The sequence below is a fragment of the Oryx dammah genome, unplaced genomic scaffold (genome assembly GCF_014754425.2).
Source record: "Oryx dammah isolate SB20612 unplaced genomic scaffold, SCBI_Odam_1.1 HiC_scaffold_26, whole genome shotgun sequence".
Classification (NCBI taxonomy): domain Eukaryota; kingdom Metazoa; phylum Chordata; class Mammalia; order Artiodactyla; family Bovidae; genus Oryx; species Oryx dammah.
In genome coordinates this window covers 39,733,968-39,806,056 of record NW_024070210.1, presented here as the reverse complement: position 1 = coordinate 39,806,056, position 72,089 = coordinate 39,733,968, and positions in this window count along the sequence as shown.

Here is a 72,089-nt window from a genome sequence, read left to right as displayed (position 1 = left end):
CTTTACAATATTGTATTGGTTTTACCATACGTCAACATGAATCCACCACAGGTATACACGTGTTCTCCATCCTGAACCCCCCTCCCTTCTCCCTCCCCGTACCATCCCTCTGGGTCATCTCAGCGCACCAGCCCCAAGCATCCAGTATCATGCATTGAACCTGGACTGGCGATTCGTTTCATATATGATATTCTTAATCTTTATGACTGCTACGGTCTGAATGTTTGTGACCTCCCTACCCCAAATTCAAATGGTGAAATCCTATTGTATGCTACTAGCAGGTGGGGTCTTTGAGAGGTACTTAAATTATGAAGCTTAAGCCTTAATGAATGAGATTGGTGTTCTAATAAAAGAGGGTCCAGATTAAAAATAAATAAGAGGATCCAGAGAGGCCCCTCACACCCCCACCATGGGAGGACAAACTGGTGCTGGCTATGAACCAGGAGGAGGGCCTCCACTAGAACCTGACCATGCTGGCACCTTGATCTGGGACTTCCCAATCTCCAGAACTGAGAGCAAATTTCTGTTCTTTTATAAATGACTGAGACTGTGATTTTTATTATAGCAGCCTACATCGAAAAAGCAAGAGAGTTCCAGAAAAACATCTACTTCTGCTTTATTGACTATGCCAAGCCTTTGACTGTGGGGATCACAAGAAACTGTGGAAAATTCTGAAAGAGATGGGAATACCAGAGCACCTGACCTGCCTCTTGAGAAACCTGTATGCAGGTCAGGAAGCAACAGTTAGAACTGGACATGGACAACAGACTGGTTCCAAATAGGAAAAGGAGACCATCAAGGCTGTATATTGTCACCCTGCTTATTTAACTTCTATGCAGAGTACATCATGAGAAACACTGGGCTGGAAGAAGCACAAGCTAGAATCAAGATTGCCGGGAGAAATATCAATAACTTCAGATATGCAGATGATATCAACCTTAAGGCAGAAAGTTAAGAACTAAAGAGCCTCTTGAAAGCGAAAGAAGAGAGTGAAAAAGTTGGCTTAAAGCTCAACATTAAGAAAACTAAGATCACGGAATCTGGTCCCATCACTTCATGGGAAATAGATGAGGAAACAGTGGAGACAGTGGCTGACTATTTTGGGGGGGCTCCAAAATCACTGCAGATGGTGATTGCAGCCATGAAATTAAAAGACGCTTACTCCTTGGAAGGAAAGTTATGACCAATCTAGACAGCTCATTAAAAAGCAGAGACATTACTTTGCCAACAAAGGTCCATCTAGTCAAGGCTATGTTTTTTTCCAGTGGTCATGTATGGATGTGACAGTTGGACTGTGAAGAAAACTGAGCAACGAAGAATTGATGCTTTTGAACTGTGGTGTTGGAGAAGACTCTTGAGAGTCCCTTGGACTGCAAGGAGATCCAACCAGTTCATCCTAAAGGAGATCAGTCCTGGGTGTTCATTGGAGGGACTGGTGTTGAAGCTGAAACTCCAATACTTTGGCTACCTGACACAGAGAGCTGACTCATTTGAAAAGACCCTGATGCTGGGAAAGATTCAGGGCAAGAGGAGAAGGGGACGACAGAGGATGAGATGGCTGGATGGCATCACTGACATGATGAATACGGGTTTGGGTGGACTCCAGGAGTTGGTGATGGACAGGGAGGCCTGGTGTGCTGTGGTTCATGGGGTCACAAAAAGTCGGACACGAGTGAACAACTGAACTGAACAGAATTGAACATGGACTAAGACAATGACTTTCAGTCTTCTCATCTGAAAGTCGTCAATGATAATAATCACATGAAATAGCTTTAGGACCTAAATTAAAATGATGCATAGAAAGTGATAAGTGCACAGCAGTACACAAAAAGTGGTAACAGTAATTTATATAATTATGTGTATTGTTGCTGCAAACTGCAGTGTATAGTATAAACAGGTAACAGTGTAATGAGCAGTACAACTACAAATCTAGCTGGAATATTGACCCTACAACTTTTAAATGCCAGCTCATATTTGAGGTCACTGTGCTCTCTCTGTCCATATCAAGACTCTCTGCGTCTGCAGTCATGAGGGTCTCTTGTATATCAGGTTACTTGTTAGAAAGATAACATCGATTTCTTTGAGGTGTTTTTCAGGGGCCCCCAAAGTAAATCTTTCCCAATATTTAAAACATATACTTGATTTAGCCTTTGATAAGAGTAACTTCCAAATTTGGTGAAAATATGTCTCTCTGTTTTCATAATTTATGGTGATATGGAGATTAAAATGTACTTTGATTGACCTTAATTGACAGTATTATTATATCTGAAATAACTCTGGACACCTGTAACCTAGAGGAACTCAGGGTCTTGAGATCCCTCATTTTAAAATAAGATCCCAGAAAGGGCCTCCTGTTCCCATTCAAAGACTTCTTATCTAGTAGCCTTTTAAAAGGCTATGGATTTGATAGCCTGATGTAGTTATCAAGCTTGGTGAAAGATACAGAAAGGGCGGTAAGAGGTACCACATCGAATTTACCTATTTTTCAATTTTTCTTCTGGCTGGTGTGTAATTCTTAGTCCTCATGATAGTGGGAGGTATTTCTTTGGGAAGCCTAGGTTATAAGTCTATGTCACTCCATTGCTAAGTCTTGGGAATCTGAAATGATAACCTAAATATTAAAATCCATGTAATGATCAGACACATGGGAAGTAAGGTTGTTAAAACAGGATGGGCCAAAGTGTGAAGACAATGATTTACACACTGGAATATGGTCTTAGTTTGAAAGGCAGTGGGGAATCAATGAAGGCTGTAGTGGTACTTGAGTCATGCTTTAGTGAAATAATCCAAAAGCACTGTACAAAGAGAGAAAATCAGAGAGGACATTTATTGTACAATAGTTCCTATGGGAAGCTTTGAAGTTTTGATGTAGCGTTTGTATCAGAAGGAAAGAGTTAACTTCTGCAGAAGTAGAACCAACTAGAAACTGACTAGAGGCTAAAGAAAGAAGCATGAGAAAGAGTGCAGGAAGATTAGGATGGCTGCAAGGCTTCAATAGAAGTTAACTGTGAGTAAGCTGCTACAGTAAGTAGAATTAAAAGACAGTAGTTTACAGTGGAAAGCAGGCTTGATTTTACACATTTTACACCGTTGGCTGAGGTGAAGGCTGTTACAGAATTGATCTAGAAGCACTGGGAATGGAGATCTGGAACTGTGTTAAGGAGGTTGTGTGTGTGTGCTTAGTTGCTCAGTTGTATCTAACTTTTTGCAACCCCATGGACTGTAGTCCACCAGGCTCCTCTGTCCATGGGATGCTCCAGAATACTGGAGTGGGTTGTCATTTCCTCCTCCAGGGGATCTTCCCACACCAGGGATCCAACCCATGTCTTCCCCATTGTGGGCAGACTCTAACATCTAAGCCACCAAGAAAGCCCACAGATATACTTGAGTCATCTATTAGGGAGATACTTGCCACCAGGAAAATAAATTAATTTGCTGAAGGTAAGTGTATATTTAAAGGAGAAAAGTAGTCAAAGAAGAGAACCAGAAAACAATGACAGGAAAGTAGAATTTTCAGAAAGGAGCCAAATAGCAGTGTCAAGGTTGTGAGGTCAAAAAAAAAAGATCACTGGAATAAAAAAGGACAAAGAAGAGGAGCCAAGATTTTGGCTTGACATTGAAGAGAAGGAGGAGAAAAAACAAGACATCATTTTCAGAAAGCAACAAGTTTGAAAAAAGCTTTTTTTTTCCCCCTTAATTTTTTTTTTAATGTGGAGGAAAACAGTATTAAAATTATGTTGAAAATACCAGAATAAGGGAAGGGTTTATGGAGCAAGAGATTAACAGAGACAGTAAGAAATGGAATTAGATACAGAGAAGAAAAGATGGATTCTGGCAACGAATAGGAAGCCTCTGTTTCACAGACAGAGACAGAAAAGATCGCAAATGAGTGATTACTCATGAAGCATAGGACAGAAAACTAAAGAAATTGTGCCCCGGTCTGAGTTTATCTATTGAAAGTGTGGAGAAAGAACTGAGACTGGGATTGTGAGTCGATGGAGAGTGTTTAAAATCACTGCCACGAGTTTGGCTGATGCCAACTAGTGGCAAATAAAGAGACTGCAATATAGCCATAATGGCCCAAGAGAGGAGAGAAAAAGGCTTTCTCAGTTGTTTTCAGTTGCCCAGCAGTCAAAACATCCAAAGATCTTCTGGGTTGGAGATCAGGAAGGTGGAAGGGTAGAAGGTCAAGTTCTGATTAGGATGTTGAATTTTCTGAAAGAGAATTCAGGCTAAGAAGAAAGCAAGAAACAACCAACCAATTGAAGAAACAAAAAATATAAGAAAGTGAGGATTCAAGTACCAGAAAGGATGTTGAGGATAAATATCAGGTTTAGGTAAAGGGTAGGGACTTCTTATCAGAGGTGAAGTAGGACCATTTCAAATATAGGATCTAAGATGTTGACTAAATCACTAGTTTCTGAAGTAGAATGAAAAACGTGACTTTCTTGAGCTGAAAAATAGAGGAGTAAATACTGATATTTAATTTAGGGAGGAGAATGAGCTCCATGTAGACAGGGTAACTAAGAGCTGGGTTCTGAAGTCACTGAGGATATTGGGAAAGTGTTGATGAACCAATGAAATAATGAAGATGCTATGAATATACAAAGAGCAAACACTTCACTTCATTGACTGAATCAGTGGTTGGATAGCCTCTCACAAGGTAGTATCAACAGCCTCAAACACTACAAAATATGGCTCGGGTCTAATCATGGAAATCATACGCTTAGTCTTGGACCAACTAGAAAAAATATTGAATCTGAAAGCATAATAAATTAGCTCCCATGTTCCATTAGGATACATTAGCATCTGTAACCAGAAATCTAAAAAAGAAGTTTAATGGAAAAATGGAGGTGAGTCCCTAGTGTTTCCATAATACTCTATTTCATAGAGAACATTGTTTCTATCTCCCTTGGGAATCCAAATGAAAAAAGTCTCAATAAAAGAATTATTGATTAGTTTAACAATCTCATTAAATTTGGTTAACCTTTTAAGAGCATTAGGAAGATCTTTATACCAAACTTAAGGGCTTCCCTGGTGGCTCAGAGGTTAAAGCATCTGCCTCCAATGCGGGAGACCCGGGTTCAATCCCTGGGTTGGGAAGATTCCCTGGAGGAGGAAATGGCAATGCACTCCAGTATTCTTGCCTGGAAAATCCCATGGACGGAGAAGCCTACTAGGTTACAGTTCATGGGGTCGCAAAGAGTTGGACATGACTGAGCAACTTCACCTTATATCAAACTTAATAATACTTTCATGTTCAATGAAGGGCACCTTTTAAATACTTCTTATGAGAACTGGGTATTTATAAGATTAAAGTTAACACTTAGAACTTTAAAATCTGCCCTTCTTTCTGTACCTTATTTATTTTTTAAAGATTCAGTTCAGTTCAGTTCAGTTCAGTCGCTCAGTCGTGTCCGACTCTTTGTGACCTCATGAATCACAGCACTCCAGGCCTCCCTGTCCATCACCAACTCCCGGAGTTCACTCAAACTCATGTCCATCTAGTTGGTGTTGCCATCCAGCCATCTCATCCTCTGTCATCCCCTTCTCCTCCTGCCCCCAAGCCCTCCCAGCATCAGGGTCTTTTCCAATGAGTCAATTCTTCGTACGAGGTGGCCAAAGTATTGGAGTTTCAGCTTCAGCAAGATTACTCAGAAGTAAAAATAACTTGATAATTGTTTAATTTTTAAAAGCAAAAATAAACAAATGGGATCTAATTAAAATTAAAAGCTTCTGCACAACAAAGGAAACTATAAGCAAGGTGAAAAGACCACCTTCTGAATGGGAGAAAACAGTAGCAAATGAAGCAACTGACAAACAACTAATCTCAAAAATATACAAGCAACTTATGCAGCTCAACTCCAGAAAAATAAACGACCCAATCAAAAAATGGGGCCAAAGAACTAAATAGGCATTTCTCCAAAGAAGACATACCGATGGCTAAAAACACATGAAAAGATGCTCAATATCACTCATTATCAGAGAAATGCAAATCAAGACCACAATGAGGTACCATTTCACACCAGTCAGAATGGCTGCGATCCAAAAGTCTACAAGCAATAAATGCTGGAGAGGATGTGGAGAAAAGGGAACCCTCCTACACTGTTGGTGGGAATGCAAACTAGTACAGCCACTATGGAGAACAGTGTGGAGGTTCCTTAAAAAACTGGAAATAGAACTGCCTTATGACCCAGCAATCCCACTGCTGGGCATACACACCGAGGAAACCAGAATTGAAAGAGACATGTGTACCCCAATGTTCATCGCAGCACTGTTTATAATAGCCAGGACATGGAAGCAACCTAGATGTCCATCAGCAGATGAATGGATAAGAAAGCTGTGGTACATATACACAATAGAGTATTCAGTTCAGTTCAGTTCAGTTGCTCAGTCGTGTCCGACTCTTTGCGACCCCATGAATCGCAGCACGCCAGGCCTCCCTGTCCATCACCAACTCCCGGAGTTCACTCAGACTCACGTCCATCGAGTCCATGATGCCATCCAGCCATCTCATCTTCGGTTGTCCCCTTCTCCTCCTGCCCCCAATTTCTCCCAGCATCAGAGTCTTTTCCAATGAGTCAACTCTTCTCATGAGGTAGCCAAAGTACTGGAGTTTCAGCTTTAGCATCATTCCTTCCAAAGAAATCCCAGGGTTGATCTCCTTCAGAATGGACTGGTTGGATCTCCTTGCAGTCCAAGGGACTCTCAAGAGTCTTCTCCAACACCACAGTTCAAAAGCATCAATTCTTCGGCGCTCAGCCTTCTTCACAGTCCAAATCTCACATCCATACATGACCACAGGAAAAACCATAGCCTTGACTAGATGGACCTTAGTCGGCAAAGTAATGTCTCTGCTTTTGAATATACTGTCTAGGTTGGTCATAACTTTTTTTCCAAGGAGTAAGCGTCTTTTAATTTCATGGCTGCAATCACCATCTGCAGTGATTTTGGAGTCCAAAAAAATAAAGTCTGACACCGTTTCCACTGTTTCCCCATCTATTTCCCATGAAGTGATGGGACTGGATGCCATACTCAGCCATTAAAAAGAATAAATTTGAATCAGTTCTAATGAGATGGATGAAACTGGAGCCGATTATACAGAGTGAAGTAAGCCAGAAAGAAAAACACCAATACAGTATACTAACACATATATATGGAATTTAGAAAGATGGTAATGACGACCCTGTATGTGAGACAGCAAAAGAGACACAGATGTATAGAACAGACTTTTGGACTGTGAGGGAGAGGGAGAGGGTGGGATGATTTGGGAGAATGGCATTGAAACGTATACTATCATGTAAGAAACGAAGCGCCAGTCTATGTTTGATACAAGATACAGGATGCTTGGGGCGGGTGCACGGGGAAGATCCAGAGAGATGATATGGGGTGGGAGGTGGGAGGGGGATTCAGGATTGGAAGCTCGTATACACCCGTGGTGGATTCATGTCAATGTATGACAAAACCAATACAGTATTGTAAAGTAAAATAAAGTAAAAATAAAATTAAAAAAATAAATAAACAATGAAAAAAAAAATAAAATTATTCATGAAGAGAATGATATAGCATACTAGGCTAAAGGAAAGGCCAATAGAAACAGAATGTTTAAAAAGAGTCCTAGAACCTTCCTTCTCTTTGTTTTTGTGTGTGTTCAGTTGCTCAGTTGTGTCTGACTCCTTGCAACTCTAACAGTCCTCCAGGCTACTCTGTCCATGGGATTTTTCTGGCAAGAACACCAAAATGGGTTTTCATTTCCTCCTCTAGGGGATGTTCCTGACCCAGGGATCAAACCTCCCCCGTATCTCCTGTGTCTCCTGCACTGAAGGCAGAGTTTTTACTACTGAGCTACTGGGGATTCTAAATACACTCATTCATGATTCACAGATTCATTAACAAGACCTAGTAAAAAGAGTTCTAACGTACATAGTACTGGATTTAGTAGGGAAAGTATTGAAGTCAGTACTTGAGTTGCAGTAGCTAACCTTTCTTCATCTCTACACCCTCAGTTAGGAAAGTAAGGCATCAGAACAAAGTCTACTCTCCGTAAGTCTCAATTTACAACATAGGCTTGAAGGGAGAATAGAATTCCTCAGTAAACCAAAAATCAGGGAGCTTTTCTTCCTTTTACTTTTCTTTTTCTACATAGAAATAATTTATAGTAAGGAACACTACCATTTCTCCGGACAGCTGCAAGAATTGTTATTATTTGTATAACTCCTTTAATCATGTACAGTCACAAGAATCGCTTGCAGTTTTTCTATTTCCCATTTATAGCATATTTTTAAAATAAAAATGGTAAAGCATCAAAAACTTAGTCCCTTATGTAGTTGACCTTTTAAAAATTCAGTATTTTTATTGACTGTCCATTGTATTTTCTTCCCCTGAGATACTGGTATGATAATCACAGCGTGGGAATAGTCAAACGTTATTACAAAACCCCAAAGCCAAAAAAGCTTTTTCCACAAAGAACTGTATTACTCTTCCAACAACTGTGTTTATGGTCAAATGCTAATATAAATGCTAGCAATCAAACAATGGCCTGCTATCATGTGCAGAATGATTCATCATTCAGTATAAAAAAATATAATTAGTATAATATATATAACAGATTATATTTACATAATCTCCAGATTTTTTATTTCACTTTGGGGATAAGAATAAAAATAAGGGAAAAGAATCCAAGTATTTAAAAAAAATTATAATAGAAGATATTGTCAAATTCTTTAGCAGCTGTTTATCATAAAGAATAAGTTACACTAACTATTCTATTCACTGGTCATATAAATTGTAAGCTCCTCAAATTATATATTAATAAATTATGTCCAAAATGCATAGAACTTAACAAAAACTTTTGAAGGCTGATTTCCAGTACACAAAGACTTTTGATATGTTCTCTATGTGTGAATTTAACATTGCTTAGAAATTTCTCCAGGACATTTAAAACTCCTTTTGTGACTCTTCATCAGCTGTTTTATAGACAGCAGTGATGTCTATAATATACATTTTCACTTTTTGCATGGTTGAAGGAGTTCATATGCTATATCCAATTTTAAGGTAGAGTGTAAGATTACATTTCTAGAATACAGAAAGCCATAGCCATCAAAACTGCACTACCGCTATTTATAGTAATTCCTACTATTTACTATTTGATAGACATTTGTAAATTATAGAGAAGATGGTGCCAAGGTGATCATCAGGCCACTGTAATAACTAGTAGCACATGTTGTCAACTGTAGATAGGCCTGAACAAGCAAGCACTCAGATCCTCAATATACTTTGAAGTGAGCAGCTTTTCTACTTTTTGGAATGGAACCTACTTTGAAGAATATGTTACAGAAGTATATGAAACACCATTCTGGCTGACTTTCTTTGTCTTATTGAAGACTTCATGTTGCATAAATTTGACACTTGAACTTTCCATTGCATATTCTATACAAGTTGAAGTTTTGCAAACTATGCTCCATTTCTAACACCTGAATTTTACAAAGAACTCCAATGCACTTTCAAACCAAAAATCTAGGGCCGACAGAGTAGTGGGATGATTGAGAATGAACTTTGGAGGAAGGGGATCTGGGATCAAATCTTAACTGTTTTAAAAATACTTGGTTTCTCTGAGCACAGTTTTCTAAGCTTCAGTTTTCTCACCTTCAAAGTGAGATCATTGTGTTTTCTACCATCCAGGGATACACTGAGAAATAAATGAAAAAATACACACAAAGCAAATAATAGAGACTCTAGCAAATAAAAAAACACTCAGAACTATTATGTAGTATAATTATGAACACACATACATCAAAGTCCTTTTCTGTAAACTGTTATTCAGTGTGTTGACTGATTCCCTATCAAGGGTCTCTGTGAAGGCTGGGGTATATTTGGCTCCAACACCCAGCATTGGTAACTGCTTGAGATATAATGACATTTTCTAGCTAAGATATCGTGCTAGTTGGTGGTTAGTCATTAAGTTGTGTCTGATTCTTTTGTGACTCCATGGACTGTAGGTCACCAGGATCCCCTGTTCATGGGATGTCCCAGGCAAGAAGACTGGAGTGGGTTGTCATTTCCTTCTCCAGGGGATCTTCCTGACCCAGGGATCGAATTCAAATCTCTTCATTGGCAGGCAGATTCTTTACTGCTGAGTTACCAGGGAAGCCCTCGTACTAGCATGACGTTTTGATTCTAAAGAGAAACATCCACCTTTGACTTTGATGATGCTTTTACTTGCCAACAAAAAGACCACAAGACGAAAAGACTAAGAGCTTAGTGTTGCTGACAAGGTCTCACGTAACATGCTTTTCTGGCAGAGCTGTGTTCTCAGCAAGCATAGGCCCCAGGTAAGTACCAAACTCTGAGAATGGGCCACTGTTCACCTGCACCTTCTACTCATGTGCCACCATCCCCTTACAGAACGCCGAGCATGAGGGGGTGGAGACCTCTCATGGAGACTCTGACTTCCATGGACGTTTCCAGAGTCTGATTGTGGTGGTTGATTCTTACATTAATTCAATTCCTGTTCTGCAACCAATCATTTTTAATTTGAAATCCAAGTGGGTTTCTTTCCAAGCTCAGCCTTTAAGGTTGGACACAGGAATAGTTTTTAGTTTCTTTTCTTGTTTTCTCTCCTCAGCACACTTTGGTAATGGATATGGAAGAATTTAATACCCTGAGGACTCTTCAAAGAGTCTGACTTGGCAAATACCTAAACGAAAGTTGGGAACAAAACAACCATAAAAAATATATGTAAAACATGATTCTTTTTTTTTTCTTTTTAAAAAGTTCATTTTCAACTTTTTCTAACATTGTGCTTTCCCACTCAAGAGACATCAGTTAAAGTTATGCAACTATTTTCGTCACAAAACCCCTAGTACCCAAGCATTAAAAAGCCACCTACTAAAATGGGATATGATATTACAAATCTCAAGATCTGAGTATATTTTAAAAATGCACTTTAAATAAGTGTTTCCAGAGTTTTTTTTAAACTTAAAAGAAACAAAGCTACATTAAGGTTTTAAAGTAGTTTTTCAAGGCATCTTTATATATTGCTTGGAAAGGTATAAAAATACAGCAAGGGCTATGTAGTAAGTACACACATTTTAAGGTCCTGGCTAAAGATCAAATGTTCAGAGAGTTGCAACGAGTGAGCACTTTGTACATTTGCCTCAGAAATGTGTACTTCCTTCCCGCATGGACTGGAAGTGGGAGAGAACTTTTAAAGTATTAATCACAGTTTTATTTTTGCTTCCTTTGCCAGGAATTATAGAAACAACTCTATATTTCAATACTGTGGCTCTGTGGGATCTTATGGTACTTCTATCCTTATTTCAGTCAAATTTAGTATACATAGTTTTCCATCTAATTTGGATTTTTCTCTCTCATTCTGAGTAACGTCATATAAGAGTATTTGAATTGGACATTTCTAATTAGTATCTTCTTATGCTTCTATAGCCAAAGTTACTCACATGTTTTCTTACATTAAGATGACCTGCCTTTGGTGCAATCATAGACACTGACTGGAAAATAATCATGTTCTTGAATTTCCACATGTTGTGTATCATGACAGAATCTAAAATTCTGAAGTCTAATATTCAGTATTTTTTATCAAGATCCATCCTTTTATATAGGTAGTGACCAACTCTAATAGAAAGAATTAGAACCCAAATGCATGGATTTATGAACTAATTCAACCAGTGCGTTTACTTTTGTGTTTTTTTTTTTTTTAATTAATGACTGCTTTCTGTTCCAGGGAGGGAGCAGGTAATGAAAATTATTAGAGCACTGACCAAAGAGAAGATAAATTATATAGGATGAGATTCTTTGGCAGAAATTAGTTGCCAAGGTCATTTTGAAATGGAATCACACATCACATACATACACACATATGTATACACACATACATAATGTACATGTATATAGGTGTACATATATGTTGATACATACATGTATATGTATATAAACCTCGAGTTGAGGAAAACAACAGAATGGGAAAGACTAGAGCTCTCTTCGAGAACATTAGAGATACCAAGGGAACATTTCACACAAAGATGGGCTTGATAAAGGACAGAAATGGTATGGACCTCACAGAAGCAGAAGACATTAAGAGGAGGTGGCAAGAATACACAGAACTGTACAAAAAAGATCTTCAAGACCAAGATAATCACGATGGTGTGATCACTCACCTAGAGCCAGACATCCTGGCATGTGAAGTCAAGTGGGCCTTAGGAAGCATCACTACAAACAAAGCTAGTGGAGGTGATGGAATTCCAGTGGAGCTATTTCAAATCCTGAAAGATGATACTGTGAAAGTGCTGCACTCAATATGCCAGCAAATTTGGAAAACTCAGCAGTGGCCACAGGACTGGAAAAGGTCAGTTTTCATTCCAATCCCAAAGGAAGGCAATGTCAAAGAATGCTCAAACTACCGCACAATTGCACTCATGTCACATACTAGTAAAGTAATGCTCAAAATTCTCCAAGCCAGGCTTCAGCAATACGGGAACTAGGAACTTCCAGATGTTCAAGCTGGTTTTAGAAAAGGCAGAGGAACCAGAGATTAAATTACCAACATCCTCTGGATCATCGAAAAAGCAAGAGAGTTCCAGAAAAACATCTATTTCTGCTTTATTGACTATGCCAAGGCCTTTGACTGTGTGGATCACAATAAACAGTGGAAAATTCTGAAAGAGATGAGAATACCAGACCACCTAACCTGCCTCTTGAGAAATCTGTATGCAGGTCAGGAAGCAACAGTTAGAACTGGACATGGAACAACAGATGGGTTCCAAATAGGAAAAGGAGTGCGTCAAGGCTGTATATTGTCACCCTGCTTATTTAACTTATATGCAGAGTACATTGTGAGAAACACTGGGCTGGAAGAAGCACAAGCTGGAATCAAGATTGCCGGGAGAAATATCCATTACCTCAGATATGCAGATGACACCACCCTTATGGCAGAAAGTGAAGAGGAATTAAAAAGCCTCTTGATGAAAGTGAAAGAGGAGAGTGAAAAAGTTGGCTTAAAGCTCAACATTCAGAAAACGAAGATCATGGCATCTGGTCCCATCACTTCATGGCAAATAGATGGGGAAACAGTGGAAACAGTGTCAGACTTTACTTTTTTGGGCTCCAAAATCACTGCAGATGGTGATGGCAGCCATGAAATTAAAAGACGCTTACTCCTTGGAAGGAAAGTTATGACCAACCTAGATAGCATCTTGAAAAGCAGAGACATTACTTTGCCAACAAAGGTCCGTCTAGTCAAGGCTATGGTTTTTCCTGTGGTCATGTATGGATGTGAGAGTTGGACTGTGAAGAAAGCTGAGTGCTGAAGAATTGATGCTTTTGAACTGTGGTGTTGGAGAAGATTCTTGAGAGTCCCTTGGACTGTAGATCCAACCAGTCCGTTCTGGGGAGATCAGCCCTGGGATTTCTTTGGAAGGAATGATGCTAAAGCTGAAACTCCAGTACTTTGGCCACCTCATGCGAAGAGTTGACTCATTGGAAAAGACTCTGATGCTGGGAGGAACTAGGGGCAGGAGGAGGAGAGGGCAACAGAGGATGAGATGGCTGGATGGCATCACTGACTCGATGGACATGAGTCTGAGTAAACTTTGGGAGTTGGTGATGTACAGGGAGGCCTGGCGTGCTGAGATTCATGGGGTCGCAAAGAGTCTGACACGACTGAGCGACTGAACTGAACTGAAACCTCAAGTGGACAGATTTAATTAGACCAATTCTAATCTTTATTTATAAGATACTATTGATGGCCCTCTTTCACCATATTTCAAATTAAAATATAAGCTCACCATCAATTCAAGAACTAAAAACATTATCATTAACCTAGATCTATGAATGAGCACCTCTTTATTCCTTCCTTCTCTTAAGAAGTAAACCATATCTTGAATTTTGTGTTTATAGTTTCCCTACTTCTTAAAGAATACAGTTTTGAAATCACATATGTCCTAAATAATGTATTGCTTAGTACTATTGTATTGTTGTTTGCCTAATTTTGAGTTTTGTGATAAGAGTATCATACAGTCTTCTGAGACTTCTTTTTTCATTCCACACCATGTTACTAAGAGTCATCTGTGTCATCTGTAACTCTAGCTTTTTTTCTGTTATTTCCATATAATATTCCATTTTGAGAATGTATCACAAGTTATTTATCCAGTACCTTGTCAGATTCTCTTGTCAAAAGATATTTGTTTCTAATAGTGGGCTTACCTGAGAAGGGGGACTGGTGGCAAGATTAAGGGTATCTTTATTTTACTGCTGAAAGATTATTCTATAAGCCTCCTGGTGTATGTTACTCCCTTTATATATGGATGTATGTATATATAATTGCTAGGTCATAGAGAATGTGAATGTTCAACTTTATGAGATAATGCCCAATGATTTCCAAAGTGGTTGCTTTGGTTTACATTTCAACTAGTAATTTTAAAAAGACTTCACTGAACCATACCTTCTCCAGCACTTGACTTTGTCAATTTATCAGATATTTTTCAAGTTGAAATGGTGTTAAATAGTATTACAAATTTGCATTTCTGATTACTAACTAGATTGAGCATATTTTTGTATGTTTATTGACCAAATATATTTATTCTTCTCTAAAATGCCAAAATTCATTTTTAATTGTTTCATTTGTGTTTTCCTTATTTGCCTGATTAAGTATTTTATAAACTCTGAATACTAATCCTTTGTCAATTGTATATTTTATAAATATCATCTCACCAGTTTGTGACTTTCCAATTTTTTAAGTGTCTTTTAGTGTCTTCAGAAAAAGAAGAGTACATAAATATCTCATAGTACTATGGAATCCTAAACAGTTGTTTAAAAAAATAATAAGGTCTGATTATGCACTGATATGGAAAGATCTCCAAGAGTGTTAAGTGACAAAAGCAAGCTGAAATCATATTTATAGCATGCTCACATTTACACAAAAAAGAACAAAACCAGATATGTCTATATAGCTTTATGTACATGTGGAAACACATAAGGAAATGAGAATAATACCTCCCAATTGTTGACAATTGGGAGGAAGGCAGGAGGGAATAATGTGAAGGGGAAAAAGGGTCTTTCATGTTTCCTCTAGATATTTCTGTATTCTTTCAACCATGAGCAAAAAAAATACTATGTATTACTCATGTTACAAAAATAGTAATGACAGAAACAAAAAAGTAAAGAATAGTATGACTGAGAAATGTACAAATAGATCAGTAGAACAGAATAGAAAGGCTAGAAACAGTGGCACACAAATCTGAGATTTAGTATTTGGTATATCTAACTTCTCAGATCAGCCATGAAAGGATCAGCTCTTCAGGAAATGGTACTGAAGCAAGTGGCAGACAATTTTGTGGTGGTGGCTTAGGGAGGTAGATAATAGATTCCTGCCTCTAACAGTCATCAAAACTCGGATGAAGAAAAGAGATAAGTATAAAAAGCAAAATTATGGGAAATATTAGAAAAATATTCAAGAATTTTTTGTGACATAGAAAAGTCTTCAATATATAATGCCAAGTAAAGAATATTATAAAATAATGCATACAATATAATCTAATTTATGTTTTTAAGAAAGTCATAAATATATACACATATGTATAGATATGTGTGTGTGTGTTTGCATATATACACATATGAAAATATGCACATGTATATGCACAGGTGTGTGAATAAATTTATATATTTACATGTATTGGAAATGTGTGGACACAAGTTTAGAGAAACAAAAACTAACTTTTACAGCAGTGACTTATTTGGAAGAGTGGAGTTGGAGGGGTGAGCATCTATAGCTTTCACCTGATCAGTAATTATTCACTCAGCTTGCCTTTAGGGAGCTTTTCTTCTCCCTCTCTTCTAAGGTTCTTATGAGGATGCCAGTTATAGTACACATTCTCTTGCACAGGGCTTGGTAAAGATGAGTCTTATGATTTAAGAGGACCATATCAGGGTCCTTCCCTGAAATTTTATAAATGACCAATGAAAGAGGAAAGCAGTCTCTTTTTTCTAGGGCCACTACCAGTATGAAGGGCAGTGGCTCTAGAAAAGGGAGACAGAGGATTAGATGGTTGGATAGCATCACTGACTCAATGGACATGAGTTTTAGCAAACTCTGGGAGATGGTGAAGGACAGGGAAGCCTGATGTGCTGCAGCCCATGGGGTCACAAGGAGTCAGACAGGACTTAGCAACTGAACAATAACAACTACCAGTCTGCTGCTGCTGTTTAGTTGCTCAGTTGTGTCTGACTCTTTGCAACCCTGTAGACTGTAGCCCGCCAGGCTCCTCTGTCCATGGGATTTCTCAGGCAAGAATCCTAGAGTGGGTTGCCATTCCCTTCTCCAGAGGATCTTCCTGACTCAGGGATTGAACCCATATCTCCTGCATTGGCAGGCAGATTCTTTACTGCTGAATCACCAGGGAAGCCCTATTAATATGTTACTTGTATAAAAATGTCATACTTTGATTTAAATATCTATTTGCATATTTATTTATTATTCTTTTATTTTATTGTTCTTTTGACTATTAGATTTCAGGGCAACTACCATTGTAAAAACACGGTCCATGACTGTATAATAGTTGCTCAATGAATATTTAATTGAAAATTACGATATGTTACGGGAATCTCAAGTCACATATGTGGCTCAACTGTAAGATGTGTGGGAAATGGAAGGAATAATAAAGGAGATAAACACATAGGGACAAATTATGAAAGATGTATGAAGCCATGTAGTATGTTCATAGTCAACAGTAGTATAAATTTAGCACTGATGTCATCAATTAAATTTCTAGTCTAAATTCTTCCTATAAAATGCACAAACTCAGATATAGTTTTCTAATGCCAAGAATTAATTAAAATATAATTATACTCTCTCATCTCTTTGACCAGGTGGAGAAGCTGGTTTCAGCAGGGTGCATATGAGGCCAAGATAACAGATGTGATTTTTTAGTAGGCCTGTTTTCTTCATTGTTAGGCATTTCCAGCTGTCTGGCAAGCTTGCACTGGAGCTCATGATGGGAATGGGTAAGAGGGTGTTTCAGAGTTGGCCCAGACTCACCAGAAAGAACTCAAATGTTTTGGGTTCTTGGGGCATATCAACGTCTTCATCTTCCTTAATAGAAAACAACTTTACAAACAGGAGACCTTTTCCAACAATATGGTCTCACCAAGCAGGATCAACATCAAAAGTTCAATCTTCATAAAACCCGTGCAAGTTCTTTCATTGTTGTTCTTGCTTGTGGTGCACATCTGTTTACTTTCTTGACATCAGTTGCACATTACAAATTCACTCAGTACACGGATGGAAAATATTAGTGGGAACATTGACTGCAGCTGTCCTTTTCATAGGCTGTGCTTTAACTAAAAATGAGTTGTTAGCTCTGGTCATTAACTAGCAACAATCCCATTTTTTCACTAGCCACAATGATGAACTTTAGCAGACTCTGGCTTTTAGTAGATTCTTTGTATATTTAACAACAACCCTCTTACCTGGCCCTACTGCCCAATTTTAGTTCACTACAAAGCAGTGTTTTGGCAATCCTTTTCTTTCATTATCTAAACAAACACAGTCCAATAATGTGGACTTGCATTAAAAGTGTTGTTGGCCCTGTGGACTGAATCTTTCTGGCTCCTTTTGAAAAACAGCACTGCCTTCTCCCATTATGTTAACTGAGCCTGATGAAAGAGTTCAGCACTGGGGGCTCTACAGAGAGCAATGCCACATGTCTCGTGTGTCCATAAAATATGGACCTGATTGTGACACCACTGTGGCTCAGTGCTGTGCCTATCTGCCCCTATCAGGACAGATTTACAAACTAGTGTGGCTGGGTTTTCTGCTCTGTTTCTCTCCATGTGACTGTGGTCAAGCTAACTCAACTTAATGACATCATTCTAGAAAGCTGGATATATAACAAAATTGAGTCTGATGAAACTCTCTCTGGGTTAAATGTTGTATTACTCTCTTTGGTGTAGACGTAATTAAATCAGAGTATTTCAATCTCTGTACAAAATGTTTTACTGTGTACTTGTGCCTGATGATCTTCATCTTTCTTTTTTTCCTTGAGAGGTATGGTTATGTCTATCTAATTGTGGTTATTTTATTTTTATTTTATGTTTATTTTATTTTATGTTTATTCCTTCTTCCAAAAATAGACCATGCTAGATACTATACCCACTCCAGCACTCTTGCCTGGAAAATCCCAAGGACAGAGGAGCCTGGTAGGCTGCAGTCCATGGGGTCGCTAAGAGTCGGACACGACTGAGCGACTTCACTTTCACTTTTCACTTTCATGTATTGGAGAAGGCAATGGCAACCCACTCCAGTGTTCTTGCCTGGAAAATCCCAGGGACGGGGGAGCCTGGTGGGCTGCCGTCTATGGGGTTGCACAGAGTTGGACACGACTGAAGCAACTTAGCAGCAGCAGCAGCAGATACCATAAGAACCATGGATGTGATGCAAAAAAATTGTTGGTTGGTTTCATTCAGGGTGACCCGTTACTTTAAGGTGGATCAAGAAATACTGATCTTTCCTGTGCCTGCTTTGCAGGTCAGAGTGACTCAGATTTTGACCACATATTTAATCACATTTAATTTAGTCATGGTGATAAAGATATGGCATTTATATCATCTAAGAGCATGATGAATCTATATCTTCTATAGCATAAAAGCTATGTACAAATTCCAAGTTAGTGTATTTTCTAGATGGGATATTTATAAATAATCATAGATCACTACATTATCCTAAGATTTGTGCATTCAGTGTGATGTATATCCCTGTATATACACATATAGATATAGAGATAGATAGATAGATATCCCTGTAGTCTTTGAAGAATAAATAGAAAAGGCTTAATAAACATCTTTTCTAAACATAGTCAGAATTTATCCCACAGGAAATCACATAGCATTCTCTTCTCCCTTCCCCACAGCTGCACGACTTGAAACTTCTCTTTGAATTGACTACTCTGTTGACAATGATAGGATTTAGACTGTATTTTTATTTTTTGTGGACTGTTAAGGAATAAGGAAACTGATTGGATTTCATCCTTTCCATGCCTGAATATCCATTGCTTGAATGACTCTGACAAGGAAATAAAATACTAGATTAACTAACTGGTAACAGTATTTTATATGCTTGTGAAGAACTCTGATGTTATAGAAATGAAGTAAATAACAAGGATCCTGAGTTGCTACGTGGCTTGATGCAAGGACTATAATGCTGTTACATACGATGTGTCCCTAAAGAACAACAGAAGCATCTCTGCTTTACTACTAATGGGGCAGGAATTTCAATAGTGCTACACAGAAAATGTCCCTGAAGGGCTATTGATGGGGAAGGGATTTTTAATAGCACTGCACAGGAAGTACCTCTGCATTGCTACTGCTGAGACAGTATCGAAGCACTCCACGACGGGGAACGTTTTCAGCTTGGTACCAGGCAAAGGATGACTCTTACTGCCAAAAAGAGACTGAAAATACCCTTCTCGCTGCTAGAGAGTGCTTAGAATGCTGCAAAATGCAGAGAAAATGCTGATTGTGCCAAAAAGAATGGAAAGAGAAGGGAGTCCTCCTATGTGAGGAGTTTCAGGGCCAAGCAAATAGACCAAAGCCATTTATGAGAATAACATGTAAAACAGGCAGTCAGCATTTTGGGGACCTAAACAAGAATCTCTGTAAAGGTTCAATGTGAAGTGAACTTTAAGCTTCTGCAGATAGGAAGCCCCAGAACTATCAATAAAGACCCTGAAATAAGAAACCCATATCCTGGTATAAGGAAATAAGGCAGGGCATTTGTATTAAAGCAAAGCAAATATATACACAGCAAACCAAAGAGGCTCCAAAAAACAGGAACAACAAAAGAAGAACAGAGTTCAAAGTAAACTAGCATAGATATCATTACTCTTTCATGAGAGTCAAGAGATTTTAACAAATATTTACCTAAAAGAGCATGAAGATGGAAATCTCAACACCACTGTTATTGATGATCATTCTATGGTAAAGACATTCTCATGGTAACTGAATAGTAAAATCCATTTAGTTCCCATTCCAAAGAGTAGATTTAATCCCTCAATAAATCTTGCCATGGTCCTCAAAAATTCCTGAGGTTAAAAATCTCCTGCAGGTATTATAATTGACAGAAATTTGAATAGACTACATTTGACTATTACAGTTAAGACTCTGGGTGGACAAAATCAGGCAATCTGCTCTCACCAGACTTTGGAACATAAATTTATTCATAAAAGCAATACACAAATTCAATAGGCTAAATGTCCCATTCTATTCAATCACTGGAGTTTACCTGGACTTTTCTTTCCCTTTATGGAAGGCAACAAGATTGGTATAAGAGTCAAGATGTTGAATCTCTGATCTCTTAAAAAGACCTAGCACACACTTCTGTATTCTGAAGGGTCTATGGCCAGTGAGTCTCTAAAATCAGAGTAAAAATTAATTGTTAATATTTTAAATCATATGGAGCTGACCTAACACCTATTCTGACAGTAGGATAAACGGTGAGGCAAAATGAATGACTCCTCATTCCCTCCACATCCTCTGAATTCCTGACCATTCTTATGCTGCTATACATTTTTCTTTCTTTTACTATATTTATCATCTTCTAATAAACTACATGATTATTTACTGTGTCTATTATGGTTTGTCTGTCTCCCCTCTGTGCCCCAGGCTTATTCACTGATGCATCCCAACACCCCCAAATGTACCTGATACAAAGTAGTTGCTCAAAACGTATTTATTAAGAGTGTTGAATGAATAATGTTATCAACCTCAATATTATATATCATCCTCTTCGTACGCATTTCCATCTAGTGAATTACATTCATCTGGACCTAAACCTAATGGATTAATAAATAACTCCTTTTCTTATCAAAACAAGAACTCCTTCCATGTTTCTCTACTAAAATCTTAGAACAACTCTCTGTAGTCCCTTGTTGTTGCTGTTTTGTTGCTAAGTTGTGTCTGACTCTTTTATGACACCATGAACTGTAGCCTGTGAAGCTCCTCTGTCTATGGGATTTTCCAGGCAAGAATACTGAAGCGGGTTGCCATTTCCATCTCCAGGGGATCTTCCCAACCCAGGGATCGAAACTGCATCTCCTCCACTGGCAGGCAAATTCTTTACCACTGAGCCACCTGGGAAACCTGTGTAGTCCTTAGATTTCTTTATTTTTATCCGTCTCCTTTTCCTCATCCTCTATGTTCATGCTATCCTATTAGCATATCTGCATACTCCTGTTAGCATTCCTATATGATGGCCCCTTTTATATCACTTCCACATATTATACCACAGTCTAAAACAGTAATAGCACTTAGGCATCACCTCGCTTGCCAACTTAAACTGCTTGGTAGAAGCTTCCCAGAGAGTTGGGTTGAGGATTTTGATGCCATTCTGAAAGAATTCTGTTTTGGAATATGGATACCTGTCATGGAACAGGAAGGGGTGACATGTCATCCCTGGTCTCAGCTCTCATCAAGTCACACACTTAATGTAGCAAATTTCTTCACAGAGCCCAAGTGTTCAATCTTTTTCTCTTTAATATCTTTACTAAAATAAGTTTTAAAACAATCTTTCACAGAAATCTTTTACCACCTTTCTTTCCCCTCACTCAATAATTTATAATGACTCATCGTCATCATGTCAAGTCTTATGTTTAACCTGAATTCTTATATGGAAACTTCCATTTTCAGAGATTTCATCATTTACGACTTACCTATCCAGGATGCTTGCCCTAGCCCGAGGGTCTGCCTGTTGCCTTGCACGTCCTGCGTGACGCTGCCCTAACATCTGTTCACACTGCAAGACGTGCTGCGCCTGCAACAGTTATTCTCCTTTTTCTTACCAAATACTTCCCTCGTCTCTCAGGGAAAGAATGACTTCTTCTAGGAAGTTTTCTATAATTCCCCAGGTCTGACGGGCCACATCTCTACCTTCCTCAGGACTTCTACATTCAGGTTTACTTTTTTTTGACATGGTTTTGTACATAAACACATACCTTCAGGGTTAAGCTATACATAGCATGTACCTGCATTCCTTCCTAGCACTAGGGTCAGGATTTAGCATAGAGAGGGAACTGTAAAGTGAAAATCACTCAGTCATGTTCAACTCTTTGCAACCCCCTGGACTACAGCCCACCAGGCGCCTCTGCCAATGGGATTCTCCAGTCAAGAATCCTGGACGGGGTAGCTATTTCCTTCTCCAGGGGATCTTCTCAACCCAGGTATTGAACCTGGGTCTCCTACATTTGAGGCACATTCCTTACCCTCTGAGCCACTAGGGAAACCCAGAGAGGGAAATAGTCCATAGTAATTACAGATTAAGCGACACCACGTTCCTTCTTCAGAGCTCTGCGGACATAGTAACGGAGCTCAATGGATTTGCAAGCTGGAAGTGACTGGGGTTGGCAGTGGCCCAACTTCAGGGCCAGGTGTCTGGAAACTAAAGTGTTTGTGAGTTAAAAGAGACTTGTTTCTATCAGTCTCAGATTCTTGAAAACTGTCATAGCCAAGGTGAGAAAAAGAACCATGGGAAATGTCCCAGTACAAATAGTTGGAGCTCAGGTGTCTAAAACAGCTTAAGAGTTTAAAACACTTGCTTCTTTCTAAAATCCATCCAAACTTTTTTCAAATCTGTCAAAGGCACTTATCCTCTTCATGCCCTTGAGTACTACTGAGTTACTTTGTAGCTGTAAATGAGGGTGGCTGTGGAGTTCAAGGTGATAAAGCCCAAGCTGAACACAATTTTACAACCTGAAAGCTGGCAGTTTTGTGGCTATTCACCTCAAAAAGGGCTCTCTACTTTTATCTAAACTGCCCTCATCTATTGTCTCCAGCCTTATGAAGAAAGCTTCATGGATCTGAGCCCTGAAAGCATCATTAGAAAAGTACTGAGCATCTACAATATAGTAGCAATGATGTTCAAGGCTCAGGAAATTCAATCCTAGATAATTCCTTGGAGGGGGGTTTGAGTCTACTAGTGGTGACAGGCCTATAATTAGATAATTTCATTATAATGATCTAGATTCAAGATGAAAATATGAATAAAAGACAAACAACACAAAAAAGAACACTTCAAAAAGCCTTGAAGGCTTAAGAAGGACTTTCTGCAAGAGGGTTATTCAAACTGGAATATTCCTAATCAAGTAGGAATTCACTAGGTGAAGAAAGGTAGTAAGGTTGGGGGACTTGTGTTTATTTAGGTTATTAGGTTTTCATGATGAAGATACAATGAGAAGTAGGACAATGGTCTACTTTGTCCTCTACAAGAATGTTACAGTGTTATTATAGAGCTGGTTGTATCTAGAAATAAATACATATAAACTAAAATGCTAGAAAATGCCTCTCAATAAGAAACTTGAGAGGCAGAAACAGAGGGTGGGGAGGTAAGTTAGGTGAGGCTGTGTCATTAGTGTGACAATGAGGTAGGTCTTGAAATAAAGACAGAACTGAGGGGCAGAAAAAACAGCTGAGGTAGCATAAACCAGAGAATGGAGGTGAGAAAGCTCAGGGAAGGTATAGAGCACATGGAGAGTGCTATTTAAATTGGAAATTTAGGATGTCTGAAGGAAAGTAATAGAGGATCACTTAGAAAAGGAAATGGGGCCCAGCTTGTGGGTAATTGTGACTGTCAGAATGAGGTGATTGGATTTTAGACGTTGGAGAGCCATTGAAGGTGTTTGAGTGAGACGGTAACATGATCAGAGTTATGCATTAGATAGGAGAAACCCATTACACAGGAGAAGAACATCAGATAAACTGGAGAAAGGGAAATGGAATTAAGGAGCATGCTTTGAAGGGCTTCCCTGGTGGCTCAGATGGTAAAGAATCTGCCTCCAATGCAGGAGATTCAGGTTCAATCCCTGGGTTGCAAAGATCCCCTGGAGAAGGAAATGGCTACCCACTCCAATATTCTTACCTGAAGAATTCCATGAGCAATGGAGCCTGGCAGGCTGCAGTTCATGGGGTTGCAAAGAGTCAGGCACAACTGAGTGACTTTCACTTTTTTCACTTTTTGAAGGCAGTGCTTTCCTCTAGGTGAGAAATAACAAAGAAGACAGTGCAGTAACAATGATAAGAAAATAATAAATTTAAGGAATGTCACAGTGTATGATTTAACAGAATTGCAATCTGCTGGCATTTATCTCTAGATGGGTGGCATTTGTCTCTCCGTAATTTAAGGAGGCAGGGGCTCTCTTCTTATCTCTGTACTCCTCTGACTGTAAATGGTCCCTATAACTACTGTATAGCAACTATTCAGTTAATAATAAAAGAACTCCCAATTTACTAAAGGTTGGTTTCCAAGTTGATACTCTAAAATTTCCACTTATTTTACACACACATAACAGAAATCAGATTCCCCCCACCTCTTGTAAGAGAACCTCACAGAATTGTTCTGATAAGATAAGAATAAAGTGTGTAGTGCATAAAAGATAATTGATACGTACATATTTATTAGCAATGTTAGTGGAGTTCTTGTGTGTTAAGTGGCTGCATTTAGGGCTCGTAAGACGTAAATCTCAATAGCTGAGGTAAGGTTCTTAACTCATCATTCCTGGCATCTAGAAAATGGTTGGGAATGGGAATGATGGATGGGCAGTTCAGGAGACTCCTTCTCAACAAATGACACTCAACTCTATACTGAGTGTGGCAGAACACAAGGAAGAGCCCAATGAAAAGGTTGTCCCCCAAGACAATGAGCAATATAAAGTTAATATACACATGAAATGACTGACCGAGACCAATCGGGGCTGAAGAAGGTGGTTCAAACTCTGAAGCACATAGATTGATGAAGCAGGAAGTTTGCATTGTTTGTTTGTCATCTGTGGTAGTTAATCTTTCCCAAAGCTCTGATAAAGCCATCCTCATTCTCAAAGCCTGTTTTGGTTTAAGTTCCTTTCCTTCCATTCCACACTACCCCCAACATATTGGCCTTGTCCCTTGACTTTTCCCTTACAGGCCCCATGGTGGCTTCACAGAGGTCTAATATTAGCCCAATCCTCCTGGTCAGCGTTACTCTTTCTTTATGAAATTTGTGAGACTTAAAGTTGAACCAGACAGACAAGAACTTTAAACTCTGTTATTGCCCTTCTTTACACTTCCAACAAGTTAATTGTCTGTTTGTCTTCCTGTAATTACTTTAATTACATGCCATTAGTGACCATTAATAAATGCAAGTGCGTTTGATTTTCACAAACCTTACTTTTTTTACTCTCTGCAGAACTCCATCAAAGCTTTCACATGTGGTCAAAATAGAAAGTGAGGCAACTCACACATTCACATTTAACCTTTGGGGCTAAAGTAAAAAATAAAGAATAATTCATGAATGGGCTAACTGTTTTTTCCTGCCTCTGACACTGGCTGGCATTCTTTCTATAGTGGTTACATATATATGCAGTGTGCTCATTTATAAGACAGCAAAAGTTAAAAGGGGTTGAGAAATAAAAGCTGCCTAATTGCTGCTATTATCTCAACTCAAGGAGAGAATTGCTGGGTGATATTACGAGGATCGAAAAAGCACTGAAGATTTTATTGATGGAACACTTTTGCTCTAACTTCCAGCCACAGAAAATGGAGGTCATAATTTCAATTTTATGAGCACCTGATTGGGCATTTACATGAAAAGAGCTGAACTATGAGGAGACTAAGACAATATTCTCTCTGCCACAGTTTACTAGATTACATCACAGTATCTAGTATAAAAACAGTTTCTCTAGTTTTGTCTTGTGGTCAGCTTTACCAGTAAAGCCAACTGCAAGATTGAGAAAAATGAAATGTATAGATAATGGTTAGTTAGATGCTCATTACTACAGCGTTCCCATGAAAAAAGAAAAAAAAAATTAGTAAAAATATTGAATTCTGTGGCTGTTTAGATACTTCCAGCATAATTCTCTTGCTTATTAAAGCATTAAGTAGACTAGGTTTTTTTTTTTTTCATAATGATAACAATATGCTCTCTCCAAATATAAAATGATGATGTTTATCCCTAATTACTGGAATTTGTGATCTGAGTGTTTTTCTTGTGGTGAAAATGGGTTATGCCAGGACATCTGTGATCTTTCCCTGTTGTAAGCTAATGGCAATGGAGAGAAAGCTCGCCAGGGCTGAGCCCGTGGGCTCTCTGTTGCTATGGGAAAACAATTTAAATGTGTTATCTATCCAGGTGAACCCCGGAAGGTGGTGTCATTAGTACCCAGGTGTTCCTTATTGGATACTATACCCAGGTTATTAGGACCGGACTGATAATATAATTTACATGTTGCTTCCTGTAGAAATTCATGTGGTATTTGAAAACATTCACCTTTCTGCAGAAATAAAAACCCAAATATTGTAATTAATTCCAAAAAATGACACATTTTCCTAAAATTTGGGACTTATCTAGTTTGTGAGTCTAGAGGACAAATTTTGGTTAAATGAATTAACATTCTAGTGAAAATATAGATCACATTATGAAAAATCAGTTTTGTGGTTCTTCTACATTGTTACCACATCATGAACCTTTAATCATACAATATGACCTTTCTACGAGACTGCTAAGTATTACTATCTCCTTTATCTCCCAGTGCCAAGATCTTTTGGAATGAAAAATAGATTTGTACTTAGAGATATCATCTGCCTAAGGCCTCCTGGTGAAGCAGGGAAATGAGGGTGTACTAAGAAAATAAGTTGGCTAGAATTAAGAAAAATCTAAGAAATGGAGCAGGAGTTGTCTTAGGATGGGATAAATGGGGTGAGTCCATGGGCAAAAAATTAAGCAACTGACTAAATTAGGTCAGACAGTTTGCTGGGCATGTCATACTTCCTCCATCCAAAATCCTAGTATTTGTTTCTAAAATGACTTCAGGTTTGGGGAATTTTTGCTTTGTTTTGTTTGTTTAGTTTTGGAAGAAATGATAGAATAATAGATTAGGTGGAAGAAATAGTACCTAACTCAAACTGTTTCTAAGCTCCACCACTGATTTACATTGAATTGAACTTGAAAATAAGGTATATCAAATTCTCAGATTCTTCACATACAAAATATGAATACAATAATTAAGTCCATCTTCTTTCATCAAATAAAAGCCTATATTTTAAGCTTATAAAAGTCATTTAGAATTCTCCATAAAAACAAGATAAATAATGCATCCCCAACCTGATTTTAATAACTATTACAGTTTATTTCTCTATCAATCCTTCTGTGAAATCTGTTTAATCACATCTTGAGAGGAGAGCTAAATGAATGAACAAATGAAGTGTCAACATCTCAAATGCAGATCATTTTTCTATCTGCCTTTCCTTAAAATGCCTTCCCTACCTCTTCTGCTTGAAACACACCCATGTCTCCTTTAAGATCTAGGATACATGTTATCTCTTCTGTGGTACAGGTCTCCCCCTAACAATTCTCTTTGTTCTAACCATACTCTGCACAAACTCTCAGTAGAGCCCTGATATTTAGCAGTATCATTGTGAGCAACTCGAGGGCTACTGGCTTGGCACTCATATTAGTCAGGACAAGCTCCATTATGCAAGTCACAAACTGACCCCCAAATCTCACTGATTTAATATGACAAAAGTTTATTTCCTGTTTATACTTTATATCCAGTATGGGGTCAGCAGAGACTCTGCTCCACATAGTCACTGAGGGATCCAAGTTGATGGTGACTCCATCATCCTGTAGCAATGTTATCCAGAACACATGCCTGCTTTTGGCCAGAAAAGATGCCATTAAATCATACGGTAAAATCATGAAAAACTGCATATGGACTTTCATTTCTTCGGTCCAGAAGTGACATACTTATCACTTCCACTCAGTCCAGAACTGGTCACAGTACCTTGCCTAACTGTAGAAGGATCAAGTAATATAGGAGAACAAAGGGAATGCTAAGCATAACTGTCTGACTTTCAATACTCTATCAAAGTATTGTTAAAATGGATACACTCCCCAAAGCAATCTATAGATTAAACACTATTCCCATCAAAATCTCAATGACATGTTTATATTAATATGAAAAACAATCCTAAAATTAATACAGAACCACAAAAGATCCAGAATAGCCCAAGCAATTTTCACAGAAAAGAATAAAGCTGTGTCCTGATTTCAAAATATATTACAAACCCATAGTAATTAAAACAGTATGATACTGGTATAAAGACAGATATAAAGGTCAATGAAATAGAACAGAATCCATGATCAACCGATTTTTGACAAGGGTAACAAGAAAACACAATGGAAAAAGAATAATCTAATCAATAAATTGTGTTGGGAAAACTGTATACCTGCATACAAAAGAATGAAATTGGACCCTTATATCATACTTAAACTCAAAATGGATTAAAGACTTAAAAGTATGACATTAAACTATGAAACTTTTAGAACAAACATAGGAAAAAAGCTTCCAGACATTGGTCTTGGCAATGATTTTTTGTATATGACCAAAAGCATAGGCAACAAAAGCAAAAATGGACAAACATAATCTATATCAAACTGAATAGCTTTTACACAGTAAAGGTTATGATCAACAGAATTAAAACACAACTTTTTGGAACGGTAAAAAAGAATTGCAACCCATATATCTGACAAAGAACTAATTTCCAAAATACATAAGGAACAACTCAGTAGCAAACAAAAATAAAAACAAACAAACAAAACTGTCCAATTAGAAAATGGGGAAAGGATTTGCATGGATATTTCTCCAAAGAAGACATATGAATGGTCAACTGGTATATGGAAAGGGGCTCAAGATTATTAATCATCAGGGAAATGCACACCAAGAACACAAGGAAAGATCACTTCACACCTGTTAATCATATGACCCAGCAATCCCACATCTAGGTATACAACCAAAAGAATAGAAATCAAAGGCTTAAAAAAGATAACTTCACTCCCATGCTAATTTCAGCATTATTTACAATAACCAAGATATAGGAACAACCTAAATGTTCATCAAGAGATGAATGGATATAGAAACTGTGGTATGTTCATAAGTGGAATATTATTCAGCCCTTTAAAAAGACCCTTAAAAAGTGTTCCATCCACCACTTGCAACAATGTGAATGGACCTGCAAGAGATTATGCTAAGTGGAATAAGCCAGTAACAGAATGACAGATGCTGCATGATTCCACTTTACATGAGGCATTTATCATAGTCGAATTTATAGAAGAAAACAGGATGGTGGTTTCCAGGGGATGGGTGGAGGAAACAGGGAATTGTTTTTCAATGGGTATAAATTTACAGTTACACAAGATGAGTAAGTTCTAGACAGGTGCTGTACAACATAGTCCCTATTGCTAACAATAGTATTGCACAATTAAAAATTTAAGACAGCAGATTTTATTTTAAGTGTGCTTACACCAAAACAAAAACAGAAACAGTGAAAAAACAAAACAACTCAAGAAAACTTTTGGAAGTAACAGATATTTTTCTTACTTTGGTTGTGGTGGTAGTACTGCAGGTGCACGTCTATGTCCCAAATTATCAAACTGTATACACTAAATATGTCTCAGCTACATTTCGATAATGCTGCAAGTACTCTATTAAGCACTAGGAAAACCAACATGATTAAGACTTAGTGCCTTCTTGCATGTAGCACATTGCATAGATATTGAATGATTTTAATAAAGCTAATACCTACTATAGTAATGTTGCATACATGAGCATTTCATTGAGGTCACACAAATCCCTTCCATCCCATCCCTCTGGGTCATCCCAGTGCACCAGCCCTGAGCACCCTGTCTCATGCATCGAACCTGGCCTGGTGATCTGTTTCACATATGATAATATACATGTTTCAGTGCTATTCTCCCAAACCATCCCACCCTTGCCCTCTCCCACAGAGTCCAAAAGACTCATATTTTAAGATGACAGTTGCTGGAAAAAAAAATATATATATATTCATAAGCTGTATGGATGTGAGAGTTGGACTGTGAAGAAGGCTGAGTGCCGAAGAATTGATGCTTTTGAACTGTGGTGTTGGAGAAGACTCTTGAGAGTCCCTTGGACTGCAAGGAGATCCAACCAGTCCATTCTGAAGGAGATCAACCCTGGGATTTCTTTGGAAGGAATGATGCTAAAGCTGAAGCTCCAGCACTTTGGCCACTTCATATGAAGAACTGACTCATTGGAAAAGACTCTGATGCTGGGAGGGATTGGGGGCAGGAGGAGTCGGGGACGACCGAGGATGAGATGGCTGGATGGCATCACTGACTCAATGGATGTGAGTCTGAGTGAACTCCGGGAGTTGGTGATGGACAGGGAGGCCTGGCATGCTGCGATTCATGGGGTCACAAAGAGTTGACACGACTGAGCGACTGAACTGAACTGAACTGAAGCTGAAGACTTAATGCCATGTACCCTTTGATACATACTAATAGGTTGTTGCTATTTAGTACTGTCTGACTCTTTCGAGACCTCATGGATTGTAGCCCACCAGGCTCTTCTGTCCAAAGGATTTTCAAGGCAAGAATATTGAAGTGGGTTGCCATTTCCTTCTCTGACAATTAGGTTAGGGATGCACAAAAATAAAAGTGTTTTTAGTTTATGTTTATGGTAATTTCATGGGAAAATAGAAAAAATCCCCAATGTATTGAGCAAACATTCCACAACTCATTAGGCCCTTTGCTCCTCAATCCACTTTTCTAAACTGAAAGGAGAGAGGCTTCTGGCTGAGAGATTCTGACTCCAGTGCCGACAGAGAGGGTCTGCCTTCCTCTGGCCTCAGCTGTAAGCCTGTCTCAGGCAGCCCTCAGGCTTCTTCCGGAGTCAGTTCCCTCCACAAGCCCACAAACAAGGCGACAAGCTGACAGGAACTAAGCCAGGATTCTTGGCCTCCTATTCTCCCTTATATGCCAGAGAGAAAGGAGGCCACCTTCCAATATGCAGCCAGCTAGGAATTCAGCCTCCTCCTCCTCCTCCCTTTCCTTTACCCTCGCCAGACAGCCCTGTGGACAGCCTTCTGAGGCTTCCGGCTCTCCTGGCCAGCTGGGAAAGGAACGGCCTTTCCAGACCCCTGTGAGCTTGCCAATAAACCCTTCTTTTTCACTCAAGAGCCAGAACTGGGAGATTACAAAGCCACTGTCACAAAATGGTCACTAATAGAGGCTTTAAGAGACCAAGGGGAAGAAAGAATTTCTGGGTCAAAGGAAAAGAAAGACGATGGCAAGTTTCTAGCAGTGTAGTCACGGCTTGCTATAGTTTGCTGAGAATCAGAGAAAACCTTTTCCTTCCAAGGAACCCCAGGAAGGCTGGAAGAGGTATTTCTGAAATCTGTTCAAAGCCACATTTCCTTAGTTTTATTTTATGAGAAGCTTTCTGTTTGCACATTCACCCCAATTCTCTAAGACGTGAATAATTTGATACTTCGTGAAGATACATAGACATTGGTATGAGATATCTGTTTCAGACATAGACTGGGTGAGAAAGCAGCTAGAGACATCCATTCCTGCAGACTGCATTCCCGTATGCCCGTGGACTCCAGCATGACTACTGAGCTGAGTCTGTGGTGCGGATCTCCTCCAAGGTTAGTCTTAGTGTCTCTTGGCCCAGAAATTTGCCTGGCTCAGTCATAGACCTCTCTCTTGTGGTACTGATTCTCTGACTTGGCCGGGTATTATCCGGGATCCACTGGGCTCCAAAAATCATAAATCTGTTCCAGGGCCAGTTTTGGACTAGCACTAAAGCTACCTTTGAAGCAGCCAATGAGAAAGGTCCAGTCTGTGTGGCCAGTGGGAGGCCACCATACCAAGACTGACTGGCTACTCTCCTTTACTAACCATGTCCTCCATTTTCAAGGCCACCAACAGTATTAGCAAAATACTTTTTCTTAAACTGGCCTAAGAGAAGAGGTACTGTCTGCATCCTCTTTCCCTAGGGAGTTCCCATGATTCTTAAGGGGACAGAGCACTGTCAAACTCCATTTATTTACAGTTTCTAACGCTACGTCCTAGACGAGGCAAAAATGTCCTCTGAAACTCTTCCTCCAGAAATATGGATCTCTCAGTAGTCTATGACTGCATAACTATTAGTAACCAGGCAAGTAGTTCTTGACAAAGCAAACGCACACAAAATCTTAAAAATGAATGACCTTCTCACGTGGACTGCAGAAACCATTTTTAATAATCAAATCAACATTCTTCAGCATCAAGTTAAAATCCAGTTCTTATCCAGCACTATTTTGCATATAGTGGTTTAGTCACTAAGTCGTGTCCAACTCTTGTGACCCCATGGACCGCAGCCTGCCAGGCTCTTCTGTCCATGGGATTCTTCAGGCAAGAATACTGGAGTGGGTTGTCATTTCCTTCTCCAGGGAATCTTCCCAACCCAGGAATCAAACCTGGATCTCCTGCATTGCAGGCAGGTTCTTTACCCAACTGAGCTACAAGGGAAGGTGTTATCATATGTTGCTGGTAAGTCACTTCAGTCGTGTCCGACTCTGTGCGACCCCATAGAGGGCAGCCCACCAGGCTCCCCCATCCCTGGGATTCTCCAGGCAAGAACACAGGAGTGGGTTGCCATTTCCTTCTCCAATGCATGAAAGTGAAAGGTGAAAGTGAAGTCGCTCAGTCGTGTCTGACCCTCAGCGACCCCATGGACTGCAGCCTTCCAGGCTCCTCCGACCATGGGATTTTCCAGGCAAGCGTACTGGAGTGGGGTGCCATTGCCTTCTCCGGTTATCATATGTTACTATATATATATATATATATATATATATATACACACACACACACAGATACATATCTCATTTAATCTGTAATAAAACTTTATTTTATTGGTGTTACTCATATTTTTCAGATGAGGAAGCTGAAGCTCAAGGAGACATCAAATAACAAGATCAGTGTCACATAGATTATGAAAGATGCAGGCAAGATTTGACTGTGGGTATCTTTAGTCAGCAAGTTCCTTTTCTTCTAGGATTCACATTCCTCCAATATTGTCCCGGAGCCACTTTGGACAGAGCAGGATTGCATGATTGGGAAGCAGGTAAGACTCTAATCAAGAGTTCTCATTATTTCTTCCAAATTTACTTTACCTGCTTTGCATACTGGGTTTTCATGAAAGATTTTCCTTGAAGATAAGAAAAGTTGGACCATAGAACAATACACCACTTGTCCTTCTATTTCAGGCTTCCTGCTTAGGAAAAAATAATAGCTAGCAGAGCAATATATGATTGCCGAGGTGTTTTCTAAGGATAAGATTTCTGAGGGATCCTATGGCACATTAATTGATTACCATGCTAACTTACTAGTCAATCAGTGATGATACCCCATACTCCCTTTTGGCCCAAATTTTGTCTCATAGATCAAAATTTTAATTAAGGAAAATAAGAATGACTGAATTTCAGACTCTTAATGTGTTTTATATTTGAGAGAAAATATTAAATTTCCCCAGCTCTTATGACTTGGAAAGGATAGGCTAGTGATAATTAGGACACATTAATTTCTAACCCTAATACTGCCACTAGTTAACTAAATGACCCTGGGTAAGACATGGCACTTCCTGGGCTGTGATTTTTTTAAATGACATCCATATTTAACATTTTCTGATTTCTCTGTACAATATCAAAATGCACAGGCTATTAGAGCCGACTCTAGTGTCTAGTCTAGTGGCACTTTGGCCTCTTAAAGGAAGGAGGAGGCAATGCCAAGGTATATGGCCTCAGAGTTGAGCTGTCAAGCGGTTTCCATCAACGATAATTGTCTTCTGGCTTCTTGCTGATTTCAGTTAGCCCTGCTTTCCAATGACAAGACATGTTTATCCTCTTCTCTTTTCTCATCTCTTCTCTACTCTTCTCTCTCTTTCTCTTTATTCATGTGTGTGAGAGAGAGATAGAGAGAGACAGAGAGAGAGAGACAGTCCAGCGTAACTCTGATCATCTGAGGTTGGTATATTTCTGGAACTCTCTCCCCTTCTCCTGATTTCTCAACCTCAGATGTTACTATCAGGATTTTCCTTATCAGCTATGCTGAGCACCTTTTTCAGAGAGGCACTCTCAGATGGAAACAAAGGACAAAATCAAAAGCCACTTACCTTGGTAATCTAGCTCCCCCCACCAAGTCCAGCCCCCTAATCCGGCCCTCAAACCAAGTAACCTGGGCCTGTCTTCCAGGCTTTTCTCTACTGCCATCTCATGGTGAGGCAGCCTTTTTCTAAGAATTAACTTTTCCTACAGGGCCTCACTTACAAAGTAGACATAAAAATTACAGGGTCTTGTCCACCAGAGCAGCAGTCTGTATAACAGATTGCATAGGACATGAAGATTAGAAATAACCAGAGAATGACTGGATAGACTGTAGTTTAAGCAAAGAGTATATCAGCACTTAATTCAAGAAATAAGAAAAAAGTTCCTTAGGAGAGAGAGGAATCCTGAATGTTCTGAATTCCACCTTTTTTTTCCCCTCCATGGAGGTGGGAACTTTAAAATACTAGAATCATGGAGACCCATTTATGGGACTAAAATACTTAAAACTGCACTGAGTCAGCAATGATTTCAACACCATCACTGTAACAGTCTATCAGTATCTCCCGGTGTCTGTACAGATGTTCAGTCACCAAGATGCTCACTCAGTTACCCAATAGATGCTCACTCAGTCATCCTATTACACTGTCACTGTTTGAATAGAACTGCTTACTGCCCTGATATTCAGGAGACAAAATGGTCTCATGTCCCAGCCAATTAACTCTCTTTCTTTGGTACTTGATTGCTTCTTGTTTCACTTGATCATAATCATGAGTATTTCCCTCTATAGAAAGTGTTGGCTGCTCAGTTGTGTCCAATTTTTTGCAACCCGATGGACTGTAGCCCACCAGGCTCCTCTGTCCATGGGGTTTTCCGGCAAGAATACTGTAGTGGGTTGCCGTTTCCTACTCCAGGGGATCTTCCCAACCCAGGGATCAAACCCGGGTATCTTGCCTCTCCTGCATTGGCAGGTGGACTCTTTACCACTAGCACCACCTGGGAAGCCATTTCCCTCTATGCACACCACACAACTTGCTCTGCTCCATCAACTGCCTGCCAGGCATGGCTGTTACAGTATACACATTTGGCTGTGAAAACAATACTCTTGTCATTGATTTAAATTCGGAAACACCCCTGTAAATCATGTTTAGCTTCTGGCATGCAGTAAACAGACAAAGATTATTATTCAGATGTTGTGCTTTGAAGCAGTGCCTCTATTATTTATCCTTATTCTCCCCCATTTGTGTTTTTCCTAAATTGGCAATGCAGGTTTAAAAAATCATGATTAAACTTGAATTTTGATCTATACTGTATCAAGGATTCAATCTAAAGAGCTAATCCAAGCTGAACACTGTAGTTAATGCTAGTCGAGTGCTAATGTTGAGGCACAAATCCAGACTAGATGACAGGTATTTCCCTAAGAAGAATGAAACTTCCACGTTCAAACTCAAATCAAGTAGTAGTATACACATGTGGAAGAGACAAAATTGCAAAAGACCCCTGTCTTACTGTAAGGAGTGTTGGTCCTTCTTCAGGATTCCAGGCTCTCAATTAGTGGCCAAGAGATCCAGGGCTCTGCATTCTATAGGAAATTAAAGAAAACAAATAAAAAGACATTGAAATAGCTACAAATGCAGTGAAAATGTATTGCCTAAAGTTTACTCAAGAAACAGAAAATAAATTGGAACTAAGTTCATAATCCAGTTTATCTAAGCAATTCAAGGGCTTCAGCCAGACATATTTCTCCACACAGAATCAATGTGAGCTGAGAGCCTTGTACTGGACCTCAGAAGGGATGCAACATGGTTACTCTAGGAAATATGACAGTTTTAGGTAGGATGCAGAGAAGGGGGAGGTAACATGAGGGCACATATGACACTGTTAATTTCTCTTCGGTTGTTCTGGTGAGTTTAAGGAAAAAGTCTTATTTTGATTAAAGTATGTCTCTAACTTTGCCAATCTCTCTTTTAACTAACATAGGTCTTGGCAGATCACAAGATTCAACTAGTTCTTATTAATCATGTTTGTTTCCACTGCATTTATATTTCTCACAAACCATAGGAGTTTTCATTTATCTACTTATGGTAGAGATAAAGTGTTTCCTTTTAAAATGATTTTAAATTTAAGAGTGAGTCAATGTTTTTAAAAAAATTAAGTAAACAATATGACTTTTGATATGCCAATAGAAGAAAAATGATGAAGATAATAAGTAGGTGACCGTACTGTACTTAGCTGTGTCTGATTCTTTGTGACTGCATGGACTATAGTCCACCAGGCTCCTCTGTCCATTGGGATTCTCCAGGCAAAAATACTGGAGTGGGTTGCCATGCCCTCCTTCAGGGGATCTTCCCAACCCAGGGATCAAACTCAGGTCTCCCACACTGCCGGCAGATTCTTTACTGTCTGAGCTACCAGAGAAAGCCCAAGAATACTGAGTGGGTAGCCTAACCCTTCTCCAGGGGATCTTTCTGACCTAGGAATTGAACTGGGGTCTCCTGCATTACAGGTGGATTCTTTACCAGCTGAGCTACCAAGGAAGCTCCAAATATGTGTATGCTGCTGCTGCTGCTGCTAAGTCGCTTCAGTCGTGTCCGACTCTATGCGACCCCATAGATGGCAGCCCACCAGGCTCCCCTGTCCCTGGGATTCTCCAGGCAAGAACACTGGAGTGGGTTGCCATTTCCTTCTCCAATGCATGAAAGTGAAAAGTGAAAGTAAAGTCGCTCAGTCGTGTCCGACTCTTAGCAACCCCATGGATTGCAGCCCACCAGGCTCCTCCATCCATGGAGTTTTCCAGGCAAGAGTACTGGAGTGGGGTGCCTTTGCCTTCTCCATATATGTGTATAGGTATATATATATATATCTGCATATAGTATCACATATTATTTAAATTAGAACGGAGGTTGAAATTTCTGATTTCCTTGTCTGTATTCTATTTCCAACTAGAAGGCAATCAGGTATAATGCAGCAAGTGACAAACAGTGGCACAAGCCTGTTATTAATAACATGTATACAAGCCTATGCTTCACCAAGCACTGTTATATCAACTGTGTAATCTAAATCTCAAAACAGCCCAGTCGATGTTATCATTTCCCACACTATAGATGAGAGAGAAAACTAAGGCCCACAGATGGGGTTCAAGTTTGTCTTCTACTTGCCACTCTAGCAGGCACATCTGCTAAATGGCCCCAATGTTGCTAGGTTAGGTCCTACAGAAACCCATGATGATAAAAAAAAAAAAAAAATACACCAAATTTCCCTTAGCATCCTGTTAGAGAAAGCAAAGGGTCAAAATCCTTATTCCAAGCAAAATGTCATGTTGTATAAAAGGGATGTGATAAGATAGATAAACCATCCCACTCCCATTTCCCACATATCTAGATGGACTCTAAATTAGTTCATCCCTAATAAAATATCATTTTTAATTCCTCCATCCCTTCCTTTGCTTCTAAATCTACCGTTTAGCTAACATTTTTCAAGTTGCTTTTTCCTTCAAATTTGTCAGCCTTCTTGCATTTCCAGCCTTCACACATTTAATGAGAATACACTGGGTATACAAGGCCTTGAGTCAACTCACCTTCTCTAGGTTGCATTTTCCAGCAAGCATTAGCATAAATACCAGTATGTTTACACCATAATTACTTTAATTCCCTTGGCCCCAGCAGACCTGGAGTATGTCAATCCACAACAATTTCAGGGGTAAGGGATGATTACTGGTCCATGAAACATAAATTACAATAAATGCTTGGAAATTTGGCACACCACTTCTAAAAGGATCCCAACTTTGCATCAGGAGGGCACAAGGCTTTTTCCCTGATGTAAGTGATTTTCTAGGTCTTCAGGCTTTCTTTTTTTAAACAAGGATCAAAATTCTTTTCTTTGAATTTTCTCCATGAAAATTACAAATATGACCATTTTGGCATCTTCAAAGTATGCCAAAAGAAAATCATATCAGGAAAGTATGTTTCTTCCTAGAGAAAACCACTAAGTAAATATTCCTGTAAAATTGGCAAGACTCCTCCCTGGATTTATAACATAAAGTTAGGGACCTTTGTCTTTCATAGGCTATAAAAGAGCTTAGCACCACTAGCAATGTTGCAAAGTGAGTGTCTAAGAACTAAGAACTTTAAATGGCATGTGGACAATTATTTACACACATATGAATGTACATAGGTCTAGGTTTAGGGGCTTATTATTAATAACCAGACAATTAAGAGTGGTAGAGGTTGAAGTTAAAGGCACAATTTAAGTGATTATAGCATTATAAGGTAAAAAGATATGCTATTTTTTATACAATAAAGATCCATATATCACTAGTCAAAGAATATTTATTGATTATTTAACATGTGCAGAGCACTGGGGGTATAGGACAAAAGAAGTTCCTGTGTTTATTGAGGACCTACTATATCCCAGATGCTGTGCAGCAGAATTTCTTGTATATATGTGAGCAATGAGGGTTGTGGGGTAGGACAAAGAGGAAATGTAGGAGAAGGAGAGGAGGGGGGATTTCTAGTTTGAGTCTCAGTGTTATTCATCAGTGGGATTCTGTGGAATTATTTTTCTATTTACACAAGAGACTTAAAAACTTGAGTACTAATTCAGACAAACATACTTGGTCCACAACAAGACTTCATCTATCAGTGGGGTAGGGCAACCCATGGGACTGTCACTTTGGTTTATGTCCTGACCTAACTGTGCATGGACCCATTTATATGGCACTTGTCTATTAAAGTGGCATTTAAATTAAATTTGGGAGAGAGAGAAGTGAGTTTCCATTTTGGCAAGGGTGCAGGTGGTTTGTGGAGATGGAGTACTGCAAAGGATATGCTATAACTTGGGCATCTTGAGAGCTTACCATGGCAGCATACCAGCAGCTCCTCAAACCAATAATCTCAGAGAAGTGAAAATCAGACATGGCCATGGGATACACTGCAGGTGTATCTGGGGTGTATCAGGAAGCTTGCCCTTGGCATGAACCTGAGCACTAGTACTAGTCAGTGATTTGATACGATGCAGAGAATACAGGCGGAGAAGGCAATGGCAACCCACTCCAGTACTCTTGCCTGGAAAATCCCATGGATGGAGGAGCCTGGTAGGCTGCAGTCCATGGGGTCACTAAGAGTCAGACATGACTGAATGACTTCCCTTTCACTTTTCACTTTCATGCATTGGAGAAGGAAATGGCAACCCATTCCAGTGTTCTTGCCTGGAGAATGCCAGGGATGGGGGAGCATGGTGGGCTGCCATCTATGGGGTTGCATAGAGTCGGACACGACTGAAGCAACTTAGCAGCAGCAGCAGAGAACACAGGTATCATCAAAAGCATCTGAAGTGCAATGCATGGATTGCCATGCCCTCCTCCAGGGGATCTTCTCGACCCCGTCATATAATATTATGAATACTTTTCTTAATAAGAGCAAATAAGACACCTATTAATAGTAATCCACTCCAGTATTCTTGCCTGGAGAATCCTATGGACAGAGGAGTCTGGCTGGCTGCAGTCCATGGGGTCGCAGAGAGTCAGACATGACTGAGTGGCTGAGCATGCACGCACACAAGACACCTCTAGGGACACTATGCTACAGGGGCTGAATTTATTAGAATAGCCGTGAATGGTCCATCCACATTAATACTTTTTATTATTTACTATTTCTGTGAATCTAGAAAACATGTTTTACATAGAAAATATATTTAATAGTCATGACAATGAAAGCTCATGGTCCTCATTTTACTGATGAAAAGCTATAACCCTCCAAAATAAAATCTCTTGTTAGGGCACCATATAAGTTGAATGGCTCTCCTGGTGGCTCAGATGATAAAGAATCTGTCTGCAATGTGGGAGACCTGGGTTCGATCCCTGGGTCGGGAAGTTCCCCTGGGGAAGGAAATGGCAACCCACTCCAGTATTCTTGCCTGGAGAATTCCATAGACAGAGGAGCCTGGTGGGCTACAGTCCATGGGGTCATGAAGAGTTGGGTAGGACTGAGAAACTAACACTTTCACTTCTTCTATTTATAGGTTGAAATATGCCCCCTAAAATGATACATCCATGCCCTAACCCTAGAAGCTATGAATATTAACGTATATGGCAAAAGACGTGATTAAGTTTAGGATATTGAGAGGAGGAGTTTATTCTGGATTATCTAGGTGGGCCCTAAAGACAACCACATGTACCCTTATAAGAGAGAGGTAGAGGGAACTCTGGGACAGACACACAGAGAAGACGTACAGAAGAGAAGGAGGCAGTGTGACCACCAAGAGAAGATTGGAGTGATGTAGTCACAAGCCTGGAGCCACCAGAAGCTGGATGAGGCAAGGAACAGATTCTTCCTAAAACCTTCATTGCTTGGCTGACACCTTCATTTCAGACTTTCAGCCTCCAGAACTGTGAGAGAAGGCATTTTTGTTTTAAACCACCCAGTCTATGATAACTTGCTTTAAAAACTACAGGAAAAAATACAAGCTACACAATTAACTAGGCAGAGGAAGAGAGATGTTTCAAATCAAAGCTCGTCTGACTTTAAAATCTGTCTCTCTGGGCCCATTGGGATGCCTCCCATATGTCATGGACATCTGTTGTGGCCATACAGCTCCTGGGTCTTTCAGGATACCTTCTTACCATCCACTTTAGCCAAAACCACTAAACCACTTTATATTTGGAAATCACTAAAAACTGCTATATATGTTATGATTTAAACAAAATGTAAAGGTTTCAACAGTTGAGTCGAGAGAACTTGTTATGATCAGGAAAAAGTATATGACAGAGAAGATTTTGAGTTATGAGAAAAATGATACACATAATTGGATAATTGTGAAGGACCAGGTAGAACATTGCAGGGCCTCTGAAGGACAGTTTGAATAGTATTTCAAGGGGAAAATTACAAGCCCCATTCAGAGTACACAATGTCAGCCAGCTTGCAATTGGAAGTCTTGTACTAAAATGAAAACCTAATTAGATTAGATCCTGGTTGTTTCTGTTATCACTACAGTGGATTGCTACTATCCCTTCTGGAATCTGAGGTATTCTTATTTACTTACTGAAGATCCTTCTCTTAAAAAAATCTTTTCCACATCCAAGGCCATTTCCTGATTCAGTTTTGTATCTATATCCTTCATGGTCAGGCATTTTCTCTCTGTCCATGAGCCTCTTTCAACGCCATCGGTTTTGCTAAGGGATCTAGTGAGTTACAAACCAGACCAGCAACATTCAGGGACACAAATAATGGGTTCTTAAAAAACAAGTTTTAGCTTTACTTCAGCACTTCACCCTCTCCACTGAGGGTGAATTAAGTCATCTTCATGAGAGATAAAATTACCTATATTCCTGCCTAACCTTAATAACGAAGAAGAAGAAGAAAAAGGCCTTTTATCTGTTCATTGTAAACAGAGTAATTACAATTTGCTATGGCTCACAGAAGCAGGAAAAAACAACAACAAACCACCACATTTAAGTGTTTTTCATTTTCTCTGAGAACCTGAACAACTTGATAGTCTTAACTCTAGCTCATTACAGCTAACATTTTAATCTCTCATGGCAGAGAAGCAAGAAATAAGCTTATGTCCAGGTAATAACAGCATCACTAAGATCAATACTCAGAGATACGGTAGGAAATAGGTTCACTTTTCGCAACAACACTGTATGTTTCCCACTTGAGAAGATCAAAGCTGAGATGGGGCATTTGCGGTCTGGCTTTCACCTTCTAGAGTCGTTGGTCAGGTGACATACAACAGTGCTTTCCTGCTACATAAGGCACAGTACTGGGGAATAAAAAAGGTTTAAATGTGTCATCTCTGCCCAAAAATTCTAGGTGGGTAGATAAGAAATGATGTCTTATTATTTTAATAGCCCCAAACCATTGAAACAAAAAGAACCTCAAATGAGTTCAAGACAACAAAAATAGCACAAGACAGGACGTTTAATTATCAATAATTGCTACAGGATGTCAGAAAAATGGAGAGAACATGTCCCACTGGAGTGGTCTGGATGTCAGTACCAAGACTGGAAATGAATTACACTAGATGGATGTAAAAAGCCAAAAACAATCAATATCTAGAATCACCAAATGATACCCTCACGAATATTCAATACACTCTGATAATGCACAAGGACGGCCTTTCTCATGCAGCTGCATCAGATCTGCTATACTGACTTGAACCAGTGCACGTTTATAGCCTTTTCCTTCCAACCCAGTATAAATGTCAGTACGGCAACAGCAACATGTATTTTCTCCACATATTATACAAATGAGTCCTCCATGTGGAAGTTCTAATCTTATGGATCTTATCCCTTTGGGATTAGTTGTGTGTTTATATTGAGCTTAGTTCATCCTTCTTAAATTAACAAAGAAGGACCAGATTTTCCATTCCAAATAGAATGACTCATCTAAGTACAAAGAGCAATGAAATTTCCAAGAAGAAGCCTCTTCCTAATATCCTGTACACCTCACATTATCAAGAAGAATTTACTTAGAGAGTAACAGAAGAACTACTACTACAAGTTGTAATGATGGAAACCTGGCCCCATGCCATCTATTATATTTTCATAGGATTATTAAATCTGACAGACAAATCTCAGATTCTTGTTCTACCAGATTCAATTTAACCATTAATCTGCTAAATATTACAGAATGCCTTCTTTTTACTAAATAATGTTTCAGGTATTGCAGGTATAATGGTGGTGGTAGGGGAGGTATAAGGCCTGTGTGTTCATAGAGTTTACATTCAAGTGTGTGTGTGTGTTACTGTGTTGGGGAGAAACAGACAACAAACACATGTTACAGTGACTAGAGGCAATTCAGGCTGTGAGGCATCTGCTATGTGGAAGTAATAGTGACGTGATGAGATGCAGAGGGACTGCTGGGGATGGCAGAGGTGGGAGTGCAGTTACTTCAGCTGGTGTGGTCACCCAAGGTCTCTCGGAGGAATTCACATTCTAATAACTGGATGAAGGTAGTGACGCAAAGATCAAGGGAAGAGTGGTACAGGTCGAGAAAAGAGCAAGTACGAAGGCCCTCGGATGGAAGTGAGCTCGTTCAAGATAAGCAGGAAGGTCAGTACCACTGAAGCAGGATGAGAGACAGAAGTGTTGAGAAGCAGCAGGAAAAGGAAGGCAGGACTTAGATCATTTGGGGCCTTGTGGGCCGTGGAGAGGATTCAGTATGCCTGCTTAGGACAAATATTAACAGTAATTTCCTAAGATCCAGGCAAATTTAGTTGAATTAATTTCTAAATTATATCGGCTCGTACATACTAAAATACTCATTGGTAACAAACATTTTAGATTTTCGATACTTATTTGAATATTTACTAAAAATATAATGTTTACCAAAATGGAGATTTGCTGTTTTCATGTTTCAAGTTACATAATAATTAAGAGATTTTTTTTTTAATTTTAAATTGGAGGATAATTGCTTTACAATGTTGTGTTGGTTTCTGCCATACCACAACATGAATTGGCCATGAGTATACATATGTATTTTCCCTCTTGACCCTCCCTTCCACACCCACCATATACCACCCCTCTCAGTTGTTACAGAGCACCAGACTGGGCTCCCTGTGTTATACAGCAAGTTGCCAGTAGCCATCTATTTTACATGACAGTGTGTGGATGTCAATGCTACTTTCTCAATTCATCGTATCCTCAGCTTCCCCCCGTGTCCACAAGTCTGTTCCCTACATCTGTATCTCCATTTCGGCCCTAAAAATAGGTTCATCAGTAACCATTTTTCTAGATTACATATATATGCATTATTATACAATATTTTTTCTCTTTCTGACTTACTTCACTGTATATAACAGGCTCTAGGTTCAACCATCTCATTAGAACTGATTCATATTCATTCCTTTTTATGACTGAGTAATATTCCATTGGTTTCCCAGGTATCTCAGTGGTAAAGAATCTGCTGGCCAATGCTGGAGATGTGGGTTTGATTCCTGGGTTGGGAAGATCCCCTGAAGAAGGGAATGGCGACCCACTTCAGTATACTTGCCTGGAAAACTCCATGGACAGAGGAGCCTGGCAGGCCCCAGTCACACAGACTTGGACATGACTGTGCAACTAAGCACACACACATACAATATTACATTGTATATATATACCGCTACTTCTTTATCCATTCATCTGTCAATGAACATCTAGGTGCTTTGACAGCCAAGCTATTGTAGGTAGTACTACAATGAACACTGCGGTACATGTGTTTCTTTCAATTATGGTTTTCTCAGGGTATATAGTACACTTGCTGGGTCATACGGTAGTTTTATTCCTAGTTTTTTAAAGAAATCTTCACACTTTTCTGCATAGTGGCTGCATCAATTCACATTCTCACCAACAGTACAAGAGGGCTCCCTTTTCTCTACACCCTCTCCAGCATTTATTGTTTGCAGATTTTTTGATGATGGCCATTCTGACCGGTGTGAAGTGGTACCTGATTGTAGTTTTGATTTGTATTTCTCTCAAAATGAACAATGTTGAACATTTTTTCATGTGTTTGTTGGCCGTCTGTAAGTCTTCTCTGGAGAAATAAAAATTATGGGATTTTTTAGTACATTTCAATGTTCCCCATCCCTGTCTCACAAAGTCATCAACACAAAAGGCGGGGCTCAGAGAAACAAAGCCCCAAATCATGTAACACTAACAAATCACCTGTTTATACTCTATCCTCAAGCATATGCTATCATGATGTAGCTTTAAGCATAACAGATATATGATTTTTCTCCAGTGCTTTCAAAGCACATTGTGAGTGGAGTACTTATTATTTTGCGAGATTTGGACACTGGCAAGAAGATTTCTCAGCTACTCTAAATAAGCCTGGCTAACTGGACTTCATTGATCACTCCTTGCAATGATTTTCCCCTCTCTTTGACTCAAATCTTCACTTCTTATCAAAATTGCTCTTTCAGGGTAAAAAAGGACTTGAGAAGAAAAGTAATTTCTGATAAGCAGTAATGAGACTGACTTCTTACTAGGATCCCTGGTATAAAAATTAGATTCTAAGTAATTTCTAAATAATTTCTGAGAATTCACAAGAGGAGAATTCCTCCTCTTAGCTGAGTGTCATTTGTTTGCAAATGAGAAGACACAGCTGTGGGATGGCTAATTAGGAAGACTTTAACCTTACCTAACTATGTTTTAACAAAAACTAGAAAAAGGACATTTTTCTTAGTCTGTGTGTCAGATTTTTATACTCTCTGACTTGGGGATTTGAATATAGGGATCTAAAGAGTTTAAAAGGTCAATGGAGGAGCTAGTGAATTTGATTTTTAGTAATGAATTTTATTTCATAAATTCATGTGTTATTTAGAAAATTGAAGCAGAAGGACCAAATATAGTATATTCTCTACTTCTCCACATGTCCCCCCAGACAGTTATCTCTGGTACTGTCACAAAGACAAAATCTTCAAAAGAATTTAAGAGAGTTTTCTCTATTGTTAATAAAATCTAGTGTTGGTTTAAATAAAAGGCTGCAGGAAAAAGTAAGAAAATGTATCATTGGTATTGTGGTTATTTTACAAGTTTTAATTTCTCTTTCAGGTATTACAGGCATCTCAAACTTAGTACAGTCAATACAGAAACCTTGATTCCCACACTCCGCATCCCATTTATTACCCCAAGGTCTTCAGTTTAGTAAGTCACCATGTACCCAGTGCCAAAGCAAGCTAGGTCATTCTTCATTCTCTTCTTTCTCAGACCCTCCTATAACTCCATCCACATACAATTCATCTGCAAGTTCTAGTAACTCAGTCCAAAACCTATTTTACAAGGCTGCAATCAAGCAGTTGCTGGGCTATGTTCTTATTTGGGGGCTCAACTGAAACAAATCTGACTTCAAGTTTATTCAGGTTATTGGCGGAATTAATTCCTTACAGCTGTTTGACTGAGGGAACTGGATTTTTGCTGGAAGTTGGCTAAAGACTGCTCTCAGATCACTGTGGCCACCAGAAGTTCCTAGAGGCTGTCTATATGTCATTTCCACATGGGTTTCTCCAACTTATCCACTGACTCCATCAAGCCTATGATGAGTCTCTGGCTTGAGTCTGATAAGACAGTGTTTTATATATTGCAACATTATGATAAGCATTGTACCCTATCTCTTTGTCATACAGCATAACCTAATTACAGGACTGACAAGCCATCACTTTTACCATATTTAATTGATTAGAAACAAGCCACAGGTTCCACCTACACTCAAGGGGTGGAGATTACACAAAGTCTTGAACACAAGAAGGTAGGAATTATTGGGGCTTACTTTAAGGTCTTCCTGTCAGATTATAACTGACATTATTTATTACAGTTTTTAAATAGTATAGAATTATTGATTAGTTTAACAATCTCATTAAATTTGGTTAATCTTTTAAGAACATTAGGAAGATCTTTATACCAAACTTAAGGGCTTCCCTGGTGGCTCAGAGGTTAAAGCGTCTGCCTCCAATGAGGGAGACCCGGGTTCGATCCCTGGGTTGGGAAGATTCCCTGGAGAAGGAAATGGCAACCCACACTAGTATTCTTGCCTGGAGAATCCCATGGACCGAGAAGCCTAGTAGGTTATAGTCCATGGGGTCGCAAAGAGTCAGACACGACTGAGCAACTTCACCTTAAATAGTATTCTTGGCTCATATTCTTACTATTTCCTTTCTTTTGCTTACTTTGGCTTAAATTGTTTGTGTCCCTCCTAGTTTCTTTAGGTGAAAGCTTAGGCCATTAGTCTTTCCTAATAAAGGGAGTTATTGCTATAAACTGACCTCTAATTACTGTGATAGCAGCATTTTACAGATTTTTATTTATCATGTTTCTCTTTTCATTCAGTTCAAAAACATCCTGATTTCCATTTTGATCTCTTCTTTGATACACAAGTTAACTAGCATGTGCTAGTTAGTTCCCAAATACTTGGGAATTTTCCAGTTACCTTTCTGTTATTGATTTCTAAGTTAATTCCCTTGTGGTCAGGGAATATACTTTAAATATTCAGAGTCCGTTTTAAATTCAAAAGACCTGTTTCATGGTCAGAATATTGTCTATTTTGGTAAATGTTCCATGAGCACTTGAAAAACAATATGTATCATTTAATTATTGGATAAAGTCTTCCATAAACATCATTTAGTGCAAATTGGTTGATAGTGTTGTCTTCTATAGCTTAATTTAATGTACATTTTCTATTGCTATTGAAAAAAGGTTATTGAATCTCCAACTATGATTGTTGATTTGTCTAATTCTCCTTTTACTATTATACTATCAGTATTTGCTTCATATATTTGGAATCTTTAAGTGCATAAATATTTAGAATTGTCATGTTCTCTTGGTAAATTAACCTCTTTGTCTATGAAATGATGCACTTTATCCATGGGCCATATTCTTTTTCTGTTATCAATATGGCCACTCTGTTTTCTTTTATTAATAAATTATCAATAAATTTATTAATAAATAGTGCTTTCATGGTATAATTTCTTCTATCATTTTTTTGTTCAGTTGCTCAGTTGTGTCCAGCTCTTTGCAGCCCCATGGACTGCACCATGCCAGGCCTCCCTGTTCCTTACCATCTCCCAGAACTTGCTCAAACTCATGTCCATTGAATCAGTGATGTCATTCAACCACATTATCCTCTGTTGTCCACTTTTTCTCCTGCCTTCACTCTCCCAGCATCAGGTTCTTTCCTAATGAGTTGGCTCTTTGTATCAGGTGGCCAAAGTACTGGAGCTTCAGCTTCAGCATCAGTTCTTCCAATGAATACCCAGAATTGAGTTTCTTTAGGATTGACTGGTTTGATCTCCTTGCAGTCCAAGGGACTCTCAAGAGTCTTCTTCAACACCACAGTTCAAAAGCATCAATCCTTCAGTGATCAGCCTTCTCTCACATCCAACTCTCACATCCATGACTACTGGAAAAACTATCAGTTCAGTTCAGTTCAGTTGCTCAGTCATGTCCAACTCTTTGCAACCCCATGAACCACAGCATGTCAAGCCTCTATGTCCATTCCCAACTCCCGGAGTCCACTCAAACCCATGTCCATTGTGTCGATGATGCCATCTAACCATCTCATCCTCTGTTGTCCCATTCCCCTCCTGCCCTCAATCTTTCCCAGCATCAGGGTCTTTTCCAATAAGTGAGCTCTCTACATCAGGTGGCCAAAGTATTGGAGTTTCAGCTTCAACATCAGTTCCTCCAATGAACACCCAGAACTGATCTCCTTTAGGATGGACTGGTTGGATCTCCTTGCAGTCCAAGGGACTCGCAAGAGTCTTCTCCAACACCACAGTTCAAAAGCATCAATTCTTTGGAGATCAGCTTTCTTTATAGTCCAACTCTCACATCCATACAAGACCACTGGAAAAACCATAGCCTTGACTAGATGGACGTTTGTTGGCAAAGTAAGGTCTCTGCTTTTTAATGTGCTATCTAGGTTGGTCATAACTTTCCTTCCAAGGAGCAAGTGTCTTTTAATTTCAAGGCTGAAGTCACCATCTGCAGTGATTTTGGAGCCCCCCCAAAAATAAAGTCAGCCACTGTTTCCACTGTTTCCCTATCTATTTGCCATGAAGTGAGGGGACTGGATGCCATGATCTTAGTTTTCTGAATGTTGAGCTTTAAGCCAACTTTTTCACTCTCCACTTTCACTTTCATCAAGAGGCTTTTGAGTTCCTCTTCACTTTCTGCCATAAGGGTTGTGTCATCTGCATATCTGAGGTTATTGATATTTCTCCCGGCAATCTTGATCCCAGCTTGTGCTTCCTCTAGCCCAGCATTTCTCATGATGTAAAGAGCAATATTGCATAGGAACCTGGAATGTTAGGTCCATGAATCAAGGCAAATTGGAAGTGGTCAAACAGGAGATGGTAAGAGTGAACATTGACATTCTAGGAATCAGCAAACTAAGATGGACTGGAATAGGTGAATTTAAATCAGATGACCATTATATCTACTACTGTGGGCAGGAATCCCTTAGAAGAAATGGAGTAGCCATCATAGTCAACAAAGAGTCCAAAATGCAGTACTTGGATGCAATCTCAAAAACGATAGAATGAGGTCTGTTCGTTTCCAAGGCAAACCATTCAATATCACGGTAATCCAAGTCTATGCCCCAACCAGTAACGCTGAAAAAGCTGAAGTTGAACAGTTCTATGAAGACCTACAAGACCTTCTAGAACTAACACCCAAAAAGGTGTCCTTTTCACTATAGGGGACTGGAATGCAAAAGTAGGAAAAACCATAGCTTTGACTATATGGACCTTTGTTGACAAAGTAATGTCTCTGCTTTCTTGTATCATTTTACTTTTAACCAATTTTTATATTTTAAGTTAGTAGCTTGTGCTTGTGAGCAACTTATCCTGGTTCTTAATTTTTTTATTCAGGTCTAAAAAAATCTCTCATTTTTAACTGGGTGGTTTAAACCATTTCCATTTAGTGTAATTATCAGTATCATTGTATTTAAATCTACCAGGCCATTCTTTTTTCTCATACATGTCTCATCTCTTCTTTATTTATTTTCTCCCTTTGTTACAGATTGAATAGGCCCCTCTCCCTGTCCCACCCCATTTCAGATGCTGTAGCCTTAACTTACAGTGATAGTATTTGTGATTGGGGCCTTCAGGAGGTAATTAGAATTGGATTAAGTCATGAGTGTGGGGCTCTCATGATGGGATTATTAACCTTATAAGATGAAGAAGAGAAAGTGATCTCCCTCCCTCTCTCCACATGATGTACACACCAAGGAAAGGATATTTGAGGACATACCAAGAATGTGGCCATTTTCAAGTCAGGAGATAGCTCTCAATAGGAACTGAATCAGCTGACACTTTGGTTTTGAACTTCCTAGCTTTCAGAATGGTGAGAAGTAAATTTGTGTCGTTTAAGGTACAGGTCTATGGTATTTTGTTATGGAATTCCAAGCAGACTAAGACATCTTTTTATTTCTGCTTTCTTTTGAGTTAGTGGAATGCATTTTTAAATTATTTTACTTTATATATTTTGTTGGCTTATTAGCTATGTTTCTTTTTTTATAGTGGTTGCTCTAGAGCTAACACTGTACATACATCTCTGAAATAGTATCATTTACCTCCAGTAATATCATGTCACTTCATGTAGAATATAAGACTATTACAACCATTACAACCTCTCCCATTTTTTACTATTTTGTCATACATTTTACTACTATATAAATAATGAATCCCCTCAATATGCCAACATTATTTATTTTAAGTAATCAATTGTATTTTAAAAATAAGAAAAAAAGTATTTTAAAATACTCAGGTTTATCATTTCCAGTGCTTTTCATTCCTTTGTGTAAATTGATATTTCAGATTTTGTTTGTCTGAAAACATTTTTTAATTTGGTTTTTGTATTTGAGAGATACTTTTGTTGAGTACAGATTCTAGGTTGACAATTTTGCTTTTTTATTACTTTAAAGATGTCATTCCTCTATCTTCTGACTTACACTCTTTTTAATGAGAAGTCTGCAATCATTCTTATATTTTTATGTACTTTTTAATGTACTTGATGTACCCATGTATGTACTTTGTCTTTTTTCCCTTTGGTTACTTTAAATTATTTTTTCTTTTTGTTACCAGCTTTGGAAATTTGTTTATGACATGCCTGATGAAGTTTTCTTCTTGTTCTTACCTTGATATTTGTTGAAATAGTTTCTTAGATTTCTGGGTTTATATTTTTCATCAAATTTATAAAATTTTCATCCTTTATTTCCTCAAGTATTTTTTTATGTATCTCTCTCCACATTGAGGACTCCAATAACAAATATATTAGGCTGTTTGAAATTTTTCCATACTTCACTGATGCTCTGTTTATATTTTTAATTTTTCAGTCTTTTATTTTCCTCTGTATATTTCATTAAGATCATTTTCTATTGTCATGTTTTCAAATTCACTTATCTTTTCTTTTGCAGTGGCCAATGTCACTCTTGTTGTTAAACTGCTAAGTCACGTCTGTCTCTGCCATCCCATGGACTGCAGCACCCCAGGTTTCCTTGTCCTTCGCTATCTCCCAGAGTTGGCTCAAACTCATGTCCATTGGGTCATTGATGCTATCTAACCATCTCATCCTCTGGCATCCCCTTCTTCTCCTGCCCTCCTTCAGTCTTTCCCAGCATCAAGGTCTTTTCCAATGAATTGGCTCTTCACATCAGGTGGCCAAAGTATTGGAGCTTCAGCTTCAGTATCAGTCTTCCTAAAGAATATTCAGGGTTGGTAACCTTTAGGATTGGCTGCTTTGATCTCCTTGCTGTCCAAGAGACTATCAGGAGTCTTCTTCAGCACCACAGTTTGAAAGCATCAATTTTTTGGCGCTCAGCCTTCTTTATGTATTTTTAAATCTCAGACAGTTATTTTTTCATATTCATGCTTTCTTTGGGTATTTTTAAATATCTTCCAAGTCTCTACTTAACAAGCTTGTGCTTTCTTTTACTTTTCTGAAAATATGAAGTACATCTATAATATCATTTTAATATTCTTGTGTGATAACTTTTTCATTGGTGTCATTTCTGAGTCTTTTGTATTGCTATTTGCTTCTAATAATAGGTGTATTATACTTTTTTGCAGTAAACTGTTATTGGATGCTTGACATATGAATTTTATTTTTGGGGATGGTGGATATTTTCATATTCTTTTATATATGTTTGAATTTTGTTCTGTCACTCAAATAAATTACTTGGTAAGTTTTCCAAGCTTTTTTTTTATGGGGTACCAGAGCATTCCCTGGTGTCTCAGTGGTAAAGAGTCTGCCTACAACGCAGGAAATGCAAGAGACACAGCTGCAATCCCTGGGTTGGGAAGATCTCCTGGAGAAAGAAATGGAACCCACTCCAGTATTCTTGCCTGGGAAGTCCCATAGACAGAGGAGCTTAGCAGGCTGCAGTTCATGGGATCAAAGAAGAGCTGGACATGGTTGAGCAAACACACACACATACAGACAGCATCCTTCAGCCTAAGACTAATTTATCAGTGCTATTAAAGCAATACAATTCTAAGTACTTTACCCAAAGCCCTGTTTATTACAAGGATTTTCCACCCTGGCTCTTAGGAACAAAAATTATCACAAGTGTTTTGTGATATCCTGGAATTGTTTTACCTGTCCATTATAAGCTCTTTCTCCAGACATGGTGGTTCCTTACATCCTTCTGGTGAGCAGAATCAAGCAGATGACTTAAGGAGAAAACTTTGGAGATCTCAAAAGTCCTCTCTCTGTGCTGCTTTGTTCTCTCCAATATTCTGTCCTACAAATTCTAACCTTTTGACCTCCCTGAATTCTCAATTCCATCTCTTCAGTCCAGTGAGAATTACTGGGATCTGTCTGGGTCCCTTTTACTGTAAAATCTTAAAGCAGTAAACTGAAACAATTATAGGACTTGCCTCATTTTTTTCCTTTACGTAAGGTATCACTGTCTTATATTGCCTATTATTCAATATTTCAAACTGTTGCTTTGTATATGTTGCCCATTTCTTGTTGTTGAAGGGAGGTGAATAAACACGGTCTCTGTTCCCTCATTCTTACCAGAAGTGGAAGTGAGCTAGTAACCTTAATCTTTCCATTTTGTGTCATGACCTCTATTAGCAGGCTTGTGAAATCTATGCATTCTTCTCAGAAGGTTATTAGATTCATACAACTAAAGCATAGGATAACAAAATAAACCAATTATCCTTAGACATATTTATCAAAATATTTTTTAAAGTAACTGCATTACAGTAATATATGTGCTTCTACATTAAAACATTTAAAAATTCTAGCAGCTGGTATAATAATTTCCAAAATTTGAAGCAGTGTTGAGCATAATTAATATTTTCAGATACCTATAATAACTGTAAGTGTTATGAAAATATTTTCAATTTCTATTGGTAACAAAATCATAAGAACTGCTAATACTGCAGATTTGGATACTGTATTCACAATTGAAAGGATGTTAAATTTCAGTCAGAGGTTAGTGAAAATAAAGACATATATTTTGTTTAGCTAGCTTCAGGGACTCCTGCCATATCTGTGAACATCTTATAGACCCCTCGAGAAGAAATACTGGTGTAGAGAAATTTCTCTGAATCTTTGATCTTGGGGATCAAATCATGGATCATAGAATTTGCTGCCCCTAACACATGGGTTTTTCAATCTTGCTGTTAGTTCTATATCCTTATTTTAAGTGAGGGCCTGAATAACAGTAGAATTAAATGGGATAACAGGACAAGCATTTATCATTATGTTTGGCACCTGGTGAGCCCAAGCAGGATAACTAGTAACAATCAGCAGCGTCATTATCATGGGGGGGACCATTTTTGTTGGGAGGAGAGACTGAAATTTATATAATATGAGGGCTCTCTTTTAAGGAAAATCAAGTAAGTATTTTCCTTTTGCCGATTTTATGAAAAACTCTGGTGGCTCAGCAGTAAAGAATCTGCCTGCCAAGCAGGAGACATGGGTTCAATCTCTGGGTTGGGAAGATCCCCTGGTGAAGGAAATGGAAGCTCATTCCAGTATTATTGCCTGGGAAATCCCATGCACAGAGGATCCTGGCAAGCTCCAGTCCATGGGGTTGCAAGAGTCAGACATGACTTAGCAATTAAACCTCCAACACCATGACTATAAGAACCTGTTACTAGGGTTTTTCCTAGGGCCTCAAAGCTTCCTGGGCAAGCTAGGATTCATGAAACTTAAACTTTACTAATTTCATGGTAAGTCTGCTTCCAACTGACATTCTCCTCTTCTTCATCTTCATAATTTTTATCATTTATTCATGAAGATAGAGTAAGCTCTTTGTCCTTGTGAAAGCAGAGGTAATGGTATAAGGAAATGTGGAGAGGTGTTGAAGATAGGAGAGGACAACTACCCAGCCTTGCCTTGATCTTTGGAGCCCCAGCCTGAGTGTTTGACTCCTGGAGGGATTTATTTTCCATGTTCTCAACAACAGATGTATTAGAGTGAACCAATGGCACCCCACTCCAGCACTCTTGCCTGGAAAATCCCATGGATGGAGGAGCCTGGTGGGCTGCAGTCCATGGGGTCGCTAAGAGTCTGACACGACTGAGCGACTTCACTTTCACTTTTCACTTTCATGCACTGGAGAAGGAAATGGGAACCCACTCCAGTGTTCTTGCCTGGAGAATCCCAGGGACGGAGGAGCCTCATGGGCTGCCGTCTATGGGGTCGCACAGAGCTGGACACGACTGAAGCGACTTAGCAGCAGCAGCAGCAGCAGCAGCAGCAGCAGCAGTGACAGACAGCATAGCAAACAGAGGGCCCTGCCTAAGTTACTTCTCACTCTATTTCCACCATCTAGCAAAGCAAGAGCACATAGTGGATATTCCACATAAATGTATCAAAACAATGAATGAATGTTTTTTTTTTTTTCTAAGTATCTTTTGGGGGAAAAATGAAGTAAAAATGAAGAATGAAAAAAAAAATTAAAGCTGGATATTGCTACAATTTTTTTTAACTTTTAACCACTGAATCAAATGTTTCCTTAGGATGTAGGGCAGCCAAGCATATCAGGGTGAAGAGGGAAAGTGATGTGTTTAATTTTTCTTTACTGCCATTCCAACTGCCCTGCTAACTGCTGTCGCCCTTCCTCTAATCATGCTTTCCTATCCTTCTTTGGCTTCCCAGGTGGTGCTAGTGGTAAAGTACCTGCTTGCCAATGCATGTAACGTAAGAGACATGGGTTTAAGCCCTAGGTCGGGAAGATCCCCTGGAGGTGGGCAGGGCAACCCACTCTAGTATACTTGCCTGGAGAATCCCATGGACAGAGAAGCCTGGCGGGCTACAGTCCATAGGGCTGGAAAGCATTGGACATGACTGAAGAGACAGCACACACACACACTCTACTTCTAGAGTGTTATTTCTGCTAATCTCTGGTTCCATCTGGGGTGTTTGTGGATAACTAATGATGATGATAATAAATAACAATAATAATGTGAATACTAACATTTATTGAGTGCTACTATGTGTCAGGCTCTGAGTTGTTTCTTTTTAAAATTGTATGAAAAAAAAAACATGTGGCCGTATGGGCATGTCTGGGCAGCATGCCTGACAAAATGCAGAATCTTAGTTCCTGAAGCAGTATCAAACTCACACCTCCTGCGCTGGTAGGGCAGAGTCTTAACCACTGGACCACCAGGGAAGTTCCTGAGCGGTTCTTTTATACTCTCATCTTAATCAACCCTTACACAATCCCATGATACAGGTTTTATTATCACCCCCATTTCACAGACTGGGAAACCGACGGCCACAGGTAATGTGTTTAGTGTCACACAATTAATGAGCAGTAGTGTCAAGATATAAACTTAGGCATTTTGACTCCCGAGCCTGCTTAAAGCCATTTAGTCACCCCACCACCCTACTGTAGTAGGAATAAAATTCAGGAGTGATTCAATTTTATAGAGCATCAGCATTTTAGAAAGTGTCATTGTATAGTGAAAAGCCTTCAACAATCAAAGAAATATAAATAAAAGGGTGGCATACTAAGCGGCTGAGGTAAACAAAAATCATGTCATATAAACATCAGCATGACCTGTGTGTAAATAGTGAATAAAAAGCTGCATGTGTGTGAGAGAGAGAAAGAGAGAGAGTATGCAGAAATGGTGAACTTTCTGAAGGCAAAGTCCTCAGAGTCCACCATTGCTTTCTTGCTGTGTAGTCTTCACAGCACAACAGGCAGTCCTCACGGGCAGCAATCTATCTGTTGTCCCTAAACATGCTTAGTAAAAGGTATTCAATAAACATGACTGTAATGAAGAAATTAAGCTACATCTGGGGAGGGGGTGGGGAAGCTGCTTTAGGATCTTTACTAGGCAAGAATTCAGTTCCCAAAACTAGACCCTAAGATCTTATAAAATTCTAAGAAGACAGAGATTCATAGCTTGTGATTCATATTTGAATCTTACTAGCACAGAGCCTAGTATAGAACCACCAGGCTATTTATGATCAGTGAGTACATGAAAAAACAGCACTGCTTTGCTTTTGTTTTTCTTACGGCTGTGCTGCATGAGGTATGAAACCTGCACTGTTTAAAACTGTGTGTTCTCCACTGACTGCAGCATAGGCCTTGCATTACTTAGAACATTAGTTGGGCAGCAGCATGCTTTTGTTCACTAGTTCTGTAGTCCTAGGAGGCAATGGTGGCCACAATCACCTGGACGTCAAGGTACTCATGGTCAAAGATATCAGCAATAGGGAATGAGCTTTATGCACAGCATGGCTCTCTGGGTCTCATCTCAGAAGGGCTCCTGTTTCCAATAGATGTCTGTTTGGGATTTCTCTACCTTGTGGCTTCATCTTCAATAGCTTTCAAACTTGTGTGTAGAGTGTCAGTCTGGGCCACAGGATAAGACTTATGTAGGTTCTTGATCCACCCCCTCCCATGCCATCTTTTTGAAAAGAGTGGTTAGAAGTGGTTCCTGTGATAAAGCAAGATTTTTAAAATAGATCAAACCAGTGACATTTGATTCTGCCTCTTTGTGGAGTGGGGCTATTTGTTTTAGTTCATGGAATAAGACTGAGAATTCACAGACGTGCTATTACTACTTAAAATTGCACTCTGTCCTGAACATGAAATACAGATAGACCCTAAGTGCCATTCCCAGGTCTTTCCTCTCAGCAGGATACACAGCTTTTGTACACATAATGAACTCAGACATTTTAATAGCCGATTTGTACCCTTCAGGCCGCTGTTGTCATAACCTCTACTGACTCACTGTGGATTATTATGTGGGGCTTATCATTGTTGATTTACTTTTTTCATATCTGTTCCTAAAGCAATAGATATTGTCACTTCCGTTTAAAACACATTTATTGAAATGGTGCTTTTTTCTAAAGGGCACTTAAGTCATTTTTATTTAAAATGAATGAATTAAATTTACCTTCCTCATTTGCTTCTACATGACCTTTTGGGAACTTGGAAATTAAATTTTCTCCTAATATTTTACTTTCCAACTTGGCAAACATTGGAGTTTTTAGATCCTGAACAAAGTTGAAAAAGCACAGATTTCTTTTCAAAAACCAAATTTGAAACAAATGATAATGATTCTCTGGAAATGCATTTGCTATGGTTGAGCTTTATCTTTTCTTTTTAAATGAATTACAAAGAAGAGAGTAACATTTAAGAAATAATGAGATCATAAAAATCAACTAAGAAACCATCCATGGGGTGATTTCAACTGTAAATATTTTCACTTAAAAATATAAATGAGTTCATATTGTTATTTAATAAAAATTATTATTTGATGTTGATAAACATAATAAATCAACTGAACAGAAACTGAAATACACATTTTTGAGTAGACCAAATTAATACTTTACTAATGGTAATGACAGTAAATAAAGATCTCCCAAATATGCCAAAATGAAGAAACAGATCAAACAGAATTTTCTATTTATAACTTAAAATACTTGTTCATGCTTGCTTACATAATCATGCAAGAAAAGTATTCCTGAAGCTTTAGGAAATATTTTTTAAAACTGCCCTATTAAAACTCAACAACAGAGCTTCCTTTTGTTAAAAAGATCAGTATTTTTCAAATGAAAAAAGAAACAGTTATTTTTTAGAAGAAAAGATTATTGTTATTAGCTAATTGCACACTATAAAAACACTAATTGCATGTAGTCTTATAATTTGTGGAGGTATCTTCATATATATATATATATATATATCTGGAAGAGGTAGATAAAACTACTATTTCTTATTCCTACATTTAAAGATATAAAGTAGAGCTCAGAGAAATTAACTTTCCTAAAACACATAGATTAATTGCCAAAGCTGCGGCTTAACTGCAAGACATCGGCCTTTCTTTGAATCCACTCTTTGGTTAATCAAGAACATACCCTTCTTCAATTCCTGCAAAAGCAATGAAGACAATTTTCCATGTGATTTAGTGACACTGAAGGACTTCTTCCATTTGCCTCATGATTATTATTAGTGACTGGCATTTTTTAGTGTAGTGCTCACAGCTACAGAGAACTCAAGGAAGAGTGAAAAGGGCAAGTTGTAGGCTGGGCCCTAAGGAACTGAGAGGCTCACGGGGTGCAAGCCAGGAAAGGAAGTAGTGGACATACTTAGACAGAAGATCTAAGTATGTACAAAACAAAGGTACCAGTTCTAAGTACCAGTGGCTTTCACAGAAAGAAGTCATCAGCTGGGAACCTACGTGAACAAGAAACAATCCAATTTTTGTGTTTTAAGTCAACTACATTGAGATATAATTTGCATATAATAAAATGTTTGTGCTGTTCAGTGACCAATACAACCAAGAGCATTTTAATCACCCTTAAAATCCCCTCCAGCTTTTCTGCAATCAATCCCTCCTCCTACCAATGGCCTCATACAACCACCCTACTTTGGTGGATCTAGTAAGATTTTTAAAGTTTGAAAAGAGAAGAAGGTAATGGAAATAGCAAGAAAAAAGGGAAGACTGAAATCAGATGAAATTTCCCAATTGTTAGAAATCCAGGTTATAAGTCTAAGTAAAATTTCCAAGCAAGGAAGGAAAAATGACTTGGGTTTGTAGGGAAGAGAAAGGAGAAGCCACCTGCTCTCCCATGTAAACCTCCTCCATTCCAACAGTCATTTCTTGGTCTCCTTGTCCCATTATCAACCTCAGGCCCATACACTGCTTACATTTCTAGGAGGAAAATGACATCTGCAGAATTCTGCTGTAACGGGAAGCTATAAACTTGATACCTCCAATCACCATCCCATCCCAGATAGCCACAAACCCTAACCAAGATTCTACTCAAGTGGTTCTTAAACTTCTGGGGGATCACAGACATCCTTGAGGAAGCTTTTGATTCTCTTCCTAATAACATGCACCCAAAACCAATTCTGCATTCCATTTCAGGTGGTCCACAGGGCCCCCAGAATCCATCCCTGGTATCCAAGGAATGTCCTTGGTGTTTAGAGTAAAACCCTCCCATAACCTTGTGTTTTTTTTGCATCTTCCTGCACAGGGCATGGCAGGGAGAAATATCTCAACCTGTGCAAAAGGGGCCAGGAGAGCCGCTGCATCGTGTTCTACATTAGCACTTTCTCTACAAAGCGTTCTGCGGGCTTTAATAACGCCTTCCCACTATGTTACACAAGGAAATACAGTCCTGAAAAAAAGATATGAGGGGAAGGGAGCGACACATGGCCTGTCGAGCAGCAATGCAGTAAAGGATGAAGACCACCTAAGATATTCTAGTGTGTCTTTAGTCCTGTTTCCCCCGCTCCCAATAGCTATGAGGGGGTACAATGTTAAAGAAGTCACAAACCTCTCTGGGCAGCCCCAGTACACTCATCTTCAAATGATAAGGGACTGGATTGGATAGTGTCTATAATTTCTAAGATTTCATATCCCCAAACACTGTCCCTTAAGTCAAACTATCCTTCCCCTTTTATAACTGAAATAAAGTATGCTGGTGAAAGTCACTCAGTTGTGTTTGACACTTTGCAACCCCATGGACTAATACAGTCCATGGAATTCTCCAAGCCAGAATAGTGGAGTGGGTAGCTATTCCCTTCTCCATGGGATCTTCCCAACCCAGAGATCGAACCCAGGACTCGCTCAATGCAGGCAGATTCTTTACCAACTGAGTCACCAGGGAAACCCAAGAATACTGGAATGGGTAGCCTTTCCCTTCTCCAGGGGATCTTCCTGATCCAGGATTTGAACTGGGGTTTCCTGCATGGCAGGCAGATTCCAGCTGAGCTACCAGGGAAAGCCCCTGAAGTCACCATATAAGATATCCTGCATACACACCTGAAAATAAGGACATTTGAAAAGCCCATAAAACTGAGAAGTTACCTGGCATGGCCAGGAGGAACCAGTTTCTGAGAAGAGAATCCTGTACCTTTAACCCCTTCCTCAGAGACTCACAGAAAAGCAGCGCCCTGCTTTGGGAAGCAACTGACTATAACACACTGACAAGGTGTCACTGACAAAGACAGGGACCATCATACTGCGGTGGGTGGTGGGAGCTATGAGAGGAGCATCGTACCCAATATCATCTAGCACATGCTAGGGAATCAATCGGAGAAGGCAATGGCAGCCCACTCCAGCACTCTTGCCTGGAAAATCCCATGCACAGAGGAGCCTGGTAGGCTGCAGTCCATGGGGTCGCTAAGAGTCAGACACGATTGAGCAACTTCACTTCCACTTTTCACTTTCATCCAATTGGAGAAGGAAATGGCAACCCACTCCAGTGTTCCTGCCTGGAGAATCCCAGGGATGGGGGAGCCTGGTAGGCTGCCGTCTATGGGGTCGCACAGAGTCAGATACGACTGAAGTGACTTAGCAGCAGCAGGGAATCAATAAATAACCATGGCTTGAGCGAATACACAAAGAGAGGGAAATTCTGTTTCCTCTATTTCCTAGGCAGAACAGGGAATTAATGAGTTAGATATTTTGGTTTATTTTAACTGGGGTTATCTGATTTATTAAATATGTATTTAAGGTAAGTTTACTTTGTGCATTGGGTACCAAAGGTATTCTCTTTGCTTCATTTCTAATCCTATTTTTAAAAAGACAATTAAAATGGTGCCAAACGGTCCCTAGAAGTGAGCCACTCTCAAAACAGCTTTCTCTGGCTTCATAGTTGTGGAAACTGTGTTGTCTCTGGGAGTTTCACTAATTCTTTGTAACATTTTAAAACAAGTACTCTGGGATAGCTAAACATAGAACTTGCCGACTAAATATGCATTTAGAGACTTTTAATACATATTATAAATATATATTTAGGGATTTTCTTACAATGAATCAAGGGCTTTATAATAACTCCTTTGGAAGGATTGTGCTCAACTGCATTATATGTTCACTCTCTTAAAAAATTCATGATATTTTCCTGATAGACCAGGATGTCTGATAAGGGATGGTAATGAGACACTGTCAGTGAGCCATGGAGAATCTCAAATTCCACATATGATGTGAAGCCTCATTCTTCACAAAGACAAAGTATGTGAGCAAGAGCTCAGGATACTTTATTTTTCCTTATAAATAATGCAGTACAGTTGCTCACATGTCAGCCCATAAATGGGCAAACACAATCTTCATGAACTGGGTCATCCAGGTTCAAAGCAATTTGTGAAAGAAAGCTTTTCCTACAGTTCTAAGTAGGACATGGGACCCTCTTTTAAGTGTAGATGGATGACTGTACCAAATCTCTGCATCAGATTCTTCAGCCCCTTCCTCAGCCAGATCCTTTTGGCTATACACACATACACCTTACTATTATCTAGACAATGGACATCAGCATTTTTGATCATATGTTCTATTAATAAAATATGCTTTAAAGTATTTTATTTCAGTATACATACTGGAGTAAAATACTTCCTAAAATATATATATTTAATATAATTAAAGCTTAATTTATGTCTTATTTTTAAGCAACATGTGACTACATAGTGCTAATATTTTTTTCTACATGTCAATAAATCACCAGGCTCCTGGTTTGGGAGAAGCCAGCCCAGATTGGAAAGCGTGCTCACTCACTGCATCCTGTCTAGGATTTTTCTTTGCTTCCCAATGATCTCTTCAAAATATGCACAGAAAGGAGTCAAAACCTGCAGTCATGGCACCATGCAGAAGCAATTGTCTCTGACAACAAGTGAAGGGACAGAGGGTGAGTTTTCATCTGTTTCTTTGCTAGAATGAGATTCTGGATGGATAAAGCATCGTGACCCGCCCCCCTCCCCCCCCCCCCAGAAAGGTTTGGACAGGGTGGAAGGGTGAAGATGATTCATCATGTCCTCCCTGCCTGAGTCACTTGCAGGATCTGCTTTAGAACAAAGACTGGAGAAGACTCCAGTCTTCTCCCTGGAGGAAGGTATCAACCTCAGTGGCTTCTACAGGCAGAACAGGTCCCTTCACCACAAGCATCCTTTTGTAAACCGAGTAAAATGCCAAAGCAGGGCTCTTCCTTCAGCCCTATTTGCTTCTTTCTTTTCTCCTCTCTGGTCACCAAATTAAGTCCCCAGGGCCCTCATTTCTTTCTCCAGTGAAGCCCTGCTACCAGGAAGATACAGTGATAAATAGATCCATCCATCCTTTCATGTGACAAATGTTATTGAGTTCCATCAATATGCCAGGCTGAGAAACAACCAATTGATCAGGCATTATCCCTTAGAGGGATATCTGCTTAAAGAGTGTGCCCTATTGTTAAGGGTTCAGGTGCCAGCAGCCAGAATCTCCAAAAACTGCCAAGGCCATGCCATAGGCATCAGAGGCCTCCCAGCATAGCCTGCATCACAGCCTGGCCCATCAGCTGAGCTCAGATCATACTCAGCCTATTTTTCTGGAAAACAGCCAGTTCTTCTTCATTCAGCTGTCACACAGACATGAAGAAAGGTCCTGGCCCAGGATTCATGATACACTGGGTTTTTGGCCTGGATTAAGGATATGTTTAAAGTGGGGGGGGGGGGGTAAAAGGGGGTAGGAGGAGGTAGGTGAGTAGAGAGCACATACCGTCAGCAAGGCAGGGTTCATGAAGCAAATGTTAGTGCCTCTATGACAAGGGTAGTTTCTGCATCCCACAGTCAATTCAGTTCAGTTGCTCAGTAGTGTCCGACTCTTTGCGACCCCATGGACTGCAGCATGACAGGCTTCCCTGTCCATCACCAACCCCCACAGCTTGCTCAAACTCATGTCCATTGAGTCAGTGATGCCATCCAACCATCTCATCCTCTGTCATCCCCTTCTCCTCCCACCTTCAATCTTCCCCAACATCAGGGTCTTTTCCAATGAGTCAGGTCTTTGCATCAGGTGATCAAAGTATTGGAGCTTCAGCTTCAACATCAGTCCTTCCAATGAATCGTGAGGACTGATGTCCTTTAGGATTGACTTTTGATCTCCTTGCTGTCAAAGGGACTCTCAAGAGACTTCTCCAACACCACAGTTCAAAAGCATCAATTCTTTGGCACTCAGCCTTCTTTATGGTCCAACTCTCACATCCATACCTGACTACTGGAAAAACCATAGCTTTGACTAGATGGACCTTTGTCGGTAATATCTCTGCTTTTTAATATGCTATCTAAGTTGGTCATAACTTTTCTTCCAAGGAGCAAGTGTCTTTTAATTTCATGGCTACAGTCACCATCTGCAGTGATTTTGGAACTCCCCAAAATAAAGTCGGTCACTGTTTCCATTGTTTCCCCATTTATTTGCCATGAAGTGACGGGACCAGATGCCATGATCTTCGTTTTCTGAATGTTGAGCTTTAAGCCAACTTTTTCACTCTCCTCTTTCACTTTCATCAAGAGGCTCTTTAGTTCCTCTTCACTTTCTGCCATAAGGGTGGTATCATCTGCATAGCTGAGGTTATTGATATTTCTCCTGGCAATCTTCATTCCAGTTATGCATCATCCAGCCCAGCATTTCTCATGATGTAATCTGCATATAAGTTAAATAAGCAGGGTGACAATATACGGCCTTGACATACTCCTTTCCCAATTTGGAACCAGTCCGTTGTTCCATGTCCAGTTCTAACTGTTGCTTCCTGACCTGCATACAGATTTCTCAGGAGGCATGTAAGGTGGTCTGGTATTCCCATCTCTTTAAGAATCTTCCACAGTTCATTGTGATTCACACAGTCAAAGGCTTTAGTGTAGTCAATGCAGCAGAAGTAGATGTTTTTCTGGAATTCTCTTGCTTCTTCTATGATCCAATAGATGCTGGCAATTTGATCTCTGTTTCCTCTGCCTTTTTCTAAATCCAGTTTGAACATCTGGAAGTTCTCAGTTCACATACTGTTGAAGCCTAGCTTGGAGAATTCTGTGTCCTTCAACAAGCACAGTATAATTGGGTGGATTTCTTGGTTTCTCTGAAAGTGTTTTATAGTTTTAGCCCTACCCTGAGAAGACATTAGTCACACTCTTTTGGAGAAGGAAGTGTTCCATGTAACTTGAAAAGAGTGGATGCGGGTGTTATTTTACCTATGTGTGGCCATTGGCTTTAAGATCCAGCTATGTTGCCAGCTCATTCATTCACTCAACAGACGTTCTCTGAGTGATCCTATGAACCACAAATAGCACCAGAGGCCTGTAAGGCACAGGTTCTGCCTATAAAAAGCTTGCAATAATGGAGAGGTGACAGAAGTTTAAATTCACAGTAATAGAGAAGTATGAAAGCAGATGTATGCCATGTTCAGTAGACGTACTTGTGGAAAAGGGGTCAACTATGCTGGAAGCATGATTGCTAAGTTGCTTCAGTGGTGCCAACACTTTGGGATGCTATGGACTGTAGCCCACCAGGCTCCTCTGTCCATGGGATTCTCTAGGCAAGAGTACTGGAGTGGGTTGCCACGTCCTCCTCCAGGGGATCTTCCAGACCCCGGGATCGATTCCTTATCTCTCATGTCTAGTGCATCGGCAGGTGGGCTCTTTACCACTAGCCCCACCTGGGAAGCCCGGCTGGATGAGAATACTTTAAAAAGGAAATGCTGACAGAGCCAAGAGGGTCTGGATGGATAAATGGCAGTGCAAGCATGTTAAAGGAAGTGAGATATTCCAGTAAAGGAAACGATATGTCAAATTTCATGACAGAAATGGAGACTTGGGTGTTTGTTCAATACAGTTGTAGCATAGGGTGTCTGTGGTGATGCGGCGGGAGAAAAGGCCAGGCATTTAGGCACAGAAAAGACCATGGAAAACCTCCTGTGTCATGCTGTGATTTCTGGGCTTTACCCTGTGTGCAAGTAGAAATTACTGAAGGTTTTTAAGAAGGTAAATGTATTTTAGAATGGACTAGGCCAGTTGCACTCCTTATCACTTTGCTTAGTATTTCTAAACAGCAGTTCTCAAAATCACTACAATACACGACATATGACATTCCCGCTGGCAGCATGCTTCCGTGAAACACTGTTACAAATAAGCTAGGAATGTTACATTTAATTCAACACAGTAGCTGTAACTCTCTCTTTCAGAAGGGAGCTTGTTGGATTTCAAGCAAAGGAGAGTGGATTTATTTTTAAAGATAATACTGAAAAGAAAAATGAACCATGTGTGAGGTTCATTACTAAATTACTTATGAGTAACTAAACATCTGATCTACAACAGATTGGGGCTTGCCAGTAAGTTATGACAGTAAGTGACCACTACGGTCTTAGACAGATATTTACATTAGTAGTTCCTATCTTACAAATGCCTAAACACCCACTTTGTTAACAGAAGAATTGAAATGTATGCATAATTCATCGATATAGTATATACATATAACTTGGCAATGCAATTACAGATTGTAGGAATATGTACACTGGGACTTCCCTGGAAGTCCAGTGGTTACTGGGACTCTGCACTTCTAATGCACGGAGCACAGGTTTCAATCCCTGGTTGGGAAGATTCCACATGCCATGTGGCCTTGGCAAACAAGTTAAAAAAAAAGAAAAGAAGAGAATAAACACACTAAGAAAAATACACTCAAGTTCATCCCTGGGACCCATAAAGAATGATGCATCCCAGGAACACTCTCAGTGGTGCAGGCTGGCTGTCCCAAGGGCTAGGGGCTCTTTCTCTTAGATACCCCCACACAAGTCAACAAGGAGTCCTTCCTCTCCTGGAAGTGATCAGTGCCTCTCTGTTCCACCAAGCATGGGGACAGGCTGTTAGGGAAGAGACCAGCAAGGCTGCTCACTCCACTTAGCAAAGCTGAGTGCGGTGTGAGAAACAGAGAGTGGGTGAGGAATGGAGGAAATTACCATGTAGGAAAGAAAACACTTGTGCACACCTATTTATTTTCTCTTGCACAAAGATCACCTATTTTCCTTTAGGAGAAGGGAAGAAGAAGGTAATCACCATGCATTCTTTGTGAAGCAAACTACTTTTATGTTTAACACTTATCTGTAACCAAGTATAAATCGTGTTGCTAGAGCATTCTTGATATAACTTGTGTCAGAGTGAGCCATCTCACCCTTTGAACACAACCTTTTGAAAATGATATTGTCATGTATATGGAGCTTAAATGGGGGAAATGAACATAAGATGAGGGGAAGGAGAACAGGCCTTGACTTCTGAAATGCCATGGTTTTTTTTGTTGTTGTTGTTCTTATTGTTTGAAGTTGTAAATTTGAATCAGAATAGTAAAAATGAAAAACTGAAAAAATAACCCTCTTACTAAACTGGAAATAATCTAAGTATCATACAAAAGGGAAATGGCTCAATAATGGCACATAGAATAAAGGAATATTATGCTACTAAATTTATGCTACTAAATTAGTACTAAAGAAATCACCACACTAAATTAACAAGTATAGAATACAAATGGGTATATACCATAGTTACTAATATGTAAAACAGATGCAAGAATGGGTACATCCTGAACAGACAGGGATGTGAGGGAGTTGACATGTTCCTGTGATGGGAAGATGTCTAAGTTTTACTTACTTTCTCTTTTTCCTATTTTCCACAAGTTTTCTTTGATTACAGTATTATAAGATAATGATATTATGACCATAGCAAAATATAAAAATTAAAATATTTTAAAAATATGAGATGTAAATATGACTTTTGTCTAGTGTATGATAATCTTTTAGTTCTCCCCCAAAATGAGCTAGTCCAGCTCATTCTGGAGGAAACCGAATATCTACTCCATTATCTCTGAGATGTGATGTACTTCTAACACTTAAAGGACTAAGGGTGAAGTAGTCTTCCAGCCTTGACAGCTTATCCTGGTGTCATGGGAATTATCTAAGTTTAGTTAAAAGAAATCAGCTAACTCTACACTCTCAGCTATTCTTCACTCACCAGTACTTTATTGAAGACTTATATATTCCACACCCACTGACAAGCCACCCTTACTCATTCTAGCTAACATGAATCTTCTCCTTTTACAACATCCACAGCCTAACTATCAATACTACTTATTTGGGGGTCATAATTTGTATTGTTAGTAACTCTGTATGTATGTACATGTGTGTGTGTGTGTATTAATTATAAATTCCATTAGAGTTTGTTATTCTCCTGCATAGAGCAAACAAGTACGGGGGAAAGGTCCAAGATACAGTCATTGGTGAGAAAGACAATGGCACACTCAGTCACATCTCAGCCAGATGCAGATCATAACCAGAACGGGGGTTGTGAACGTCTCTGAAAAGTAAGTGAGCCTTTATTCTGTTCTCTGCATCTATGTGTTTGTTTGCATGTGGTTTGGTTTGGTTTGGTGGGGAGAGTGAAATGGGTAAAGGGGATCAAAGGTATGATAACAGGTGGAAACAAAATTTTTGGTGGTGAGCACAATGCAGGGTATACAGAAGTAGAAATATAACTTTGTATACATAAAACCTATCTACATTATAAATCAATGTTACCTCAATAAAAACATAAGTTAAAGGTAAGTGAGCCTCTAGCTGGAATTTGATCACATCCTGAAGATGCTGAGTATCTTCTAGGTCACCTATTTGTTTACATCTTTATTTACCTTTTTTGTACTCACTTTTATCTAGAAACTGGGCTATTAATAAAGACAATGTTCTTAGATATTCTGAGGAGACAAATTTCTGTGACAGGTGGCCATAACTAAGTAATTTCCTAAACTAACTAACATGCAAATGTATCCCTTTACCTTCAAAAAGCTGCAGGACTTCTAAAGTTGCTGATGGATTTTCCCTTAAGGTTTTAACAACAACAACAAAATTTAACATAAATGTTAATATCTTTCCAGTGTCTTTAATTATTTAGCACCCCAAAAATTGGAGGTTTAAAACAGTAATAATTTTAGTATCTCCCATGAACTTGGGAAGGGCTCAGCTGGGTGGTTTGGCTTGGTCTCTGTGAGGCTGCACTTGGATGGTGATTAGAGCTGAGACAGCAGGTGCTAGCTAAAAGCTGGTCGGTCATCTTTCTGTTCGTGGAGTCTCAGGACTTCTCCATGTGTTCATTCCACCTGGGTTAGTTTGGGTTTCCTCACAGCATGGTAGTTTTAGAGCCAGACTGTTTGAATGGCAGCCAAAGGCTTTAAAGGAATTACTTCCACTGAGCTAGGTGAAAACTACATTGTCTTTTAAAACTTGGCTTAAAAGGTCATTTTAACTGTTCTCTCTTGGCCAACACAGTCATGACAGCTTGCCAAGTTTCAAGGGGAGGGGGTACAACACAGACCCCACCTCTCAATGGGAGGAATGTTGGGATGAGAGATATAGTTGTGACCATCTCTGGAAATACCATCTGTCACAAGGAGACATATCTGTCAATGTTTTCCATGCGATTAGCAACATTTTCATTTGCTAAATTGTAATGCAGTTTTCTACCATCACTGGCAGAAGAAAGCTAATTTGCTAGTGAGAGAACTCTTTCGTAAAAGTCTGAAACTATACCCGGTTAGCGAAGGATTATCCTTCCTGTTTCAGTTTTGGAAAATGCTATTTGGTACACACACAAAAGGCTTAGAGGAAAGGGACAATAAATACTAACTCTAGTCAATTTGGAATTCTTAGAGATTTACAGGTTTTACAGTTCTGCTGTATATAAGCAGGGCTTTCCCTATTTCATAGCAAAGCTATTTGTATACAAAGAATCAACACCCAGAAAAGGTTGGCTTTGTCACGTTGCAGCATGGGACCAAAACAAAGGTACTGTTATCTCGGCATTTCTAATCTAGCTGAGAACAGTGCTGTAGACTTATATAGCACTCTCTGCCCTAAAAGGCGGTTAAAATAATGTCAACTCGGAATATTTAAAGCTATAAACTTTTTGTAGCTCTTCCACAGATTCTTTTCATAACCTGCAGGCAGGTTTACTCTCGTTTGGAAGATAAGAAGTGGGAGAGGAACATGGAGATCTAGTGGCAGAGGTCATATGGCTAGCTGGTGGCAGAAAGCAGAAATAGGAATTCAGGACCAACAGATGCGGGCTAGGACTTCTTCCTGCTCAGGATTGTGGGGTAGGATAGGTGTAAAATTTTCTATGGCTAAAGAGACATATCCATAGAGACATAAAGAGACATAGACGAGGTGACTGAGTCTCCCTTTTCTGTACGTCATAAAGAGTATCTTTTGAAAGTATGACAATGTGACTATAGTTCACTCCTCTCAGATGAGGAAGGGGAGGGGAAATCTTGGGGTTCTAAGTGTTTCAAAGACTATTAAAAAGACTGTCACAAACCTTGAAAACATTGTTGATTCTCAGGATTTGATGTGCATAATATATAGAATGTTATTAACTGGTTTTAACCAACCTTCAGCAGAAATCTTGTCAATGTATGGTGAATACAGGGTTTGCTAGTCGCTCAGAATCTCTTTCCAAGCTATTTACTCCAATTATAACATACTGAATGTAATTAGGGAGAATTTTAGCTGCTTTCAAAATGCTAGAAATTGTACATGATAAGAAAGATGCGTAAACTAGATAGAAAGTGCTAATAACCTGTCAGTTAAAAACTTGGCTAATTATTTAGTTATACAAATATCAGTAATAAACTAAGAAATTTGGGGTCATAAGTGATCTCTCAGTGTAGAGATGTGACTGTCCCACTCCTGTACTCCCTCCCAACCAAAGGGACCATACAGAAATCAGCCTTAGACAGGCTACAAATGCTTTCTCTGATTTATTCTTTGAATTGAAAGGTTTTGTATAAACAGATATTCTTAATGTATCAGAATTTGGAATATATTCAAGTCAACCCTCTTAAAAAATAAAGTGTATTGGCTATGGTTCTATAAAACTTTTCAGTACATGGAATCTTTGAAGGCCAGTTTTATCCAGTCAGCTGGGACCTGCTGTTGCCAAAAACCAGGCAACATCTAAGACTGAAAAAACAGCTGTGCATTTTGAAACTCCTGCCCATAAACATTTAAAAGACAAATGGTACATCAAGCTATCATATAAATGACATTGTGTCTACATTCTTTTAAAGTAATAAACATATCATTTATTTTGCTTATTACAACAAGAACATTCCATTTTGTCTTTGCATTGGTCATTTCTCAGTATACCTTCTTCCTATCCTCCCCATTTATATCACAATTTCTTTCTTTTTTTCTTTTATTTCAGACTTTTGGTCCACTCTAGTTTCTTCCCAGCATTATTTGCTTGGTATTTCCCTTCTCTGTTTAACTTGTCTTTCACTTCCCTGATTATATTTTCATTAAATGTTTACTGCAAGGTAAAAAAACATATTTGGGGATTAGACATAATTGACCAGGTAATAGAGACATCTGTCTTGAAGAATATGTGATCTACTGAGATAACATCATTCACTTATACATAAGAAAGACCAAAACAGATTCCTGAAGAGATGCAAAATAGTATGATGTAAGGAGAGTGTCTGGGCTTCCTGGGTGGCACTAGTGTTAAAGAACCTGCCTGCCAATTTGGGAGATGCAGGAAGACTTAGGTTCGACCCCTGCGCTGGGAAGATCCCCTGGAAGAGGGCATGGCAACTTATTCTAGTATTCTTGCCTGGAGAATCCCATGGACAGAGGGGCCTGATGGGCTGCAGTCCACTGGTTGTGAAGAGTCGGACATGACTGAAATGACTTAGCATGCACACACAAGGAGAGTGTCTAAAAGCTAACAGGGAATTATTTATGATTAATCTCACAGGGTAGCATGAAAAGCTAAGTGTCAAGTAGAGTGTCAGAGGATGATGGAATTGCAAGGGCAAAAGAAAGAAGGAGCAAATAACATACAAGATGACTACAAACAGATAGCCTGGTTGTCATGTTTGGTCTCCTAAAGGTCAAGAAAAGAATTATTAATGTGAGTCCCAACAATAGGTTTTTCTGCAGGTTCCACAAAAATTTATCACAATTCTCACTTTCTTTTTCTTTTTATATGCTAAGCTATCTGAATGCATATATTCTAAATTGCCTCCATGTATTCACTACGTTGCCTCCAAGTATTCATCACTCATGTCTTTCATCCCAGACAATCTGGTTACATTTCATTTTGATTAACCAAATGTCCACAGAGGTCACCAATGACCTGATTTATTTGCCTATTTTGTTCTTGAGCTCAGCTTCTCTTATCTTAAATATCATTCGACACCAACTCCATGACTTTATCTTCAGAAACATTGTACATTTCTTTTCATTTCCAATTTGATGCCTGTGAAAGCCATTCTTAGAAAGTGGTTCTCCCATCTCCCTCAAGCATGAATGAATGTTCTCTTCTGAAGTTTAGTGGCACTACTTTCCCCTTAGTGCTCGGTTCCTTTCCAGTCAACAGTTCCCACAATCCCACCAATGCATGTTTGCACCTGACTCTCCCAGCGCAATCCTCAGCCCAATATTTCTTATTGGCTATAGCTTGTTATCACACAGATTCCTTGCCAATAACAAGTGAAATATAACCACAGCCAAGTTCGTTATAGAATCACTATTCCCAGTTCACAACAAACACTCCCTTTCATGTCATTTTCTTTGGCTTTACTGATGATGAGGATAATCTCTTGCCTCTCTGGGTCCTTACTCGCAGGAGGCCATCTCTAAGTTCTTGTTTTCTGTTCTCCATTCTGCCAAGTCTCTCTATTTTTATGCTACTCTTAGGCCTTAGACATGTTTCCTTCTCTTATTTCTGAAACGGCTGTCTTCATTCAACATCTAACACATTCACAGCGGGTCTAGCATGTTGACTACCCGCTGGTTTCCATCCCTCCTTTTGTTTTCAAGAGTTCAACTTACATCTGAACAACTTGCTTTTATGTTACTCTCCAGACTGGTCATAAAGTGTGTGCTCAATAAATGTTGGAAGCTGACATTTCCTGTCACTTGAGACTATATATCTTGGATGGATTATATTTTTCCCTCTTTTTCATTAGTGCTTGGAATGCTTTTTTCAAATGGAACTAGCATCCTTTTTGTATTGAAATTCCTCTTGGCAACTGTGATCTTTCAGAAAAAAAAATTTTTTTAGTAGTATCTTGGTGAAGGATTTTTAGAGATTTAAGTGAGCCTTTTTTTTTTTTTTTGAGACCTCACACTTACTTTTTATCTGATTTTTATTGTCTGCTGAACTTGGCCTCTAAACCCACAGGGCAGAAATTAGGTATAAAGTGTTCATTCGTGTGAACAGCATCAGCGCTTAGTCAATAACGCACTGTCTACTTTTAGCTCTGTCTTTGCAAAGTGAATGAGAAATCCCACACGGAAAAGCCTGTAATGAAAAGATACACCATGGCCAAGAGGATATTGTACAGATCGTATCACCACTTGGGTCACATGATAAATTCTCCCTGCAAAGGAGAGTTCACACATTCAGAAAAGAAAGTACAGCCAAAAT